The 71,238-nt window shown below is 32.0% G+C and overlaps 7 protein-coding genes and 1 long non-coding RNA gene across 10 annotated transcripts in view; 3 read left to right on the plus strand and 5 right to left on the minus strand.

Annotated features, from left to right (window-relative positions):
- Positions 1-4,681: 4,681 nt before the first annotated feature.
- On the minus strand, positions 4,682-5,299 carry LOC8276115. Its single transcript, XM_002533570.4, has one exon. The coding sequence runs from the start codon at positions 5,210-5,212 to the stop codon at positions 4,850-4,852; it is 363 nt and encodes a 120-aa protein (XP_002533616.1). The 5' UTR covers positions 5,213-5,299; the 3' UTR covers positions 4,682-4,849.
- A 3,710-nt stretch (positions 5,300-9,009) lies between these two features.
- On the plus strand, positions 9,010-10,985 carry LOC8285809. Of its 2 annotated transcripts, none has more exons than XM_015726890.3 (3): positions 9,010-9,250; positions 9,419-9,506; positions 10,676-10,985. In XM_015726890.3, exons 1-2 carry the CDS (start codon positions 9,137-9,139, stop codon positions 9,503-9,505), a joined length of 201 nt encoding a protein of 66 aa, XP_015582376.2. In that variant the 5' UTR covers positions 9,010-9,136; the 3' UTR covers position 9,506; positions 10,676-10,985. The 2 variants fall into 2 exon arrangements, with proteins under 2 accessions (XP_015582376.2, XP_025015304.2); XM_025159536.2 differs by having other exon boundaries at positions 10,717-10,985.
- Positions 10,986-13,105: 2,120 nt separating this feature from the next.
- LOC8285796 (casein kinase 1-like protein HD16) lies at positions 13,106-21,157 on the plus strand. The gene is made up of 16 exons (XM_002531592.4): positions 13,106-13,970; positions 14,767-14,895; positions 14,985-15,058; positions 15,159-15,228; positions 15,307-15,362; positions 15,622-15,693; positions 15,817-15,911; positions 15,997-16,063; positions 16,164-16,293; positions 16,456-16,674; positions 16,765-16,907; positions 18,010-18,184; positions 18,304-18,394; positions 19,241-19,398; positions 20,443-20,631; positions 20,740-21,157. Exons 1-16 carry the CDS (start codon positions 13,587-13,589, stop codon positions 20,797-20,799), a joined length of 2,112 nt encoding a protein of 703 aa, XP_002531638.2. The 5' UTR covers positions 13,106-13,586; the 3' UTR covers positions 20,800-21,157.
- Positions 21,158-22,021: 864 nt separating this feature from the next.
- On the plus strand, positions 22,022-26,915 carry LOC8285797 (protein PHOTOSYSTEM I ASSEMBLY 2, chloroplastic). 2 transcript variants are annotated; one of them, XM_025159541.2, is made up of 6 exons: positions 22,022-22,252; positions 22,453-22,556; positions 24,472-24,637; positions 25,082-25,174; positions 26,283-26,413; positions 26,498-26,915. In XM_025159541.2, the coding sequence occupies exons 1-5, from the start codon at positions 22,177-22,179 to the stop codon at positions 26,411-26,413; spliced, it is 570 nt and encodes a 189-aa protein (XP_025015309.1). In that variant the 5' UTR covers positions 22,022-22,176; the 3' UTR covers positions 26,498-26,915. The 2 variants fall into 2 exon arrangements, with proteins under 2 accessions (XP_025015309.1, XP_002531639.1); XM_002531593.4 differs by having other exon boundaries at positions 26,577-26,915.
- Positions 26,916-27,189: 274 nt separating this feature from the next.
- LOC125371130 lies at positions 27,190-29,322 on the minus strand. The gene is made up of 2 exons (XR_007217407.1): positions 28,908-29,322; positions 27,190-28,663 (listed from the first exon to the last, which is right to left on the minus strand). It is a non-coding gene; the product is annotated as an uncharacterized LOC125371130 (long non-coding RNA).
- Positions 29,323-33,785: 4,463 nt separating this feature from the next.
- LOC8285799 (metal tolerance protein 4) lies at positions 33,786-37,415 on the minus strand. The gene is made up of 7 exons (XM_002531595.4): positions 36,816-37,415; positions 35,799-35,971; positions 35,469-35,667; positions 34,664-34,842; positions 34,430-34,580; positions 34,211-34,341; positions 33,786-34,108 (listed from the first exon to the last, which is right to left on the minus strand). Exons 1-7 carry the CDS (start codon positions 37,021-37,023, stop codon positions 33,932-33,934), a joined length of 1,218 nt encoding a protein of 405 aa, XP_002531641.2. The 5' UTR covers positions 37,024-37,415; the 3' UTR covers positions 33,786-33,931.
- A 13,214-nt stretch (positions 37,416-50,629) lies between these two features.
- Positions 50,630-56,051, minus strand: LOC8285800 (GTP-binding protein BRASSINAZOLE INSENSITIVE PALE GREEN 2, chloroplastic). The gene is made up of 3 exons (XM_048379461.1): positions 54,685-56,051; positions 52,846-53,013; positions 50,630-51,809 (listed from the first exon to the last, which is right to left on the minus strand). The coding sequence occupies exons 1-3, from the start codon at positions 55,927-55,929 to the stop codon at positions 51,417-51,419; spliced, it is 1,806 nt and encodes a 601-aa protein (XP_048235418.1). The 5' UTR covers positions 55,930-56,051; the 3' UTR covers positions 50,630-51,416.
- Positions 56,052-64,697: 8,646 nt separating this feature from the next.
- The window catches only part of LOC8285801, a 10,073-nt gene continuing 3,532 nt past the window's right edge, over positions 64,698-71,238 (minus strand). Inside the window, exons 3-9 of the mRNA XM_015726893.3 lie at positions 70,520-70,975; positions 69,678-70,415; positions 67,762-68,595; positions 66,977-67,684; positions 66,168-66,638; positions 65,070-65,909; positions 64,698-64,965 (exon numbers count right to left, since the gene is read on the minus strand). Coding sequence (XP_015582379.2) covers positions 64,939-64,965; positions 65,070-65,909; positions 66,168-66,638; positions 66,977-67,684; positions 67,762-68,595; positions 69,678-70,415; positions 70,520-70,975 — 4,074 coding nt within the window. The 3' untranslated portion in view covers positions 64,698-64,938. The remainder of the gene's footprint in view (positions 64,966-65,069; positions 65,910-66,167; positions 66,639-66,976; positions 67,685-67,761; positions 68,596-69,677; positions 70,416-70,519; positions 70,976-71,238) is intronic.

Here is a 71,238-nt window from a genome sequence, read left to right on the forward strand (position 1 = left end):
TGTTGAAATACAAAGAACATCTATGATTTTGTGATACAGAGTCCAAAATATGTTAGCGGTTGAAAATAGCAACAGCGGTTACGACTGAAAGCAGTGGTTGCCGTCTATGAATGTTAAATAATAGATGAGAATTTAGAGTTTCTTATTTAATATATGGATGGGCTTTTATATTGTTTTGGGCTATATGTAACTTTTTAGGCATTTAATTTCATATTTATTTTTCTATTTTAGTGTAGATTATGATTGAGTGGCCCATTAATTAATCTACAAAATCCACTTGGAAATTTATTTTTTAAAGAAATATGGGTATTTTATTAATAAGAATTAACAAGTTTATCTTGACATAAAAAATAAAAATAAATATCAAATATTAAAAAATACATGTAAAGAAATTTACTAAATACAATTAGCTATCATGTTGATGGAGCAGTATATTACAATTTTGCGTAAAGAACACTCCACTCAGTGGCATTAAGCCTCATATCAATTTTATAAGTGTCTTTTTGACTAATCTATTCCCATAGAGGGATAACTCAATACCCCTATAATAGAGGACCATAAAACTCCTATAGAAGGAGAATTCAACGTTTCCATAATAGAGGATCATAAAACTCCTCAAAAAAATAAGATTATTTATTTATTAATTAACTAATTAAAAAAAAAGAGACCATCACAAATTTAAAAATAATCGACTATGAACCAAAAGATGAGATTTTGATAAAAGAATAAAAAAAAAACAAAAAATAAGAGAGGTGAATAGGTTTTCTTTTTTAAATTTTTGTGTTGGTTTGATTAAAGTGTATTAAGTTCTCACCCTTTCTTGTAATTTACCTATTTTAGTCTTTATGAAATCTAAAATCTACCTATTGGCCAAACTTGTCCTTTTAAATTACATACAACACAGGAGTGAAGAGTGGTCATCTCCCTTTAGCATAGACTGGGGCAATGGCTCAATATACATAATGAGCGGTAGCAATTCATAAACTGCACAAGTGTATAGTCCAATTAATTTGCCTTCCTCCTACTGTCCACTTCATATAATTTTTTTTTTAAAAAGCAATATAGAAAAATTTAAATTTCAAATAATGACTCCAAAAGTAGGCAGAGCTGTCTCCATTTCAGTTGAAAATTCAGAACCAATCCATAATTTGGCTTTAGCTTTGGATTTTCTAGTTACTGAATATACAGTGTGTTTCAGTTTTTCAAACATGAGATATTCTTGTCATACTGTAAATAAGATTTATCATTTCAAATGTGCTCAGGAAAGCATGAATAAAGTTGATGAAATGGAGAAACAAGTTGTTTCACAAGCTTCTAAATAAGTTGATTCCTACACTTTTAAACAAGTTAGTTTGCCAGCCAACTTGCCACATAACCAATATTGCTATTTAATATTAAAAAACTTTCATTCAATAACTAATTTTACTATTTTTCTTCGCCACAACAAATTAGAAAATAATACAAACATATGAATTTTACGCGGTTAGCACATATTTTATTATTTAAAAATGTAACGAATATGTATCAATCATCTATTAATTTAATACATAGATAGATATTTATATCAAAATTAAACAAGAATTTCTCTTTTCTTATAAATTCTTTGTCTTGAAAAGTTTTAGCAAAGAAGCAGCTCTTTGATTGTTATACGAATTATAAATTATATTTTATTTATCATTTTTAATAATTTTTTCTCTTTTAGCATCTGTACAGTAAGCCTCCTGACTATTTTATTCTAAAAATATTCGGATCTACAACCTCGTGAATATCCCAAACTAAAACCTTATGCTTGAATATGTTGTTTTCTTTGTTATGGTTTAGAATATAAATAGTGTCATTGTTGAATCCATATTTTTGTGATTACCTATCTTTAAAAATATTGCTTTTTCTAAAAATGACATATTTACACTCAAAAATATAAAATTTTTATGAATAGATTTTTAATCATGTAACCCATCTTACCTTTGTTCGTAATCTTTTGGCTACTGCTGCTATTAAGCAACGGCAACTCTTTCGGATGAACCTTTAAGAATGTTTTTCTTAATGGTAACTTGCAAGAAGAAGTCTATATGCAATCTCTAATCGGGTCTTTCAATCTTTCTAAGAAGGTTATTGGCTTCAACACGTTACTCTGTTGTGGACTTAAACAAGCCTCTCTCAGGCCAAATTTTTAAAAAGAAAAATGATTGTATAGTCTAAGTGTATGTCCTCACCTATACATTAAACTGATAAATGATTTATATATATTAATTACTTTTAAATAATAGAGTATGTGTCAATCATTCAATACTACAGTGTTTATATATATATATATATATATCTATATGCACATGGCATTTTCTTATTCGTTACAGTGTATACACCAAATATAGATAAATTTTCCTTTGTAAAATTCAACTATTCTCAGCTTTGTTTCATTTCCATGGTATTGTTCTATCATTTTCATATATGGATGACATGATTATTAGAAGTGATGAAACAGATTGGTGTTTCAGCATTTTGAGATGAGAGGAATAAGCAGTAGATTAGACCGATTAACTGTGTTTTAGTTTTGGGTAGATGGGAGTCCTCTCTAATTGCCTAAAGAGTAGTTAGCAATTATACATTGAGTGGTCCACATAGATAGAGTGCCAATATATATAATATGGGCATATATATGACAAATTCCTACTTATTCAGCAGGCCGTAGCAAATAATTCAGCACTACATCTCAGCAAGTAAAATTAAGAGCAAGCAATAGGCATGGGAAAATCGTGCCTTGGGCAGGAAACCTTTTGTTGAAAAAAAGAAGAACCATCAAGAGGACATTTTCTTTTGTTTCCTAGAATATGATATTATAAAAAGAGATGTGATGCTAATAGCTTAATGGTACTGAAATCTTTCTGAATACTAATCGAAATTCCATTGAAAATAAGAAAAGAGAAAAATATGGTATCAATTTAACTTCAATTAATAGGAGAATTAATATTTCAAGTGGTTGGTGATTTATTTTTCACTTAATTAAACTAAATGTGATTCCCATGACCAATACTCATTATATGATTTAGTCCAAATGCATATTTATATTCCTGAACTTTGATCATTTAGTCCAGTTAACCTTTTAACTTTCAATTTAATATAATAAATACTTGAACTTGTTTTTCTGTGATATTTTAAAACTTTTTGATATGTGTCTTCATTTAATACGTTCATAAATATTGTACAAAGGTATTTAAATATTGCTAAAAAATAAAATTCAAGTGCATATTAGATTAAATTAAAAGTTCTAGATGTTTAGATATTAAAAAATAAATAAATAAAATTCAGATGTCTATTTAAGTTAAATAAAAAGTTAAAGTATTAAATCGACTAATTGATACAAATACAGAGGTATAACTATATATTTAGCCTATAATTTATAAATGTAGAAAAATGAGAGTAGGGTATGAGCCTTTACATTAGGAAAATTATTTAATTAGTAAAACTCTTAAGACTCACTTATAAAAGTTATTTCTATATCTCTTCTTCTTTTTATTATCCTTTTTATGAAATTTCTTATTTTTTACCATTTTTCGATTGTCTTTCAAAATTCTTTTTCTTTTTATTTTATATTTGTATATTTTGATTGACGAGTACTTTTTTTTTTTTTAAGGATTTTTTTGTTATTTTTAGTTGTTATTCAAATTTTGTGAATCTTCCTTCATGGATGTCTTGATTTTCTTTGTGGAGTTTGTGACCATATTTTCTATGAGATTAAATTTTGGATGTACTTTTAGAAATTAATAAATCTAAAAAATTAATAATGAAAATATTTTTATTTATTGATATTTCTACAGTAAGACTCATTTAAAAATTAAAATAATTTATAATTTGAAATAATCAATGAGTGGAGAGTATTGATCATCAAATTATAAATTAAATAAGTTTTATCAACAATTCAAGGAGATAAATATAAATTTTTGATATTTAAGTAAAAAAATTATTGTATTTATTTTTATTTTTATCACCGATCAAATTGTACTATAATTGTCAATAAATTAAAGATTGAGTCTATATTAAAGAAAGAAAGAAAAAAAGAGTTAATTAACAATGGTGCAAGTAAAATTAGTCCAGAAATCACCTCAAGTTTATTTTAAAAAAGGAAAAGAAATTAAATTCGAAAAGAATGCTCAAGTTAAGAGGTTATATTTTGAGCTAAATTTTATGAAAATTGAAGAACAATGCTATAAAACTGGCCTAAAGGAACATTTAAATTATGGGGGTGATATTCTTCCATAGTTGCTAAATTTATAATTAATTTTTTTCCCATGAATATAGGTCAAATACAAAAGAAATCCCTAATTAGATAATAATTAGAAAGTACCTTATTGGTATTATTATTTTAATAAATAGTGTTTTCAAGTTCGAATCTCATTAGCCATCAATATTAGTAATATTGATAAAAATTTGTTGCATATTACGATGAAAGATATAATAAGATGATTAATTTTTGATGAATTTTGAAAGAGAAAATAGAAAGAAGATAAAACAAATTAAGATTTTTATATAATATTTATATTTTCCCACTTATAAGCTTTTAAAACTTTGCTAATTAAGTAAGAGTGCTTCTTCAGGTGATGATTTTATGATGTTAAAGCCAACTTTGCCTCTTGTTTAGCCCACCCAATCATAAACAAATAAACAAATTGACAGGAGATGCTACTTACAGGAAGATTCAAGTAGAGCACACAGCAAAAAATCAACAACAATCTTTTACATGATTTTCACCTAATTGAATCAACATCATTAAATGAAAGAGAAGATAATTTTACATTAATCATGCAGTTAAGAACCCATATATATTCTTACTTAGACTTACATGATGAGTAAGCTAGAAGATAAGACTATGAAGAGAAGGCTGGTAAGATATGAGAAGGAAAAGAAGAGCAAGCACACAAGCTACACCCCAAGGTGAGCCTCCAGCTCTATGGAAGGCACCAGGCTCAGACCCAGGCATTGGAATGCTGAAATGGCTTCCTGAAGAGAGCCAGTGAACTGCAATGACTAAGACCAAAGGAGAAATGACTAGCAGTCTTTCCAAGAGTTCAGATGCTGTAGACATTATTGCATCATAAACTAAATAACCCAAGAACCCACAGAAGAGCACAGTGGCTGCCATGAGTAGCCATTCCCTTGAGAAACTGAAGCTTGAAGAGGGTCCTGCTCCTTGGACTGCAAAAGAAGAAGAAGCCATAAGCTTGGAGAAGAAATTTGTATTCTTTGAGAGGAAAGGAAATGACTATTGCTTCCTTCAAGTTGTAGCCAAAAATAAAAACAGTAGTGGTGCTTAAATATACATGGATTTATGGATCCTGAATCCTGAGTTCAGGCCCTCTGTGTTAGGTAACTCTTGTCTACACCAAGTGCGTGTTTGTTTCTGTTGGATTCTTTTTTAGTACAATTTTGTTGTGCTTTAAACTTTTGACATATGATTCATTTCTTGTAGTGGTAATATTGAAGGTACAATAATTCACCAAGTCTATCACTTGAAATTTGACTCTTCATGTGTTTAAAAAAAAAGCCACATATCATCAATTATTTACTGCCTTTAAGGGACAAAAAGAAAATCTATTCAGAAAAAAACATGTTATAAAAGTTTAAAGAAAAATAAAAATAAGTATCTAGAGATAAAAGAGAAAATATTGCATTATTATAAAATCCAATTATGGATTTAAATTCAATATAAATTAAAAAGATGATAACAAAATATTAAAAATATTTAACCGTTTGAAATTAAATATTTTTATTTAGCTAATTTAAAACTCTATTTATTTTAATTTTATTTGAGATTAGAAGTCAACCATCTAAATTTAAAAAGACCCTAACTCAAAATTTTTTGAGCTCGAAACGATCTAAACTCAAAATGATATAGAATTCCAAAATAAATTCTTAAAAAATTATGAAATTTAATAATTGGGTAGGTAAAGTTTGTTACAAAAGCAATACCTAAGAAGAATTAGATTGCTTTCCTAGAAAAAGAAAAAAAGAAGAATTAGATTACCTAATTTATTGGAGAAAAATTACAAATTTAGTATTTTAATTTTTCTGTTTTTTCTATATTTGTGTTTAAACTATTTTTTTATTCAATTAAGGTTAAATTATCTTTACCGTCCTTGAATTTTTAGCCTTAGTATCACTAAAGTCCCTAAAATTAAATTTGTAATTCTAAACTCTCTAAACTTTGATTTTAATAACACTAAACTCTTTACTGTTAATTTTTATTGACCATATTAATAGAAAGCTGACGAGACAATTAAGGTGGTAATTTAGAGAAAAATAAAGATTCATGTCATTAAATGAGATATATAAGTGGCACATGTAACACCTATTTTCTCTTTTCTTTAACTACAAGAAAATGTTTCTCATATTTTTTTAGAAGACAAATACAAAAAATACCTATCTAACATTAACAATACAAATAGAAATATTAACTCAATATAACATTGAACACCTATATCAATCACTTTTTTTTTGTTAACAACCCATTAAAAAAAATCCAATCTATGACACCATTGAATATCAAATCAGTAGTTGAACCCAGACAACCACATGCTCCAAGGAACAACCACATTGCACTCCAAAGAACAACCACATTGAGTCAAGATGGTACAACCTACACCGGCGACTGTATCACATGCCATATGGTGGCAGTGCCACTGATAAGAGGAATCAGAAAAGTGTAACATGGGTTGTATAGGATAGTGGTGGTAGTGAGACGATGTCGAAGAGAAGAATACAACTATTAAGACACCGAGAAGATTGACAACTGCATCCTTAACTGAGGCAGCGATTGAAGGGAAGAGGCCAAGTCGGCGACCTCTTTAGCAGCCCTGGCAACAAAGGAGAGGATAAAACCGATTCAAATGGAGTACTTTTAAAGAAAGAAGTAACGAGTCAAAAAGGTTAGTTTAAAAAAGAAAGGGTAAGAAAAAAGGAGGCTCTTCCTCCCCTTACTTTTTTTTAATATTAAGCTATATATATATATATATATATATAGAACAAAAGACATAGAAGAGTTTGAATTATGAAATTAAATGAAATTTTTTATGGTGATCTTATTTGCTTAAAAATTCTTATGGGCTTTATTTTTTCGGAGAGAGAGAGAGAGAGAGAGAGAGAGAGAGAGAGAGAGAGAGAGAGAGAGAGAGAGTAAAGAGAGAGAGATGAGAGAGATAGAGAGAAAATAAGTGGAATATGTTATTGACATGTCCCACTTAATAATTGGCCTTTTATTTTATTTTTTTTTAAATTGCCACTTGAATTGATTTTCAGCTTTTCTGTTAGTGTGGTTAAGAGAAATTGACAGTAAAATCTCTTTTAGAGGGTCTAGTGTTACAAATTAAAACTTAATGACTTTAGTGATATTAGAGCCAAAATTCAAGGAGGGGAAGAGTTATTTAGCCTCAATTAAATATATGAACCAACTAAAAATATTCAATATGGTGTCTCGGGGCAGTTTTACAAGTTAAAAAATTTATGTCTTATTTTAAATAATAAATTGATTTAAGTATTCTTTTTTAAAAAAAATTTATTTTTTTTATTTTTCTTCTTCTTTCTTTTCTTTTTTTTTTAATCCATTTCCAACGCTTTTTATCAAATATATTTTTTTTTCTCAAGACATTAAAAGAAAGAAAATAATAAAACAATCATTCATCCAAATGAAAAATTGAAAAGAAATTAAATGCTATTTTTTTATATTTTTATTTTCTTGCATTTTTCTGTTTTTTTTTTATTTTGGTATATAAACTATTTTCTATTCATTTAAGGATTAAATTATCTTTATCATCCCTAAATTTTAGCTTTACTATCACTATAGTCCCTAAAATTAAATTTGTAATACTAAACTCTCTGAACTTTGATTTTAGTAACATTTAAACTTCCTAATATCAATTTTCGTTAACTATACTAACAGAAAGCTGACAAGGTAGTTGAGATGGTAATTTAGAAAAGAAAATAAAGATCCATATCATTAAATGAAATATATCAACGACACGTGTACCATCTATTTTCATTTTTCTTTAACTGTAACAATGTGATTTTCTCACTTTCTTTTAGATGACAAATATAAAAAAAGTACCTATCTAACATTAACAACAACAAAAAAATAAATGATTTTATGATATCCATTTCTACATTTCATTATTTTCTCATTTTTATTTCTTTCTTGTATACGTAAAAGAGGCATTAAGAAATAATGACATCCTAAATCTCATACTAGTATTGTGAAGATTGAAAAAATTGATTATTTTAGGTAGAACAGTAAAGAAATCAAATTTTTCATAAGCTATTCAGAGTTCGATTTAATGAAAAGTTTGATTGAAATTGTTTATTAAATTAATTGAGTCGAGAGCTCGATCTCAATAACTTTATTGAACTGAATTTGAACTTGAGAAAATTTAGCTTATTAGTTCTCATATTTGCTCGTTGGTTGACTTCAAGCAAGCTTATATCCTACTTGTAAGCTCAAGATCAATTTATTTAAAAATCTCATATTATGAGCAAACTCATGTATAATGTAGTACTCATGTGATGGTCGAGTTTGATATTAAATTAATTTTATTTTTAAGTTTAAAATCTTTTATATATATAGTATACAAATATATTATAAATATATATTTTTATATATAATTCCCATATAATATACATTTTATATATACTATTAGTAATTATAATATTTATTATATAGTAATAATAATTAATATTAAAAATATTTAATAAGTTTGAGTCTTTTTTATTATTTAAAAGTTAAATTCAAATTTAAATTGTTTAATACAGTAAATAAGCTATTTACAAATTAAACTTGAGACACTTGCGAGCTCAATAATTTTAAAATAAACGGATTTCTAGTTTAAACATAAAAGCTTATATTAAATTTAAGCTTTTGCCAAATTTAATTAAACTAAACTCGAGCTCGAGTTTGTCAAAATAACTTTAATTTCGGTAATATTTGAAAATAAGATTGTTGATACTAAACATGTTGATAATATCGGTTGAAAAAAATAAAGATGTTGATACTAAACATTTTCTTTTTCTCCAGGCATAATAAAATAAGCTTAGGTTTCTTCATTTTTAACAGAGGCACAAGCAAGGCAACGCCAATTTGGTTTCCAATTCCACCATGAAAGGGAAGGAGATATCTTCACCAACCATCAAATCCACCAATAACAATGTCATCAACAAGCCCTTCTTCAGGCCAGCTCAAGATGACACTAAACCTCCACTTCAAGACCCAGTAACTCTCTCTCTCTCTCTCTCTCTCTCACACACACACACACACACACACACAAGTCATGCTTTGGAGTTCCTGATTCCTTTTCTATGGTTATATGCTAAATCCTTCGTATTGGGTTTGTTTCTTTTTTGTTTGTTTTTCTTTTTCTTTGTAAAATAAAATTTGCAGATTCTGAGGTCGGACCCAATTGAGACAGAGGAAGCAATGCTGCGCTTGCCCCCTTTCCCTATCCTCAAACCCAGACCCCAATCTTAGTGTGGGTTTCTTTGATTGAATTTGGCTTTTCTATTTTGCATTTATCAGGTTTCATTATAGTTATCATATGTGTTTGCTGTGGGTTAAAATGTCTGAGCAGACATGTTGTTTTGTATCTTATGTTTGTGTTAAAAAAAAAAAAACAAAACAAAAGAAAATTTGTTAGTGAAAATATCCTCTATAAACATATGGAAAGAAAAATTGATAAATTTTGTTGCTAGTTATTTTGTTTGGTTCATTGGAACCCAATGGAAGGAGAGGTGGTTTAATATTGCTTGGAGTGTGGTTTGTGGGAGGAAATGTGAAGGTGTGGGCTTGGTGTTAAAGATTTGACAATTAGGAAGAAAGCAGCTGTAAGCAAACATATCGGGAATTCATTGCTTGTATAAGTCTTTTCTGTGTGCAATGAGTTACCGATAATAAATTGAAATTGCGTAGCTTTTTTTTTTTTTTTTTTGGTGGGAATTACCAAGCCATTTTCTGCTAGTTGGGTTTTGGAGGCATTTACTGAAGTTGAGAGCAGAGATCAAATCTTGTTTTGATTACATTGTGGGTAATGGTAAGCAGACTAGTTCTTGGTATGACCCATGGCTACACGAGAAACCTATTCTGGACCATTTCCCTAGTATTAAATCTAAGGGATGCTGATGTACCAAAAATTGCTGATGTTTGGAGAAATAGATGTTGGAGGTTCCCTGATCCCTTGAATGAAGAAACCTTATCTGCCTGGGAGTTTATAAGAACAATAATTTTGTTGTCAGAAGGAATGAGGAAGATTGTGTTATATGCAGGAACTCTACTTCTGGATAGTTTAGGATTGCTTCCACTTATGGTACTCTTAGATGTAGCTTTCCTAAAGTTAGTTGGTGGAAAATTGTACCTATCCTCAGTGCATTCCTAGATACAGTTTCGTATTATGGCTGGCAATTCATTAAAGACTTGTAAGTCTAGATTGCACGGATGGGAATTAGTGCTGATGACTCTTCTGTCTTGTGTAATTTTCTAGTTTTCTGAACAATCACAAATTTTAGGGAAGGTTTGCGATCCATCCCGGGGCTTGAACGCCCTGGCCACCAGGCTACTGCCTGGTGTTTTTTTTTTTTTTTTTTTCTAATGTAATTGTGATGCTGAACTATATCATATTTATTGTTTGGCGGTCGAATATCTCAGAGTATCCGTAAGAAAGTAACGGAAGCTGTTTCGACCTTTAGGGCCGTGTTCAGTCGGAACAGAGAAATAAGCTGGTGATCTAGGAAGTGTGGCGGAAAGAATCTGTTGAATATCATTAGAAGAGCAGTAGTCTTGGCAGCTACTGTTGTTCAATCTGGAAAGAAAGATCTGTGATGATCTTTAACCAAGAGATCTTTTTCTGAGAATTGTGTAACTAGTTCTATTTCCTCTGTTATCTTGCTCAAGTTTGGTGGGCAAAGGATGAAATCGACAAATTATTTAATATATAATATAATTCTAATTTTAATTATTTAATATAATTTTATTTTTAATTTAATATTTAATATAAATAATAAAAATTAAATAAAATATTTATTATTTACGTATATTTATTATACGTATAATAGCTTAGTCCTTAGCTGACTGAGCTTAAGATAGTTGGGTACAGAGGCTTTATTGGTTCTTTATTTGCTTTGGCATTGCTTAATTTAATACCATATGCCTATTTTGCTTGTTTAGTTTTGTTTGAGCTTGAACACAAAGAAATAAATATTCACCAAAGCATAACTAGAAAGAGCATAACCTGGTAGCATTTTATATATAAATGATTTTTATATAATAATAAAAAATTATGGTTCCAATTTGAACTTGTTATAAATATAAATAAATTTTTTATTGTAATAAGTTATAAATTTTTTAAATTCCGTTTTAAAAAAATATTTCTCTATATAGTAATATTTATATATATAAATTTAAAAAATATATGTTAACAATAAATTTTATCTTTATAATAAAATATATGTTTATATTCATATATAAAGAAATAAATAATAATAATTATAATAATAATAATGATATAAAGATGTTAAATTTGAAACATAAAAACAGTTAATAAATTTTTTTACATGTTAGAATACTTATTAGTACAACATAATAATAATGAATAGAAAAAATAATATATATATATATATATATATATATATATATATATATATATATAAATAACAATAAAAGAATAAATAGTAAGACTTCTAACAATCTGATTTATTAAAAATAATATTATATATTGAGAATTTATTAGTGCAAGAGAAAAATAAAAGATTAAAATTAATACATATATATATACTTCTCATATATATTACCTTAATATATAATAAATATAAAAACTTTATAAAAATATATTATAAAAACAAAAACAAAAATTATTTTCTTATTAATATAATTACAAATTAATCTATATACAATATATAAGATAAAAAAATTCTAAATATAAAATAAAATAAAAATAAATTGCTAGTATATATAAATTGTAAACCTTTTAACTAGCATATCTATAAATTCACTTTAATAATAACTGCATATATCAACTTTAGTAAAATCTTAAATTCAAGTTTTATAATTTGTAAATAAATGACAAATAAAATCATTAATATTTTCACTATATTATCAATATTAAACTAATTTGATTTTGTTATGTAACCAGCTGGTTTGAATTAATTTTATTTTTGGTTTACTAATCCATATGATTATACTTTTAATTGAGAACTCACAAGTCAATGAATATAAAAATAATTTTTACTCACTTTAAAATTGCTAGAAACAATTTATACACTATTCTCTCAATTCCATTACAATCATTAATTTTTTTTCTAATTTACTCAAATTAAGAAAGCATTAATATAGTTTAATTATAAAAGGAAATAATTAGATTAGACTAATTTATTTTTTTATAAATATTTTAAAATTTATTACACTTATTTCAATATACAGATAAAATAAAAAAAAGTAATATTATATTAAATATAAGAGTAACAGACAATTAAAATTTATTTTTATTTAAAAAAAAGACAGTTATAATAGAATTGATATAGTTTTATCTATACATCAAATCTATAGATAATTGATACATATTTATTACTTTCTGTATTTTATTATAACGGTTTTTTTATCAAATTAAAAAATTTTAATTATTTATTAATGCAACATTAATTTTTTTTTCATATTTTATTTTTATATTAAAATAAATAATAATAAATTTTAAAATATATATAAAAAGATAGATTATTCTAAATTAACTATTTTTTATAATTAATCCTATTAAATATTTTTTGAAGCCGAATAAATTATTAAAATAATAGTTATAACAAAATAAAAAAATAATTTCTAAATAATAATAATATAATATTAAAATATAAAATATTCACTTATATGTATTATTATTTTTATTTATTATTGATATTATATATAAATATATATTTATTTTTTCTCTTCTTGTCGGATTAGTGATAAGGATATTTTCAGTTCTATTACGTACTAATTTATTCAGTGCATGTAATTCAACTAATTTTGGTGAGGTAGATAATAAAAACTGAAACAAATTAAAAAAAAAAGTAATTAATAAATCTTAAAATTTATTATGAATTATGCACTTTGATCGGTTAGAAAAGAGAAAAAAAGAAAAAGAAATCCATGAATGGAATCGGAATCCCTATCCCACCCAAGTAAAATCTGACATGGCAATGGCAATGGCAATGGCAATGGCAATGGCATGATTTTGATATTTTTTCATGAACCGGGTCCTACTATAATTTTCAAACCTTCAATCAATCTCCCCATACGCTTCTCCCACAGAATCAAACGACTCTGCCCTGCCCCTCTTTTCTTCTTCCTTTCTCGTCTCTTTTCTCCTCTCAAAACCAAACCCTAACCCTAACTCTTCCCTAGTTTCTTCAGGAATTAGCCGTTGACACCTAGTCAAAACCGCACGAATTCAATTCTGTAAACTCTATATCGGAGAAGAAGATTATGGATAGCTTATGGACATCACTATAATGATAAACCTAGAACCCTTCGAGTTTTTGGAATTAGGGCAGCAGCAATTCAAGTTCAAATTGCATGGGCGTAAAAAGCGATGCTGGAGCTTCGTAGAGGTGTAAGGAGAGGTCGCGCACCACCGCAACCACCACCACAACAACAACAGCAAGAAGAAGAAGAAGAGAGAAGGAGGCCAAGGACAAGATTGGAAACGAAGAGATTGAAAGAGGAGAAACAAGTAAATTATAATAAGAATAATAATAAGCAGAAGGATAATAAGGTAATCGTGATATCTGAGGAAAGAGAAGTAGAAGAAGGAGGAGAAGAAGAGGAAGAAGAAAGTGAAAGTGATTTTTCGAATTTGGAGAAGAAAAAGAATAAGAAATTGGAAATGGGAGATGAGAGTGGTGGTTTGAGTGCTAATAATAATAAAGCTGTTGCTCAAGAAGAGGAGGGCAGTACTGCTCCTTTCCCCGAAAAGGTATTGAATTATGTTTGTAATTTTGGCTGAATTGGTTTTATTTGACATGAAATTTGCTTCATTTCTGGTTTCTAGACTCCTATTTATTTTTAGTTTTAGTTAGTGTTGAGAATTGCACAAGTTTGTTTAAATGTGTATATGATCGATTTTTAATTTATTATTTTAGGTGCCCTTAGAGGATTTGAATAAAAAATTATATCTTACGCATTTAGCTGAGGTTTCTAATTTAGCACATTTGTCAGGGCTAGATGATTATATTGCTTAAGCTAGATTAATAATTTATCCAATCTTCAGTTATTGAGGTTTTAGTGTAGGTGGATATTTTGTTCTACTTTATTGTTGCTGTTTTTTTGAAGTTCTCAAGTGCAAAGTGGTGTTTTCGACATTTAGTTTCAGACATGTTAGTTTGGTCATTTATTGTTCAGTGCATTGCTAATTGAGAGTTGTTGTTTGTATAGTCTTACTCTTAGTTCTATTTTGTGTTGTGTCCCTTAAAATTTCGTTTTCGAATGGGTTTTTGCAAATGGTTTAAGCATTGTTGTTGGGTTGGCAACGAAGATAGGCCACTAGTTGTGAGTAGGCATTTATTTACATATGCATATAATAGTTTATGTATGTGAGTTTGCTTCTTTTTTGCTTTTTTCATTCAAGTTTCTCTGTTGTTGAATGGGTCTATAAAATAGTAGAAAGTTCTGGTCTACCACATTTGAAGTTAATTAAGATTAGCATACTCTGCTTCTGATATTGCTTATTTCATTATTGTAACTATAGAAGGTTTATTATTTTCCTTTCCAAGGTTCAAGTGGGAGGGTCACCTTTATACAAGATAGAAAGAAAACTGGGTAAAGGTGGCTTTGGTCAAGTATTTGTTGGTCGTCGTGTTAATGGTGGAAATGACCGTTCCATGGGTCCTGGGGCTTTGGAGGTAAAATTGGCTTTGTATTGTTATTACCTTTTGTTTTCTATTACCGAAATAATTTTATGACTCATTCTCCTAAATATTATCTATTTAAGGTGGCTCTGAAATTTGAGCACAGAAACAGTAAAGGTTGTAATTATGGCCCCCCATATGAATGGCAAGTTTATAAGTAAGTTCTTTCTTCTTTTTTTCTTCTCTATTTTTCTTTACTGATTTTGAACTTTCTTCTAATGTATTAGTGACTTTACCCTTTACACTTTGTTCCACAGCACTCTTGGCGGTAGCCATGGTGTGCCAAGAGTACATTACAAAGGAAGACAAGGAGATTATTATGTCATGGTATGATATGCAACCTCATATTTCTTTCAGTTCTCCATGTAAATTTGTTGGTTCAACTTGAGCTCGTATGTTTTGCAGGTTATGGACATGCTAGGGCCTAGCCTTTGGGATGTATGGAACTCTTCTGGTCAAGCGTGAGTGTTTCATGCATTGCATGCCTCCCGTGTTTTATTATATATTTAATATGCATGTGCGGAGTCTACTGATTCATGTTTTCTTCTTATGCTCGGTGGGATCGGGCTTATTGGGGTGACTAATGTTGTATAATCCTTATATTATATGTTGTATTATCTAAATTAACAGTATCTATTTCCTGTTTAATTCATTGTTAATTTTCTACTGTGTTTTCCTGCTGTTATTTATGTGTGTGTTTCTTGTTCTTTTCGTACATAGGATGTCCTCAGAAATGGTAGCTTGTATTGCAGTTGAATCTCTATCTATCCTAGAGAAGATGCATTCAAGAGGGTATGTGGTTTAGCTGCATTTATTGCATTATATAAATTTTCTTCCAAGTTAAAAGATGAACAAATCATCACAAGGGAAATGCTTCCTTATGTTTCAACACATTTTTTTATATATATATTTTAGCTATGTGCATGGAGATGTAAAGCCGGAGAACTTTTTACTTGGTCAGCCGGGTACTGCTCAGGAGAAGAAATTATATCTTGTTGACCTTGGATTAGGTGAGTGAATGCCTTAGCTTTTAAAAGTGCTTTTTCTTTTGTTTCAATTGTTTCTTATTTTTTTAATTCTTGCATAATTTCATAGCAACAAAGTGGAGAGATAGTAGTAATGGGCAGCATGTTGAATATGACCAGCGTCCTGATATGTTCAGGTGAGGGTCAAGGGTTTTTTTTTCGTTTATACTTCGTGTCTGGTGGTCAATCTAACTCTTTGACCACTGTTGATGGTCTCTGTCCTGTTAATTTCGCTAGGGGAACTGTTCGATATGCTAGTGTTCATGCTCACTTGGGAAGAACTGCTAGTAGGAGGGATGATCTTGAATCTCTGGCATATACACTGATCTTCCTACATCGAGGCAGATTGCCATGGCAAGGGTATCAGGTATTTACAACAATAATTAATATGCATGTGTCTACATGCGCATAAACAAATACATGCATGAAACTGTGCGTATACACATAATACGTATCTGTTATATTGGTAGGTTCCTTGTCTCAGTGATATGCTTACACTTATTATTTTTTTTCCCTTAAATAATCTTAGGGTGACAACAAGTCCTTCCTAGTTTGCAAAAAGAAGATGGCAACATCTCCAGAAATGCTGTGTTGTTTTTGTCCGCCACCTCTTAAGCAATTTCTTGAGGTTGTGGTGAATATGAAATTTGACGAGGAGCCAAACTATTCTAAGCTAGTATCTTTATTTGAGGGCCTGATAGGACCAAATCCAGCTATAAGGCCCATAAACACTGAGGGTGCTCAAAAGGTAATTATGATGGAATGAAACCTTCGAAAGGGTTGTGATGTTTATTATTTATTTGGTACCTATAATTGTAACTCATACATCCTTTGTCAGATTATCTGTCAAGTTGGTCAAAAACGTGGTAGGTTGAATATTGAGGAGGATGATGATGGGCAACCTAGGAAGAAGGTTCGTCTAGGAGTGCCTGCTACACAATGGATTTCTATTTACAATGCTAGATTACCAATGAAACAAAGGTAGGACTATATTTTGATTCAAAGTTCATGTCCTCTCCATTTTGAGAGTGATGCATTAATTTGCAAATATTTGAGTTTAGCTTCTTTAATGAAGCTATAGCTTATTGTATGACCTGAATTTTAGTTAACTAACTATTAGATTAACGTCAGCAGAACATATCTAGGAGTTTTGTGCACATAACTCTTTAAAATGAACATACTACCTAACATAATCAAACTCTATCAATGTAGCAAAGTTCTTATTGGTATTTGACTGATCTGAAATCTGATATGCATGATCTGTTTGGTGGTTGTTTTGAAGAATCAAGTTATGCAAAAAGTTACAAGTCATAGAAGAGTTCATTTAGTTTACTCATCTTAGCGGATATCTTGTGTTATACTATCTTCTCTTTTGGGGAAATTGTAAATGCAATGTTTTCACTGAAGAAACTCATTGAAATAGGTTATCTTATTACTATTTTAATTTAGGATTGTTTAGAGTGTTCTCTTTAGCTTAATGGGATTAACAGCCCATTTTGTTTTTGTTTAGCAACTCTTCTGGTTTTTCTTGTTTTAGTTCTAATTATGTTCAATTTCTTTCTCCTCCTGAATAAAGTATTCTTGATATAGTAAGAAAGCTATTGTTGAATCTCCCTCAAGCATATGTGCATGTCAAACAGAGTAAAATTATATTTATATATGTGCCTGTATGACCTTCATTTATATGTGCTCAACTAAACTCTCAGGAGCCTGAGATGCTTGTGTCTAGAAGGGGATTCCATTATTAATTTCCATTCCATGTTATACACTTAACTCTCTTAATTTCGTAAACTAATTGCTTTATTGTGCTCCCCTATTCTCTTCAATGCATTTTGATTGCACTTGTGGTTAATTCCCATGAAGCAGAGATCCAAAAGTAATAGGTGTAACTTTGTAAAATGAATTTCATAATGATCTGGAACTTAGTGAAGTGAGCCTGACTTTCACTATGGTGCCCCTAGACAGTGCCAGAAACCCGCCGTGATGAGTTGTAGGTTGTAAGGAGGGAGAAATTGATTAGTCGTTGGATGTGATTTCCCTACTTTAATGGTGTCGTCTGATAACTAATATTTTATGCAACTAGGTACCATTATAATGTGGCTGATGGGAGGTTGGCGCAACATGTGGAGAGAGGAATTGCTGATGGTCTGCTTATAAGTAGTGTGGCATCTTGTTCTAATCTTTGGGCTCTGATTATGGATGCCGGGACTGGTTTTACAAACCAAGTATATGAGTTGTCACCTTTTTTCTTACACAAGGTAAATCTTTATGCTGTATAGATGTGTATCTATACTTATTTATATGGGGAAGTTTCTCCTTTCTTCCCATATAAGTGAAATGTAGAAACAATAAGCAAAATGTTTTTCTAAAATAACAGGAATGGATTATGGAACAATGGGAGAAGAACTATTACATTAGTTCTATTGCTGGTGCAAATAATGGTAGCTCCCTTGTGGTGATGTCTAAAGGTATGTTTGTTATGTCTGTTAAGGTCTCTGTTTCATTCGTAAATTTCCTTGAGCTTGAGTGGTGCCGTTATTGTTCTTGCATTACATTTGTTCATTGCTTCTTTTTTTTTTTTTTTTTTTTTTTTTTTCTCTTTTTAGGAATTATGGGGAAAGGGTTGGTCATGTGTTAAGCAAACAAAAAGAGCAGGAACCCCAACTAAATTCTCAAATTTCAAGTTCATTTTCAGTTAATCAAATAAAACCCTAAGTCAAAGAGTCAATGAGGGTCCTTTGCATAGAAATGGAAGTTATTAGGAAATACCCTAGTTGCAGTATAGTAATCAGTTAATGAGAGAACAAAATACCCATGACTATTAGTTGTCGAGCTTTTCCTAATGTCTTTTAATGGTATGTCCTTTTTCTTCTTAATTTAGGGGGCATAGAAATCCAGGTTGTTTGCAGTTGAGTTATCCTTTCCTATTAATGAAGCCTGGATGTCATTTCTGTGTGATTCATGATGACTGTTTTCCATATAACGACTTTTTTCCTCTAAAAAGATGTATGAATTATGACTTAGTGATTGATTTTCATTATGTCCTGGGATTTGCTTTTCTGTGTCATTTAAACCATGTGATTATTCTCCATCTTGGAGACCACTCTTGATTTGTAAAACCTCCATTTTAATATTTGTAATGTGTTAACCCGCGTTTGTGTTTCTAAAATTTCTTGTTAAAAAAAAAAAAGGAAAAAAAAAGTTCTATTTCAATTTCTTTTTTCCTTGATAGGAAAATAAGTTGTACATCTGGATAAGGTTCCATTTAATTTATCTTTTACAACAAAAGTTCATGTTTGCGTCAATACATGCAGGCACCCAATACACTCAACAGTCTTACAAAGTCAGCGACTCATTCCCTTTTAAATGGATAAACAAGAAGTGGAGAGAAGGATTTCATGTGACCTCAATGGCGACTGCTGGAAGCCGATGGGGCGTTGTCATGTCTCGCAATGCTGGATTCAGTGATCAGGTTGGATTCTCTTCTTGTATTATTAATGTTGCTGTTTTGCAGTGCTGCAAAGTAATTATTTTATTGTTTGTCTAGTTCTGATATTATTTTAAAGATAGCGGACTTGCCTTTATTAATTGGTGATTATGTGTTTGTTTTGGAATTCTTTTATGTCAACCACGTAGCTCCTGATGTGCATGTGGCCTTGGTGTCCATTTAAGAGTCAGCAAAACCTATTCAGTCTGGGTTGCAGTATATTTTTAATTTCTCTTGCTTTTTTCTGTTATCAGTATTTCCTGTTCTCCTTTTGCAATTGTTTCTGCTTTTCTAGTGAAGGTGAAACTAAAATAACATATGGAAGCTTGAGCTTATTATAGCAAGTATAACCAAGTGAAGGCATTACCTGAAATTTGGCATTGTTTCCCGTGCCCTTTCGGATTATGTTTTATCAAGCTTATGGTTGCTGGTAATGCCACCCTGTCTTGAATCTGATAGGGAATTTTTAGGTTGCCAAAAGGTAGGTTGGAATGGATTTAAGCGACCCAGCCTGCCCTGCATCAGTTCTATTCCAACTTTAACGAATGTGTGTGTCATGTGTTTAGATCGAGACTTTGATTTCTCTAAATCTGCAAAATCTATTTTTGGTTGGAAATAAACCGCTCCTTTTATTCCATCTTTACCAAAATATTAACAAACAGTGTAAAAGTGTATTTGCACGTTATAACAATGATGATATATGAGAACATTGTTTTGAATTAGGATCTGGCAGAAAAAAATGCATTCTTTTGGCAGTGTAATTAAAGACTGCTATACCATGAGATGCTACTTAAGATGCCAACATTTGATGTGAGGACAGCTTGGCCCCCCTGACATACGAGTTTAACCTTATAGCCCAGTTTTAGAAAGCTGGTGTTTTATGCTGATTTATTGCCCTTGCAGATATCTGAATGGCTTGCACCATCTTTTAATACATAAGCATGCAATATTATATGCCTGGCTCTAACCTTTTCCTTATAGTTGACTTGAGTTTTGGGTCAAGATTCACTTACTCATTGGCTTCAATAGGTTGTGGAGCTTGATTTTCTTTATCCAAGTGAGGGCATTCACAGACGCTGGGATAATGGCTTCCGAATTACATCAACAGCTGCAACTTTTGATCAAGCTGCTCTTATCTTGAGTGTCCCCAGGCGCAAACCTGGTGACGAAACCCAGGAAACTTTGCGTACATCTCAATTTCCTAGCACACATGTTAAGGTAACTTCATATTGTATCTGGTCAACTGAGAAGGGTTCTTTTTTGGGACAAGTCTTGTAGTTCTTCATGTCATTAGTGAAATTTCTCAATATGCTGACATTTGCGCAGGAAAAATGGGCGAAGAACCTCTATCTTGCATGTCTGTGCTACGGACGGACTGTTTCTTAAAATATCTATTCCTCCTCTGGGGAATTTATGCAAACGAAGAAAACGAAAAGGATTTTGATGCTGCCACTACTCTCTCTCTCCATCTGTCTCCTTCCTCTTTTGCCTGTGTAGTTTGTAATGTTAATTGTACAAAATGGAGTAGGAGAATTAGGTGCAGTGATGGAGATGCTATACTTCTGTGTATGATAAATATTTTTCATTGATGTTGTAATCTTAGTTCTTAATACGGAAAGGGTCCGTCTAATAGATCTGGCTCCTACACAATTTGTGGCTCAGAGTTTCCAGGAGAGCCTGAGCTGCAAGCTTGCTTGATTTTTCTTTCTTGAACAGATAATGAAAGCTATACATTATTACTCAAGGATACAGAAACATGATCCTGGGTGGGTGGGTGGGTGATTACAGAGACAAGAATATCCAGTCAGCTGCTCTTGGATTGATGTTTGCTTCCTTTGTATTCTTAATTTCTCCTACAGAATTGGTGTATTACGTTTGCATGAATTTAGCAGGCTGGCATTCTGTTTGAGCTAATGGGAGGAGACCAAAAATAGCCCCAAGGCCATTGATGTACAACTTCTGCAGTTCTTCCAAATTGCCATTGCCGTTATGATTCATCGATAAGTCATGATATGGACGACGAAAAGCTTGCCACAGAAACTCAAATCTCAAAAAAAAAAAAAAAAGTGTTTCGTATTTGTTGTTAAATTAATATGACTTTAATTTTAATTTTAGGCTTGAGTAAAACTATTATTTAAATTCCATTCGGAACTAAAAAAGCCAAGTGAATATTCGAATTGTTGATTTATTTTGTTAGATAATAATATTTTATTATTAATAGTAAGAGTGCTAGATTTAATTTTTTTTATTGTCGCTAGAGCTCAAATTATGTTAATAAGATTTAATAGAAATTAAAATTGAAATTAATATTAAAATATGTTGTTAGTATTTTAAAAGTTTTAAAATTAAAATTTTATAATAAATATAGAATTTCTTGGACAATTAAGCTTTAAACATATAAGTGAAAAACAACAATATTTTTCCTTAAAAGTGTCACTGAGCATCCAACTTTATTAAAACATTAGCTAAAAATATAAAATATAATATAAATATGTAATATAATATCTCATTAAAATATATAAATTATTAATCTTAGTGGGTTATTTTCTGATCGGGCCACTGTTGTGTATTTAGTGGGCAAACCCAATCTGTACCCGATTCTGTTTAGATTTTATTGAATGCTGCTTATCTCACCGTATCTCCCTCCACAAGTTTTCTCTGTCCTAACCATTTTGTAACTGTTTAACAAACAATTTTTTCCGGTCTTAACTGCAAAGACAGTTTCATTTTAGTGGAAGTGAGAGACACAGGTAGAGAGATACAATGGCATCCTCCACTTCTCATCTCTCTGCTATCCCTCAACGTCTCTCTTCATCTTCTAAAACCTCTCCTCCTCACTGTAAGTTATCTTCTACTTTCTCTATCTGAGTTTCTTTACAATTTGCTTCTTTTTCTAGATAATGAGCTTCTTTCTTGAATTATATGAGCAGAAATGATTTTTCATGGAGTACCCAGATAGGCTTTTACAAGCTTAGGGTGATTTTTTACTGTTTTCGATGTTAACTATATTATGATATCATTTTCTTTTGGAATATATAGTTCATAACTCCAAAGCAGTTCGGATTCGAGTAAGATCAAGTTTAGAAGACGAGAACTGCAGGTCAGGAGTTTCCCAAAATTCATTGGACTCAGTCAAGAACAAGGTTTCTTGTTTTCTCTATTGTCTACTTTGATTTATGTCCATTGTTCTTGATTTTCTTGTTCTGGAACTGCTTTATGTTGTGCTTTAGGTTGATGAATACCTAATGCCCACTTTTGTTTCTATAGTTGGAAGTTGGGACACATTGAACATTATTAGCCAGACTTGTATATGACTAGTGATTGATATTGTTAGTTTAGAAAAGGAAGTGTATTTTTATTTCTTTATGCCACTTGGTAGGCAGGAATATTATTTTTAGTCTCCTTGGTCGAAGAAAAGTGGGGGGAGGGAAAATATGGAGATGCTTTACCAAAAAGGCACACATTTTTTATTAATCCTGCCAAATTACTGGAAACAATGACTGCTTTTTGATTTTACATGTTTGTTGCTTTAGACAATTAGGTTTTTTGAATCAGGATACACCACCAGGAAAGCGGAAATGTAGTTGGCAAGTTAAGTTCTTCCCATCTATCTACTCTCCTAGCTCTTTCTATACCTTTTTTTAATCTCTCCTACCAAAGGGTTTGTCCTATGAATCCTGACTATTTTTACTAGCATTGAATTTAGTTGATTGACTATTTCTGCAAGTGATTGGAGAAAGGATCACCTTTTAGGATTTGTAGATGTGATGACTTCTCCTTTTCTGTGTTTTACTTATATCTATGATTGGTTCCTGCACTCTTTTTTACCAATTTGCTTTTCTATTAAATTCCAATATATGGGATTTTTCCGCAACGTGGAATTGACACAGAAGTATGTGCGAAGCACCAAGGTCCTAATAACGTTGCAGTCCTCTTCTAATCATAAACATTCCTCTTGGATCCTCTATGTGACAGGAAGTGCAACTTGGTTTTCTTGTCGCTTAGTATGAGTATGATGGATTAGTCCAAAACAGCATCGACTTGTAATGAATGTCATAGTGTAGAGGATGGCATGCCACTCTTTCTTGCTTAGTGCTGCTTATAAGGAACACCTGAATCATTTGCATTTCTAATGGACTTTCAGTGGTCAATCTGGCTCAGTCTTGTGTGAGAAAAATCATTTTTCAACTTTCAAAGATGAACAAGGTGCAATATTGTTAACTTTGCATACCGTATTAGAAAGTGGTTTCCATAAGCTGTGATTTACTTGACATGGTTCTTTAACTCATTCCGAGTTTGTTATTTGTACAGCTAATAGCATGGTTTGTGCAACAACTGGACTAAGATTTTATTATTATTGTTGTCTGTTTTAAAAGAAAATTATAACTTGCATGCCATGAGGACAGAAACAATATCATTGGTAAATTTTCTATGTGTCATCTATTAAGATGACTAATAGCTGCTTGAATTGGACCATCACAAAGAGTTCATTCCCACTATTTCTTGGAAAAGACAGAAAGGTATGCATATCATTACCTCTGAAAGCCGTTCGTAGTCCCCTAAGTGTCCTTGTCTTGTCATTGTATATCAGAAGTTGCATCCACAGAAACACCTTTTACTTTGAATATTTCATTTGGTGGAAAATTCTTGCATGCAAACAATACCGAGTGTGTTTTTCTTTAAAAATAAAAAATTTCTTCCCTTTGGCTGAACTTCGAAAACTTTAAATTTGCACCACGCCAAAGAAGATATAGTTGAATATTCCAATCTGTCATATAAGGGTGCTGCGTTTTAGTTGCCTCATTCTTAACGATGTTCTTTAGTAGAAATATTTCAATTTTGTAAGTCATATGTTAACAGACCTCCAATAAAGCAACCTATTAAGGAAATGGCATATGTTTGGCATATTATCTGCCGGATGGAACAAATTCCTTCCATGGATAATATAGCAACAGGTTCTGGCTTCTTCCAGAAGCAGAAAACATTGGTGCAGATGTTGCTATAACGAAGTAATAATTTGATTCTTTTGTCTCATAGAGGTTTCTTTTATCATTACAGGATTCTGAAGCATCAACATCAAGACGCTGGTGTGTTGCTTGCTTATGTTCAACTATGACACTGATTACTAATGGTGGAAACTCGATGTTCATCCCAAAGGCAATCGCTTTAGACGGAAAGGAAAGGGCTGTATGCCGGAATTGTGCAGGCAGCGGTGCTGTACTTTGTAAGCATTATTTTTATATTCTTCATGTGTTTTATGTTTTGGTTGCATGATCTCAGTGTTTGTTATTTGTCCGTCTTTTTGCTTTCTATATTAGGAATTATATTCTCTCATACTGGAAACTTTGCAGGCCTAACTAATACTTTCAGAATGTGTTTAAAATGAAAAATTGTGTCAGCCTTTAAGAACTCAGAAACTATTCAACCTCAAGTCAAGTAAATCTTAAATTGAACTACTAGGTAAAGCTATGATTCCTTTTCCTCCATTACATGTGATTTGGGGCTGTCTTTATTGAAAGGTCTATTACTGCTAAATCATTCTTCAATCACCCAAGTAGGTTTTTCCTTTTGTCTTTTCCACTGTTCTAATTTGTATATGTTCAATCTTCCGTACTTATACATCTGCTGGTCTATAAGATGTTGATATTTATATGTATCTTCTTTATAGGTGATATGTGTGGTGGTACAGGAAAATGGAAAGCTCTCAACAGAAAACGCGCTAAAGACGTTTATGAGTTCACAGAATGCCCTAATTGCTACGGTACTCAATTTTTTCTCCTACAACATATGCTGCTAGTAACTACAATATTATCACTGGTAAAAACATGCTTCTGGTGTCTCTTTTTCTTGCATATTCCTTGTTTCCGCATGCCTTGCTCTTGCACAATGTGTTGTAATAAGCAAGGTGTGCCTCTTTGAGGGCATCACATGCAAGCTATCTTATATTGCACCAATATCTAAACATAGTCATTTTTACCAAGCACGGTTCTTTAATAACCTTGGATATACATATACTAGAAATATAGAATGTTTGGACTGTTAAATCTTTTGAGAAGTATAAGCATTGAGACTTGGAGATCTTTTTCTCTATTGTGAGATCTTACAATAGAAACGGTGAGCTTCCAGTTACATGACTGGTCGAACATGTGTTAAATATGCCACAAGGAATTTTGATGAAGTAACACTTTTTACTGATGGGTTGTGATATGCTGAATTTCATCGTAAAACCATGTTTAAAGAGAACAATTTTCAGAGAACGAATGATGAGAGGGAGAGAGAGAGAAAGAGTAAAACTGTTATGCTTTTAGGTTTTGACTGACATCTGAAAATGGAATTTTCTGCAGTTGCCAGTGTTAGTGAAAAGATTTATAGCATCCATGGCAATGATATGGGCTGCTTATTAAACTGCATGTCCTAAATTGCCATGAATTATAAATGCCGCTGTATAGGAAGTCTCATGTCCTAAATTGCCATGAATTACAAATGCAGCTGCATAGGAGATCACATGCCCTAAATCACTGTGAATTATAAATGCAGCTGTATAGGAAATTTTTCATGTTCTGTTGTCCCCTTAAGTTAGCCTTGCACTTCTTTACAGCAGTTTTTCAGTTTTTGGCGAAATTTCTTGAGAAGCTAATGTGATCCCTACAGATTATTCAACCACATTAAGATTCTTCTATGCTCTTTAACAAGCTAAAATTTGAAAAGGATTTTATAATCAAGTTTCAAGTGCAGAGTTTCTTTTAGTTCTGATACGAATGTGTGACGTCTGATCATATATGTATAATGAGCATTCTGTTCACATATGTTTTCCTTTTACCTATCCTGCTGTAGATATATCAACTTATATGAGAAATGAATTCTTGCAGGTCGGGGAAAACTTGTATGTCCTGTTTGTTTAGGTACTGGTTTACCAAACAACAAAGGTCTTCTAAGGAGGCCGGATGCACGGCAATTACTTGATAAGATGTATAATGGTCGGCTATTGCCTAGGTCTTGAGTAAGTCCCTCTTACTTCTTTGTGACCCTTTATGGATCTTCTTATGTCCACTAGTACTTTATGCACATTTCATTATCTTTGAAGGGTGGATGATCCCCCTGAAATGAAAGGCCATGGAAGGATGGTCTAGAAAATGATGTGCATGCAATTTTTCCTGTGTCAGGTTTCTCTGCCAACTAAAACTTTTTTTGGAAATATTGCTGTTAGGGTATTTTGATAGTAAGATTATACCAAAAAGATGAATGAAAACAACAACGGTGTATAGTCTGAATGTTATTTCATGTCCAGCACATATGGGAAGCTTTTTTTATTTTAAAGTAGCCCTAGAAATGAGCTAAGCTTTGATTGGTAAACATGATGTTTTCCTCAGAACTCAGATCAATCTGATGACAGTGAACGATCTTTCTTTCCATTTGAAATGTAATATTTATCCACATTATGTCACAAACTCATTAAGATAGAAGAGAATTCAAGGTGCCTTATCTCGTGCTTGTTCATGGAATACATGAGTCATATATTTTGAATAAAATTGAGAAGTTTTCAGAATTGAATATTGATGAAGCTATGAGATACATTTGTTTCTGAAATGTAAAGTGGTATTGATATTTGAAATGAATAAATTGCATTTTTGGTCTGACATGTGACTTCATGTGCTACTGCTATTAGTCTTGTGACCTGTCTGTGCTACTCCAATTTCCTAGGGAACGATCTTGTTGCTACAGGTTTATCCTATTCAGAAAAGGATTTTTGGGTGGATTACATTACCAAAATTGAAATAGGAATAATCTCCTGGAGGTTTTTCTTTTTTTTTTTTGAAGAAGAGGAATTTGTATTAAGCAGCAGCACAATCAGCCAAAACAAGATGTTCAAGAGAGGCAGGAATGCCTCTCAAAACTATAGGCTCACTACCTAGGCAAAGTGCAGATTTCTCCATGAGCTACAGCATTACCACTACGCTTAACAAAATATAACGAAAAGGAAAGAAACTAGAACATAGCATATGAATCTCCTCAAACAGCTGATGAACTGAATTGAGACCAGCAGCTCCATTTCTCAGACTAGTAACAACACAGAGTGAATCACTTTCAATGACAATTGCAGCAGACCTAAATTCCTCTATTGCTGTCAGACTCACAAGTGTGGCTTGGGCTTCAGTAAAATCTGAACTACATCGACATCGCACCTTTTGCTGCAGCGACAAAACAACACCGCCCCCAAACCAATAAAACCAGCTTGCACATCCATCGCAGTGACTATTCAATTTAAACACACAGATACAGGTGCTATCCAACGAATCACATGCGGAACTACGTAGAGACCTATTGCTGACCATCAGATACTCAGGACAGAAATAGAGCACAGAATTCTAGAATTAGCTCCATCATCATCAAATTAGATTTTATTCCTCATATTCCAGCAAGCCCACATCAGCACCGCAAAAGTTTCAAAGATACCTGTATCTGTAGTAGTCATTACCAACTGCAACCAGTTTCTAGCATCAACAGAGACCACTTCATCCCACGAAACCCAAGTGGGGAGCATAGCCACTTGCTGGACAATCCTTCAGGCGTGAATCTGACTCTCCACAGCAGTGCCACACCTGCTACATAAAATATCAACATGAAGACCATGACGACAAAGATTCTCGGCACATGGCAACAGGTTAAGGTTAGCTTTCCACAGAAATAGCTTGATTATCAGTGGGACATTGAGAGGCCTCAACTTATCAATAATACTAAGGGAACCAGCTGAAGAAGACAATAGAGAAGAGCCAAGGAAACGTAGCTGGCCAACATAATCAGCTGTTCTCCCAGTATACAGCCCTGTAGGGGTATATTTCCAGTACCTCAAATCCTCTATCTCGTCTCAGACTAAGACGGATATTAAGGATTGCAGCAGCTTCTTCCCTAGCAAATAACTCATTAAGTACATCGTCCTGCCATAGTGACAACTCACTATCAATAACGAATGAAATGGTCTCCTCCCGACATCCTTCGTTACAAGGTCGTACTAGTGGTCTTCCCACCACGAAATGAGGCACCCAATTATCCTAAAAAATGCGAACCTCTTCGCCTCTCCCCACCCTCCACTTAAGCCCATCCTCAAAATCCACCAAGCATCCAGAACACTAGACCAGAAAAAGGAAGGACTATAACCTTTCTGAGGTTACATTAAATCATGTCTAAGGTGATAACGAGCTCTTAAAATTCTCGCACAGAAGGAATTAGATGAGAATATTAACTGCCAACCCTGTTTAGCAATGAAAGCGTAATTAAAAGAAAGCAGATGCCGAATCCCAAGCCCCCCCATCCCTCTTAGACAGACACAACTTTTGCCAATTAAGCCAATGAACGTCCCTATCCTTCGCGCCGGAAGCCCAAACAAAACGTGTTAACGATGCCTAAATTTCACTACACAAAGAAATAGGCAAAAGAAAACAACTCCTTGGGCAATTGACTTAATCGAAACAAGCCTACCAGCCTGAGATACTTACCCTGTCGAGCTATCAATTGTACTCCCAAGCTGTTTTGTATCACTTGCTGAACCTATCTGCCCACAATAGACTTGAAAGAAACAGCAGATTGTCTAGATTAACTTTCTGACCTGAAGCTGTTTCATACTGCTGCAAGATAGAGCGAATCTTCAAACTATCATCTGCAAAGAAAAAGGTACGAGATTTCTGGGCCCCTCCTTGAAATCTTAATTCCATGCAACGCTTTTCTAATCATCTCCTGGAATTTTCATTAGCAACTTTTATGCACTTGAATATTATTTCCTAAGATTTCGTAAAACCATTGGAAATAGCATATTAAAATGGAAAAATATAAAAAATGCTCATGTTTTTTATTTATCAAATTTATGGCTTTCTTTTTTCTTTTCACTTTACTGGATTAAAATATAAAAATACGTTTTTTTTTTAATTTTTTTAATTTACAATTTTTGTTTTCTTTCCATAAAATAATAAAAAACGACTGAAAAATAATTAAAAAATAACTGAAAAATAATCATGCTGTAAGTATCAAATAGCATATTAAAATATCAAGTGTTGATCTTGATTTTCATAGAAATTTAAGTTTGCATTTGATCTTCAAATAATAAGTTTAAGTTATTTTGTATAAACTATTATCATCCCATTGGTAAAGAAGATCAAAGTCCTAACATAGAATCATCTACTCTAATTATATGATTCATAGTATGTCCATTATCAAAAATTATGCATAGAAAACCATGCGTTTACTTAGGCTATTAATAATTTAGTTTTCATTTGTATTGCCAAGACTCTCAGCATAAGGAATGTCAAGTAAATGATACGGGTGACTACCAATACTAGAAAACATCTTAAAGATATTGTGGTTAGCATCATGGAGAACTATCTTATTTTCTCTAGTAAATAAGACTTTCCTTATAATTTTGGTGGTCGATAGGATAGGGATGCAAAAAAGTGGTCAAAGCATGACCGTGTCAACAAAAGAACTCGCCGGAGAATCTTCGGCACTCGGGACCTTAACCGTAGAAAGACCTCGCTTCCGTCTGATTGTGTCAGCAGAAGAACTCGCTGGAGAATCTTCGGTACTCAGAATTTTAATCTTAGAAGGACCTCATACTAGTGAATGTTCCTGAAAGCTCAGCTAAAACCTTAAGATGATGTAGGGGGGGGTGCTTGGCACTGCTGTTGGAGAAGAACTGATCTGTTTAGTAATTTTTTTGAAGTGGTTGCTGATAGCTTTTGAGACTCCTAACATCAGCTCCAAATTGGAGCTTTTTGTGAACAACTATATTAATTTAAATATAAAAATTAAATTATTCCTTTTTATATTTTAAACCCTAAACTAAAAGTTCAAAATAATCATACCTCTTTTCTTTTTAGGTCTTGACTCCTTTTCTTTTTAGCATAAAAACTTTTTCCATATACAGAAAAATCTACATATAGTCATATATTTCAGACAAAATAAAATTTACGACTGTAAAAATATTATAACTTAATAGAAGTTTGAATAGTAAATTTCTTAAATTTGTTAGTAAAATTATAGCAACCACAGATAAGATATATAAATATTTTGATATATTATATATATAAGATTGAAGAGATAAAATAATATTACAGTAAGATAAAACATAACATAATATATATATTTAAATATATATATATATATATATATACAAATGTTACTATTATAGAAGAGTATTTTTTTTTAAACGGGACTTCAAAACTTTTATATTTTATTATAATATAGAGTTTATTTATATTTATAACTGATCCAAATTAGAACTAAAAACTTTTATAATTATGCAGAGGTTAAGTATGACCAGAGAGAGAGAGGTTTCACTGTACCTAAAGTTGAAACTGTTTAATCAGGAATGATCCACAGGTAATTCATATTTTCCTTTTGTTATTACTCATTTATAATTGTCATAGTGGTTCTTGATTTGTAATATTTCGTCTCAATTTTGAGATAAAAAACTTGTAGAACAACGACAATTGTTTTCTTTTTCTTTTTGATCAATAGGTTAGCACTATATTGATGTAGAAACTAGACTGAAATCTTTAAAGCTTACTAGTTATGCAGTCATGCCTGCCAAAACCTTTTGATCTCAACGTCCTCTTAATAAACATCATTCTATTCCTTTGTTATGTATAATGTATGTAACTGAATTCTGGCCTAAGAGCCTCTATTTTACCCAGTTCCTTTTAACAATATAATCTCTCTTCTGTTTTAAAAGAAATCTAAGTTTCTGTTAATCACTTGAATACTGTCAAGCTCAGAAGCTCTTCATGATATAATCTTGGGTCCTTCAGGTATTTGATATATAAGTTTGAACTCACTTTTCTTGCGCCAGGCTGCAAGTCTTTTATACCGGCAAAAAAACAAGTTATAAGAAGAATATAATTAGTAATATCATTAGAAATAATACTCTTTAAAGTAAAAACAACCTGAAAAAGCTTAAACATCATAAAAGTTGTAGAGGCAAACCTACGAGACAGGTTATAACAGAATTGTTTAACTAGTCCTACTCCTGTGGGAGAGGCAAAGATTTTTCTCTCATCACCTTTTCTCTCTCTGGGATCAAGTATAAACATCCTTAAGATAATTCACTCAGTAAGTTACTGTCTATTCTCACACTGTTACTCTGCTGAACTTGATCATCGGGGGGGGCCTTTGGACAAAGAGTCCATTAGGCCTCCTTCGTATTAGAGGCCTTTATCCACCCTCTGGGGTGACTTGAACTTGATCGTAAAACATTAGTGATGAACAATGGTTCTGTTCTTGATAGCTAGATGATTAAGTCCTGGAGAATACTAACGAGGTTTATCCAAGATTCTTTAACTCTATACTCTCTCATTGACCATAGCACAAGATTACAATGCCTTGCATAACAACATTCAAATAATCCAAGGCATTCTCTGAACTCCCCCAAAGCTATATCTCTTCTTCTTTTGTTAGATGATGTCACCAGATCAGGCAACATCAGCACCCAATATTTTCTTCTGCTACATCAAAGTACAAAACTACATATTGTTGAATACTAGAAAGAATAGATTGGAACCAAGTTCTTAACATCTTATCTATCAACGGAGAGTTTCAAAGTACTTTATGTTTAAGTTCGGAAGGAGCTAGCCGGGAAAACTTTGTAGTTATTACTGTGATGATCATGGCCAAGTCCAAGCATATTATCCCAGTTTAGTTACTTTAGAACTTGAGGAAGACGAGAATGTGGAAGAGGAAATCAAGGAATATGAACATGTTGTTTGACTGATGGGTTGCATATTGATAGCTCGGTTCAAGTCTTGGTCTTCACGGAGGGCCTTAGATCCTGAAATGTAAGGAAGGACACTGTACCCAAGGACTCTCCAATGGTCAAGTAAGTGATCTGCAGGGATTTGAACAGAATAACAGTATAGTAAATGGTAACTTACTAAGTATGTAATTCTTTAAGGTATTTATACTTGATCGTGGGTGACAGATGACTATGAGACGAGAAAAATATTCATTTTCCTACAAGGAGCGAGTCAGCAGCTCAGTAATTCTGTTATAATCGTCTTCCTCTTTCGGTTTTAGCTATGTTTATGTCATTTTTGGATTTTAGCTGAGCCTTGGGGCGGGGTTGGTATTTGGGAGGACTTTAATCTTGGGGTCTGTGTCAGACTTAGGCTTATCCAAAAACTCTTTCTTTTAACTGGGTCAAGAGATTAAGATTTGACCACTTCTTATATCCCTATCCTGTCACATCATAATCATTATCTCTCATGAGTATCACCAAACCGTTGCAAGAAGATCTTGACATTGTCATACATAAACGTTTCAAGAACTGTTCATCTTGATCTTGATCTTACAAGACTGGAACCTCTTTCGCAAGGTTTCATCAAGGAATTCTATGGAGCTAAACAAAGAGTAAGTTAAAGAACATTCTTCAATGAGGCTCTTAAAGCCATTGGCATCTTTATACTCAACTGTGGAATACCATGATCTGCATACTGATTTGAACCAAAAACAAGAAACGGAATGGGTAGCCTGATCAGAATTTCTAGTATAGCATATAGTGGTAATTCTATGGATAGTTGTGATGCCAGTTTGTTGTCCGGAGGAAGGTTCTTCACTTGTTCTTGCCTCAGCAAGGAAAACTAGAAACAGATTGAAGAGAATTGCAGAGATAAGAAAGAGTATTTCTATTTGCAAGCACTTCTACTTAATAGGATCTAATCAATACTAACCACCTTTGAAATTTTATATTGTTATTTGGCGATGAAAGTTTATAAATGAAATTGTTAAATGTGCGATCGTATTTTTAAACTCATTTAAAAAATTATTAAAATATATCAAATACTATCTTATATTTTTTATTATTAATCCCTTAAATTCGCCGAAAAAAGTTATAGTAAGGCGAGATTAATTCAAACACTAGTATTTTTAAAACATTCATCACCTAATAACAACATAAAAATTTTCCATGAATGTATATATATAAAATATTTTGTAAATTTTATTATATGTTCTTCGAGCTATTCTTTAATTATTTGAGTGAACCTTTTTATGCAATTTTGTCATAATCTATTTGTGATATTTGTAGCATGACTGATCTGTGGGGGTTTTCAAATCAGTTGTTAAAAGTTTCCCTGCCATAATTTTCCAATGCAGTAAGAACATCCTTCATACTTTCATGTGGCAACAAAGAAGCTCTTTCTGAACATTTTCATGGCCTTCAACATAGGTTAAGGAGTGAACTACAGAGATGTTAGAAGTCATCAATGAGAGTTTAGAAGCCATTGGCATCTTTGCAGCCTATGGTGGAGACATGGTCAACATTGTATCTAATAAACTTGGCATCAGTAATTATGAAATATAGATATAAAAAGCATAATTTCACCGTAAACTAACCCAAAATTTGACGATGCATGATATAAGAACTGAACTCAAGCTCGGAATCTCACAGCCCTGAAAATTACTACAGTACTATTAAGCCAAAACTTACCAGTATATAGTGAAATTTACCATTATAATAACAGAAATATATATATAGCTAGTTGTTGTTGGGTAGCCTGCTGAGAATAGAGTGCTCTGGTTTGTGTTCACACTCAAAATCAAGATGGACAAATGCACGCTCAACTTCTGGGAGTTTCTCAATCTTGTCCTGCAAAGTCTCTCCAATTGTGTGTGCTTCCTTTAAAGGCAACTCCTCTGGGAGTTCAATGTCAACCTATTTCCAGTGTACCAAAACTAGTTTTAATTTTTAAAACTAACTGAGCCTGACATGTACCTATGGAAGATAAGCCAGTCAAATTGCATAAATACGACTAACCTCTACAAAATAAAGAACACCAAAGGTGTAAGCTCGGACAGTATCGACTCGCTTAACTTGCGGATGCCTTGTGACAAGATAAGTCAGTTTCTGCAGCACTTGAGGAGGAGCTGACTGTCCAACAAGCGAAACTGCAATAAGAAGCCACTTTTAATTGGTTGTATATATATGCATACTTAATCCCATTTCCTTTCGGAACGACAGGCAGGAAGAAGCTACCTGCATTTTCCATAACAGTTGCAGACCAATTTGTAATTGTGTATACTGCAAGGAAGATAGCCCCAACAGGATCTATCCACCAGTAGAACTTATCACCAAAAACAGCTGAAACTAATCCTACCACGTTTGTTATCACATCGAAGTAGTGATCCTGTTGCATTATGGTTTCGAAGAAGTTATGAAACTGATAATAAGAAGCTAAAACAGAAATCTAATTGAGGAAGTAATGGAGACCTTGGCATAGGCGCGAACAATATCGTTTCCTGAGCTTCTACAATAAATCCACAGAGCCAACTTCACTAGAGTAGCAGTAATCATGATCATGTACAACCACAGCAACTGATTGGAGGACATCTTTGAAGTAGGCTCATTTTTAATTAGTTCTTCAACTGCCTGTACCAATATCTGAAAGCCTGTAAAAAATGAAGCAATTCTATTTTTTAAGAAATCATGCCACATTCAGTTTTACAAATAATAGGTCATACCCTTAATCATCTATCAAAAACGGAGTATGAAATTAAGCTTCAGTCGTACTTGGAATTGAAGCATAATGCCAATGTTGACTGATTTGATAATTCTTTTCTAACAATGGCTAAAGGAGAGTAACAAATTGTGAAATCTGGACAACTAACTTATATGTTCCCTAGACTTTTACATGCATCTTTCATTTATGCAAACCAGAAATGCTACTAATAAAATAGCAAGACTTTGGGGACAATATGGTCCTATAATTACACTGTAGAAAGCAATTAGTTAGGTCCTTTAATCCGGAAAACTTCTAACAAGTTACAGGAATAAAAAAAGACTTCATCTTTTTCCTTGTGGTGTTTACACGACAGTAAATCTCGAAGTATGCTGTCAACACTTGGAGAAAGCTGTATCATTCTACTGCATAAGTCTATTTAAACTGAGAATATGGAAGCTAAAACAAGTTGGTTAACCAGGCGAAAAACTTAACTTAAACAAGAAATTTCAGTATCAGTATGCCTGGCAACAGTTGAAAAAATAGAATGATATCAAAATGGACAGAAGAGCATACCAAGTGTAGCCATGATAGCAGCAAAGATGATAATGCCCACTGGCTGCACCCTCAATTTTCCAATAGGATATTTGTAAATATTTATGCTTTTCATAGATAAATGAGTGAACCAAAGGATCCCACCAGCCATCAGATCAAGTAAAGAATCTAAAGTTGATGCAGCAATAGCTATTGATCCACTCTTTATTGTAGCATACATCTATAAAATACATTAAACAGAAAAGGGTTACTTCATCTATCCAAAAATTTAACTTATCATAAAAGTCTGCAATGTAATTGAACATTTATTTCTTTATTTTTTTATCTTTTTGGTTTTTTTTTTTTTTTTACCTTTAGTCCCAAAAGTAAAACATTAGCAAAGTTTGATATTTTCATGGCCATTTCAGCTTGCAGCTGTTCTGCATTCTCTTCTTCAAGGATAGCATCCTCATCTGTGTCAAGAGAATCAACTTCCTGGAAGGATTTTAATGTGGCGAATTGTCTTTCATAGTATTCCTTCTCATCTTAACAAATTCAAAAAGCAAACAAATTCATAAATAACTTAAAAAATAATAATTTAAATAAATAAAACAATAGAAAATAAAAATTAATTTATTTAGAAAAATTCTTGCTTAAAAGCCTAATGCATTCGTCATCTATACAACAAACCAATAAATAACTGACACATATTTTTTAATTTTATTATCGAATACCAAAATATAAAATATTCATAATATGTATTACTCTCTTATTTGTTACGGTGTATACCCCAAACCCGAAAAAAATATTTCAAACAATAATCTGATGGAGGATAGAATTTGACTCAAAAATCCTTCCCACTACCCTACTCATCAAAATACTCCTATTTTCTTAAAATTGTTTTAAATTTTCAATCATTTTCCAACCTTCAAGCTTCATTTAATGGAGATGCGCATATAAATAGAGAAGATCACACTTCATCTTATAACTAAGGAACTATTCTAAGTGCGCTTTTGGCATCATGGTGGGAAAAACACTTTTCAAATTTCCTTTTTTTTTTTTTGCTAATCTTTTAGTTTTAAAAACTGATTTTAAGGAAAAAACCAATAAATTGATATTTTTTTCTATAAGCATATTTATAAAGAAAAAAAAACAATTTATAAAAAAACTTAAGAAAATCAAATCTATTAAATTAAAAAATTTCAAATCCATTTTTTTAAACCAGTAACAGCAATGGCAAACAGACCATAAACAATATTAAATTAAGGAATAACTTAACACACCAATGAATACAATAAAATAAAGCTAACAACTAAATTCTCAATCTTCTCTTCAACCAAGAAGTAAAGGCAACAACTATAAAATAAAGACAGAAAGAAAGAAGACAACCTTTGGTTAACCCATTGGTCTTAGAGAGATCAACGTGAAAGGGGGATTCAATATCAACGCCAGACCGGACCTTATCAGGTAATCTTGCCAGGAACTCATCTCTGAGTTTACGAACCGAGTCGCTTCGACTCAGTCTACCGCTGCGCCGCTTCTGATCATTTGTCAGTAGCGGTGACTTAGAGTTGCAGCTTGAATTCAAACCTTCCATTCATATCCAATTTTCGTTGAACCCTTTTTGGAACTAATATGGCGATAAATCTAAGTAGCTGTCAATCTGTCTAACTACCCATTTATTAATCTTATAAGGGAATAGAAATACGTCTGTGCACAGGGAGATTTTCAATCTAAAATAATGTTCTGATGGACCACAAGACAAATACAGAGAAATCCAGTTCCAAAAATGTATGGTTAAGGACAGAGCTGCAACTTCCAAAAAGGGTGGGGTCAAAAGATTTAAAAATTAAGAGGGAATTACAGGAAAGAAATGTAAATACATAAAAGAGATCTTGAAAATTATGGAAGTTGTGGGGGCTGAAATGAAGAAGAAACTAAAACATATACAGAAAATTCAGAAAAATTACAAGAGAAATTTTAAAAGTTAAGAGGACAAAAAAGAATTGTCCAGAAAATTCAGGTAAATTTGTTGGGGGGAGGGAACTGTGTGTGCTGAATTTTATATGCATATGTTTTGTGATTTATAGGCTAAGTAAAAAAATATTTTATTAATATAATAATATATAGTCTTATATAAATCAATATTTGTTTAGAGTTATTTTAATATATTATGTAACACTACTATAATCGGATGAAGGATATGAAAACCAGTTGGCTTCAAAATCAGCGAAATTTAATAATTTATTTAAAATTAGATGCTAAATTAACTAATTATAAAAAATATTTAATTATTGATTAATAAAATTATTTTGAAATTTAGTCAATATCTAATTATTTATTAAACCAATTTATAAAATAAAAATATATAAAATTAATAAAAAAACAAAACTATTATTAATTAACCGTTTATAATTAATAAATTATAGAATATCTCAGTAATACTCTAGCAGGATCTATTTATTTATTTATATTAGAGAAAGAAAAGCATTGCCGACTTTTAAGTATTATATCGGTCTACACAACTTTTTGAAAATCTTTTTGGACTGTCTTTGTAGGACCAGAAGTGCTCCAATTTTAGTAACTTCAGTCAAAAAGCTATTTATTTTATAAATCGGTTTCCTGTGAGAGAAAAAAAAAATAGTATAAATAGCATAGTGTTAATGAATTTAAGTTTAACTAAATGTTTATTTATATTTTAATTCTAAAATTAGATTAATAAAATATAATTTAATATAATTTTTATATTTAACATAGCAAATTAACTATTTAAAATGTTAAAATTTTATTAATATAATAAAATAAAACTATTTTAAAAATAAATTATTAATTAATTTTAATATTATATAAATTAATATATTAATATTACTATTTTAAAAATTAAAAATTTATTATATAAATTAAGTTATTATTAAATATAATATTATTTTCTAAAATTAAAATTATTATCTAATTATAAAATTAATTTATTAGTGAATATAATATTAAAATATAATCAATATATTATTTTTAAAATAGAATTAATATCATTATCTGATTAAGAAACTATTGATTAGTTAATATAATATTAAAAATAATTAATATGCTATTTATTAGAATTAGAGTTAGTGTTTAATTAGAAATATAACTTCTAATCAATAAATTAATAAAAGGATATAAAATTATATATAAGTTTGAATCTCATGTGTCAAAAATAAATATACATATCAAAATAAAAAATTTATGTGTCAAAAATTAAATATACATTCCAAAAATTAATATATATAGATTTTGATAATTGGCTTTACATTTTATCTAGTTATTATTAATTTCTGAGATTATATACTAATTTTTAATTATTATTTTATTTTTTAAAATTACAAATGAAAGTAAAATTATTTAAAATTAAAATTTTATTTAAATTGAAATATATAACTACCACCATCGTATTAAATCGGTGGATATAATTTTTAAATTATTATTAAATTTGAGCCTTTCGACATATATCTTTCTGAAAATCTTAAACACTTAATTTAGTTTTTTTGGATGTTTTATTTGAATGTTGAATTTTATGGATATGGTTCAATTGTTGGCTATATTTTCTAGATAAGTATTGATAATTTATTTTAAGTCACAAAAGGACAAATAAATAAAATAATGTACAAGTGAAGAAGATTTTTAATACAAAGCCAATTTGTTTTGCCCCAAAATGAGTTCCATTCTATTTATATGACTGGTGACGTAATTAAATTTAATATTTTTAAGGTCCATAAAATTTCTAATAAAATTTTTATATAATATTAAAAATAATAAAAATTTTATATAATACTAAAATAACATATATACTAACATATAGATAATTCTGAACTCGTATTTAAAGATCTTGTATTTAGACTAGCCGAGAAATTTAAATTTATTCATTCACCCTCGACTTTCTAAAATAAGGCCATGTATTTTCACGACGAACCTTCAAATATAAATCATATTTAGTAAGTAATGATTAATTGAAAGAGAATGTTAGAGGATGACTTTCAACCATATACCTATATAACAATTGATATAATTTGGATCAACATTTTCAAGGCCATAAAATTTCTATAAATTACCCCTTCAAATTAACTTTGAATGGTAGATAAAATGTTGATAATGCAGCTGAGATGTGAAAAAGGATAGAGTTTGAAGGTTCAATTAATTGGCAATTGTCACCACATTTAGAATGTTAAAGAGCAATTAGGCAATTTTGGTTTATACTATTCTTTTTTTCTTCTTTTAATATGATGTGCCACATTTGATTTTGACTTGATGTACTAGCTCATCTTTGTATTTTATTATAGATTTGTCCTTTAATTTTGATTTTCCTTTTTGTGAACTAACTCATTATTGAGCTTCATGTATCTTTTTTTTTTATTTAAATTATCTATTATAGATTCATAAAAAGGTGAAAATTGCACTTGAATTAAAAAGAAAAGAGTAATTAAAGATAACTTGATAATCAATTATACTGAATTTGTTTAAAATTTATAAAATTTATTTATAAATTTAAAAGTTAATTCAAAATTCTTCATAATCAAATTTATGTAAAGCTAGTTATAGTTAAACTAAATTTTAATAAAACAGGTAAGATTTTCAAATAAATTTTATATTAATTTGTCAATATGTTTCGTAACATCAAAATATCTCTTTCAACTTTACTGTTTTTATTTTGTATTTTTTAAAAAAAAATTTCTCAAATAAAATAGTTTTTTTTAATAAATTTCAATTAGTTATAGCATTATCATAATAATTTAAAAAGAGTAAATAACTATAAAATATCAATAACATACAGTGTCAAAAGAATCGATAGCGCCTTTTCTTTAAATTAAGTTACTATAAAACTGATAAAAGTTATTATAAAAATGTTATGTATGGATCCCAGTAAATAAAATAAAATAATTATAAATTGCTGCAAGTATTATAAAAATACTATATAACCGATGTTGCTCCAACCTACACTTGCTAACTCTTCAATATCAATTTTTTTTTATACATAAATTATAATAATTTGACTTATTATTATTCACATAATAATAAATTAATATAATTTTTAAAAAATTAATTTAATAAATTACTATTATTATTTTTAAAAACATCATTTTATAACTAAATTTCTTAATTTAAAATATTTATTATTTTGATTTTAAATTTTAGTATGTATATCTTTTAGCCTTATTATTTTATATAGAAATATTTTTATCTCAAAGATTATTGTAATAAATTAAAATATGTTTTACTTTCTATATTAATATATTTACATCCATATGTTTTTCTTGTAATTACTAAATTATACCTATATAGATATATAATATATAATTACAGCTATTTTGATTTATCACAATCAATTAAATAAAAGATTATAAAAATAAAATTAATTACTTATATATTAAAGAATAATTAAAAATTCTACTTTAGTATATTAAGTTAATATGATAAATTTACAATTAATATATTAATAAAATCATATTAGTTTAGTATATAATTAAATAATTATATTAATTATTAGTTTAGCATTTAAAAAATCTAACTTTTCATGTCCATCAACTATATATGTAAAATTTTATTGCTAGTTTAATATGATAAAGTATTTCTATGGGTAAGAAAATAATCTTCTTAAGATTTTTTAGTGTTCTATTTATATATTACGACTATTTATTTATATAAATTAATATATTGTTATTATTATTTTGCTTCTATATTTGTTGGACGTCTACTTTCTTTTTTGTTTTACTTGTAAAAGAGTTTGAATGAACAACAATCACATAATCTTATTAGATGAAAATAGGAGTTTAAATAAGAAGAAATCGTGCAACTATTAAATCTAAACAGCAGATCCTAAGAATAAGCTAGCTTCCTAAAGACTAGCTATAGTCCTAAGGACTTGGTCAGTTAGTTAACATCCCTTGACCAAGCACATTATTGTTATCTATTCTTAACAAACCCTCCCTTAAGCTAACTGTGGGACACAAAGTTAGCTTAAACATTTTCTCTTTGAACTCCCAAAAGACTTCTGAACTTGAAGAACGCCTCCGTTGGCAGAGGTTTTGTCATCAAATCTGCAACTTGATACTTGGTTCCACAAAACTCAACCTTAATGACTCCATTTGCAACCAACTCTCTTAGAAAGTAGAAACGAACATCAATATGCCGGCTTCTCCCTTGTAACACTGGATTCTTTGTTAACTTTATTGTGGAGCTATTATCACAATAGATCACAGTGCCTTCATCATGACCACATCCAAGCTGTTCTGTAATCCTTCTAAGCCACACAGCTTGGCTTGAACACCTGCTAAATTTTGCTTACATGTTGTAACTATAGGCTGTTTCTTAGATAATCAGGAAACTATCCCTCCTCCAAGCATGAACACATAACCTGACGTGCTCCTTCTATCATCCAATTAAACCAATTAAACCAGAGGCAGTTCCCTTATACATGATACCATAGTCCAGTGTTCCCTTGATGTACCTCATGATTCTCTTGGCAGCTTGTAAATGCAAATTGGTTGGCTTACTCATGAAACGACTGATGATACTAACCATATATGCTAAGTCTGGTCGTGTAGATGTTAAATACATCAAGCTTCCAACCATTTGTTTGAAGGTTGTCTCACATGTAACAGCTCCTGCTTCATCTTTATGCAATTTTATCCTAGGCACCATTGGTGTCTTTACTGTTTGATAATTCTCCATTCCAAACTTCTCCAATATTTTTCGTGCATACTTCTTCTGACATATAAAGTTGCCATGAGAAGTTTGAGAAACTTCTATGCCAAGGAAGTACCTCATCAATCCCAGATCAGTCATCTCAAAAGTGTTCATTATGGGCATCTTGAAATCTTCAAGCATTAATGCATTGTCACTTGTATAGATTAAATCATCAACATACACACTTACAATAAGTAGATTACCTGCCTTGCTCTACTTAGTAAAGAGTGTTTGCTCATTTTGACACTTTTCAAAGCCTTCCTACATAAAATACCTCTCTATCCTGCTAAACCAAGCTCTAGGTGCTTGTTTTAGCCCGTAAAGTGCCTTGTGCAACTTGAATACCTTCTTCTCTGAGCCTTTTTCTTGGAAACCTTGTGGTTGTTCTACATATACATCTTCTTCTAGTTCTCCATGAAGGAAGGCAGACTTGACATCTAGCTGATGAATCTTCCATTGTCTTTGAGCTGCAAGAGAAACAATGGTTCTTACAGTCTCCATTCGTGCAACTGGTGCATACACCTCTCCATAATCGATGCCATGCTTCTGAGAGTAGCCTTTAGCTACCAATCGTGCTTTGTGTTTCTCCAAAGCTCCTTCTGCATTCAATTTAGTCTTGAAGATTCATTTGACTCCAACTACCTTTGCCTTGTTTGGTAAAGTAACCAGTGACCACGTCTTATTCTTCTGTATGGACTCAATCTCCTTCTTCATTGCTTTAATCCAGTGAGGTTCCTTAATAGCCTCTTCAAAGCTTGTAGGATCATTACTCACAACTGATAATGCCATGTCCTCATGTGTCACGCCTAGTTCATCTACTTCTGGCATTGCTCCTTCATCTGTTATGTAGTCATCAAGCCAAGCAGGCTTGCGAGAGATCCTGCCAACTCTGGTTTACACTGTTTCTTCTTCTCTATCTGCAGCATCTGCATCTGCATCACTTCTTGCTTTTGCAGACTCTGCTATCTCCACATCTGGTGCCTTTTCTTCCTTTGATTTCTCATATTGATCTTCCCTCCCTAGGTCTGAGGCTCCTGAAGACCAAACAACACCATCAGTTTCATTCTCATTGAGCTGCATCAAGTCCTGAGCCTCATAGGTAGATGTCCATGGCCAATTCTGATCTTCAACAAAAATTACATCCCTGCTCACAATAACATTGTTAGTAAGAGGATCAAGCAATGTATATCCCTTCGATTCATCATTAAACCCAAGAAATACACATTTTCTGCTCTTGTCATCTAGCTTTGTTCTTCTCTTCTTTGGCACATGAGCATATGCCAGACAACCAAAGACCCTGAAATGTGCAACTGATGGAACTCGTCCTGTCCAAGCTTGTTCTGGCATCATTTCTGTTAAGGCTGCATTTGGACATCTGTTGAGAATATGATTGCTCCATCTCACAGCAGCTGCCCACAGCTCCTTTGGCATTCCTTTTTCAGACATGATGGAGCGCACCATATTCATCAATGTGCGATTCTTACGCTCAGCAACTCCATTTTGCTAAGGAGAGTATGCTGTGGTGAGCTGGCGTTTCATGCCATGTTCTTCGTAGAACGTTTTGAAATCTGCTGATTTGAATTCACCACCTCGATAAGTCTTTAAGTACTTTATAGCTTGACCTGTTTTTTTTTTCTACCATGCGTACAAAACATTTGAAGAAGTGAAGAGTCTCTGATTTTGCACCTAAGAAATTAACCCATGTCTTCCTACTAAAATCATCAATAATGCACAAAACATATCTCTTGCCACTAAGACTTACTGGTTGAATAGGGCCATATAGATCTGCAAAAATAAGCTCCAAAACTTGAGTGGCACGCCAAGTGCTTTTCTGTAGAAATGGCAGACGATGATGTTTGCCAAGCAAACAATCTTTGCAAATTGTAGTGGTCTTTTCTAATGCTGGTATTCCTCGAACTAGGTTCTTAGTTTGAAGCTGTAGAAATGCCTGGTAGTTTTAAATGGCCAAAGCGTCTGCGCCATAGTGAGGTAGTCTCCATGGTGCTAGTAGTAAGCATACATGTTGCTTGAACAAGAGACTTATAGACATCTGGGAGAATGAGAAACATCCTATTGTGACTCATGGTAGTATGAACGAGCAGCCCCTTACTTGGATGTGATATTCTACATGCCCCCTTATTAATCAAAATAGCAAGACCTCTCTTTTGGAATTGTCCAAGACTAAACAAATTGTTGGTTAACTCAGGAATATAGTAAACATCACAGATAACACAAGTCTTATTGTTCAATGTTACCTTGATGTTACCTCTCCCTTGTACTTGCATTCTCTTTCCATTGCCTAGTTTGACAGAACTTTTAAAACTTGAATCCAGTGTGGAGAACCATGCGCGATCTCCACTCATGTGATTGGAACAACCTGAATCCAAGTACCATCCATTCTCTTTTGTACCAGTAGAATGTAATGTCATTAACACTAGCTCATCATCCTCTTCTGCACAATTAGCTTCATACTTCCAATCTGGACAATCAGATCGAAAGTGTCCTAGCTTATGGCATTTGTAGCACATGATATGCTCCCTGGATGAATTCCCTCTGCTGCGACCCCTACTGTGTCCTCGGAATGCTGTCCTTCCTCGGCCTCACCCGCATGCATATGTTCGATCATCATGTGTAGCTTGCAAGACCTGATCATCACCCTCCACCTCTTTATCTTTCATAAACTTTTATTCATGGACTAATAACGAACTTTAAAGTGCATCAATGGTTAAAGTCGTTATATCCTTGGATTCTTCAATGGAGCACACCACGAAATTCCACCTCTCTGTTAGAGATTGAAGAATTTTATCCACAATCTGCATATCGTCCATGCATTCTCTATAGCTACGCATCTCATTTGCAATGACCATGGTGCGAGTGAAGTAGGTTGTGATACTGTCACCAGGTTTCATTGCTAACATCTCAAACGATCCTTTGAGACGATTGAGTTGTGCCTTACGCACTCATTCATTTCCTTGAAACTTGATTTGCATTGCCTCCCAAAGCTGTTGGCAGTGTCTCGATTGGTGATAATTTTCAAGGTGGCTCGATCAATAGCAGCAAACAGATAATTCTTGGCCTTCAAATCTTTGAGGCGCAACTCCTCCAATGCCTTCTGGTTGGTTACAGATTGTGTATCGTCATCGAGAGGAATTTCAGTCTCGATAACACATTAATACTCTTTTGAGCGCAGCAAGTTTTCCATCAGGAGACTCCAATGCTCGTAGTCTCCATCGAATCGGGGAATACAAGGTTGCGCAAAGCTGTTTCCACCTTCGTTCTGCATCTTTGTGAAAACTGTATCACAATGACTACGGAAGGTATAGCTGAAGTGTTTATGTGCACTCAAACGAATCGAACAGAACAATCCCGAAGGATTTGCTCTGATACCAAATGTTAAAGAGTTTGAATGAACAACAATCACATAATCTTAGTAGATGAAAATAGGAGTTTAAATAAGAAGAAATCATGCAACTACTAAATCTAAACAGCAGATCCTAAGAATAAGCTAGCTTCCTAAAGACTAGCTATATTCCTAAGGACTTGGTTAGTTAACTAACATCCCTTGACCAAGCACATTATTGTTATCTATTCCTAACATTACTTTACTTATATGGTTTACATTAAACATTAAACATTAGAAAGATATTAAATGTTACTAAATCTTTTTCTTTAATAAATAAGAGTTCAAACTTTTAATAGAAATGTCTTATAGCTTTAAATATTTCTTAAAAAAATTTATTACTATATACTTATATTTTTTATTAAATTAAATTAAATTAGTAAAAAATTAAATTAAATAAAAAGGAAATCATTTTTAATCGTTAAAATATGTTTTTGAAAAAAAAGTGAAGAAAAATGATTTTTCTTTTGCTCACAAATAGAAGTTTAGGCGTAATTTCGCCACGTGGGGGATGGAGATGTTTACTATAATATCCCAAGTGGGAGGAATAATAGCAGACTTCGCTAAGAAAAGTAAAGTCATAATTCGTAACTTCCAACTCATGAGAAATTTCTAAAACTCAATTAATTATTATTTTTATTTCTATATTTCTAATTAAAAAATATTTAATATTTGATTAATTATTCGCTATTTTCTCTAATGATTATTTATTGTGTAACTAAATACAAAAGGATAAGTATTTTTCTTTTTGAAGAAATCTTAACCGTTGCCTGGACAACATGAATTTCCTGCTGCCCATGACGTGGCAGCTTAATATGCTACCACATGGCAGCAGGATTTACACAAAATACTATAAAAGAAATTGATAAATTATTGGTGAATTACGTGTTGTTGTGATGGAATTTGCTTACTACTTTTCTTTTCAAGAACTTTTAAACCCCTAAAAGGTTAAACTTTATATAATTACCAAACAAATACTTAAAATTATGCTTTTCTTTCGAGTATTTCTTTAATACATTATTCATTAATTAACTTAGATGAGTGCTTTTTATATCGATCGTAAACATATGTATCACATATACCATTAGCCCATTTCTCCCTCTCTTTGAATATCCTATGCAACCATTTGTTCCAAGACGTAAACTATTCATCTTTTTCTTCATAATCGTATACACATGAGCCAAAATCATATGTAAATTGCTTTGATGAATGAAAGATATGATTTAAGTTTTTGACTGGGTTCTGATAAATATGCTAAACACATAAACACATAACCAATGATGAGTTTATAAAAATACTTTTTCAATTGCTTTGGCTATAACTGGATATTGGTCTATTAATATCATTCTCAATTTCTTTCTAGACATTCCATTGAAAAAAGTCTCAAATAACCATTTAAATGATAATGTAGTTTCATCATATAATAAAGCCGCACAAAAAATAATGATCTACTTGTTTTGATTGACTCTAATAAATGGAGCAAAAGGCCTATTATACTCATTTGTTCTATAAGTTCTATCGAAACATATAATATCTCCAAAGTGATGTAGATCTTGCATCCGCCCAAAATACATTCAAGATAGAATCATCATCATTAGATTGTACTGAATAAGAATATGATGGATCTTGTAATTGCATATTCTATGAAAATACTCTATAGTAACATCACTATCTCCTTTTGTCATAGTTGTTCTACATTTAAGATATATATAATTTTTATAACTCTTATCTAAAAATCCATTAGATTTGTGACCACCACTTTGTGTAGTTATTAAATCAAGTATAGATTTAATATACAATCCGGTCTTTTTAGTATCATTAGCAATAGCTTTATGAGCAAGTGTGGTTTGTTTTTGTGACCTCAACATGTGTTTCATTAGTGTAAGAGTAAGTTCATGAACATATTTAGCTTTAAATAAAACAGCTTCAAGCATACCATTAAATTTAAATTGATATGTCATTTGTGCGAAACAATTAACTCTGAGAATTGGATGCTCAAACTTTACTTGTTCACATCTTTTATCAATACCAGTTTGATCTTGTCTTGAATAATAAGAAGTTCTTCTTTCCAATTGTCCATCTAGTGTTCGCTTCATATATTGTTTTCTAAAATTTTTATAAAAAATATAAGCATTGTTTTCGCTATTGAATTTGATACCAACATTTGATATTTCACCATCCATTAACCTATTGTATAAATAAATATTAGTATGTTTTCAACATCTAAAAATCTTAAATCACATGTTCATATAATAACATATTAAGAATTTAAATTTCAATAAAGTTAATTTCATTAGCATCTTTTAAATAAAGTGCATTTCTAAATAAAAGAAATATAAACTCTTAAAAATAGTAAAGAAAAAAGAATTTATTACATGTAATTGATTAATTGATGAAAAATAATAATCGATAATAATTCTTTTTTATACTCAATCACACATTATAATTCACCAATATATTTTATAGTATTTATGTAAATTGTGCTGCCATGCCATGTGGCGGCATATTAAAGTGCCACGTAATGAGTAGCATGAAAAATTTCTCTTTCTTTTGGTTTTTTGGTTTTTTCCTCCCTTGCTTTTAAAATACCCTTCCTTCTCATCTCATCTTTTATTGCCATCCTTGTATGAAGCCGAAGAAAGGGAAAAGACATAAGCCAACCCCTTAACATTATGGCTATTAGAAGAGTAGTTGGCATTATTAGGTGTTGGAAAGGTAATTCATAATTCATAGCAAACTTTAATAATTTCAAAAACAAAGAAAAGAGAATGACAAGGACAAATAACTATTTAGTAGTTATGATATATTCACTTTAAAATTAGGCATTCAAATCTAACTATTTCTTTTTCTATTATTTTTTTTAAAAGTGTTTAAATATTTGAAAACGAATAAATAAAATAGTAATAATATTTTCTAATTTAATTAATTTTTCAAATTCAAATCTTAAATATGCAGCTGCATTAAAACTTTTAATATCGTACTTTACCACTCGCATCGCCCAATTACGGCCTATAATAATCTAAATTACTAAATATAAATATATATAAGAATGCTTGTAACCTTTTCTAATAATTTAACATTCAACAAATTCTTCAATAAAAATTGAAAATCAAACATTTCTTATTTATTTTTTTTTTTATAAATGAAAATTTATTACTGAATAAATGAAAAATAAGATGACATTCGAATCATTATACCATTTGAATGAATTAAAAATCAAACTGAATCCGAGTTAAGGTCGAACAATTTATATCATTTTATACCCCTAGCTACCCATATTCCTCCACCACCTCTCCTTTTATTTTTCTTTTATTAACAAATTCTATTTGTCTTTTCTTATCCCCTCTTCTTCTACTTCTTCTTCTTTGGTGAATTATATCTGATTAAAACACAGAACACTATTCTAATTATATTTCGGTCGGCTACATAACAACAACAACAACAATAACATCAAAAGTTCCATAACATATGTTTATGGAATTATCTTTCAGGCCATTACTTGATAAAGCATTTTTCAGTAATATCTTCACTTGGAAAGCTAGTAGATCTTAGCTTAAGCTGTAGTTGGTGAGGAACTAAATGCCCAGAATGACACATCTCTTTCTTTCTTTGTTTTCTTATACTCTCTTACAAGTAGCAACTAATTTTTGTTTTCTCAACATTTGTTTTCTTAAGATGTGACGTTGTAGCAACTAATTTTTGAATTTATTATTGTTGTTGTTAACCATATTGAGATGGGTAATAAAATGTCAAAATCTTATTGTAAATCACCTTTCTTGTGGTGCTCTTTGTGGTTGGATTTGTAGATCTTGTTCTTGGTAAAAAGAAAAAAAAAAAACATTAAAAATAAAAATATTAGATAAAGAAATAATAATTTAGAATTTCTTCAAACATGTATAGTTTTAGTGGAAGAATTTAAGTGAACTAATTTATGGAGTTTGGGATTTGTTGTTTAAAGGTGTATACTTTTAGGTGGAAGGGCTTAATTGAATTAATTTATAGAATTCTGGATTCATTTCGAAAGAAAAGAAAGAAAAAAGGAAAAATGAAAGGCTGATGTGACTATTGGGGTGTAAATATAAGAGAACATAATGTAGCCTTTTCCAAAAATTTTGCCAAAAGAAAAAGAATAAATTTCATGGGATATGATTTTTTTTTTAAATTATTCTATGACATTTTTACGGCTTTTTTTTTCTTAAAAAGTTTATTTATATAATTTTTATTTTTTTCAGAATTTTACAATGAAAAAATACTGAAAATATATCTAAAAAATAACAAAAATATATTATTTTAACTTGTATTATTGTGAAACCAGCCAAATGAGATAAATTTATTATTTTTATTTTGTATCTGTATGTTTGGTATTCATAAATTGAATATTATATATTTTTTATAGTAATTAATGTGTTTTGATGACATAAAGATGTGTGTTTCAAAAAATATACCATAATATATAAAAAATATAATAAAATATAATTAAAAATATAATTAAAATAAAACTAAATAAGTCATTCAAGAGTGTCAATAAAAATAATGATTTTATATTTATAGCAACTATCTGAATTTTTTATGACAATAAAAAGGTGGATAAGAATAAAAATAATGCTGTCATAATTTCATTAAAAAAATGATACTAAAAGTATCCAATAAATATTAAAAGAATATTACAGTTCCAAAAAAAACGTATAAATAATTTTTTTTTGTAAAAAAAAAAATTGAGCTGCTCATTTCCTGTATATTTGTAAAAAACCAAGAAATATGAATTCAAGCCATAGAAATAATATATATGCAAAAGACGACATACAAATTTAAAATTCCTATTAAAAATAATTAAAGAAATAGAACTTTTCAAAATCTATAAAAATGCCAAGTTGAAGCCTTAAATCATTGAATTTGGTCATAAGTGTTAAATTAGATCAGAATTTTATATATTTTTTTTAATTTTACCATACATGTTAAAATATAAAAAAATAAATATATTTCCGTTTTTCTATTTTCTTTTTAAATTTAAAATTTCGGTTGAATTTTTTAGTAAGAACAATCCAAAAACAATCACATTGTAAATTTCTTATACCATAAAAATGAATTCTTTTATTGATTTTAGTATTTTTTTTTTTAAAAAAATGAATTCGAAACATTAGCCCGTTTTGCCCAAAAATAGGCCCAAAAAACACAAATTCAAATGCTGAAAGGTACCCAAAAAATTACAAATATAATTTCGCTGAAGACCCTTTTGCTTTTCATCTCTCCCGCTGCTCCCTGAATGCACAAGCTTGTTTATCAGCATCACACTCACTGCCACATGATACCTAGCCAGCAAGGACTAAGAAGTTCCCCAAGGATTTCAGTGGCAAGCCGTGTGTACTCTTTCATAAGTGGAAGAAACATATTCTCTAGAGCCGGTCCATGGTGAACCAAACAGACATGATATGTAGGTCCCATTTGCAAGTGGGGCCATCGATTTGTCTTGGTCCATGGAAGTGGACTGGGTCCTGGCAAGAATCATCCCCAACACAAGAACAGTAGGAGCTCCATTTATCAAACAAGCAGCAGGAATTTTGCAGAAGAATCAGAGTTTTGAGTGACTGCAAGGCCCAGCAGTACAATGACTGTAACCTGACCCCATTTTTACATCTCTCTTAAATCACATCAGGTAGCCTTCCTGCATTTAAGCTACACCTCATATGCTACTAGATTTAGTACCACTTGAGCAGCAAAATAACAAAATTTAAGACCTTCAACCAACAGCTTGGTAAAGTGTTGCTGACTTTTCCTTTCCTCCTCTCTAAAGATGCATATCTACCCATTTACTGAACAGTAACACCACCTTGATGCAAGTTAAAACATTTTCCCTCTTCCAGGAACCAGCAATTTCAGCAAGAACTTGCACCTGTATGGACCCTAGTAGATAATGATGATTCATCAACTGCAGATACCTTTTGGTCACTTCCTTTTCTATTGTTTTCACTTTTGTGTTGGGATTTATTCAAGGCTTTGTCAGCCTTGGAGACAATTTTTGAAACGGTAAATCCTGCAACTTCAAAAGTTTGCGATCTGAAAGGAATCAAGGGATTACGAAGAACAACATCAACCCCTTCATATGTCCAAACCCCTACGACTGCTTCTCCTTTAAGTCCAATGGCATACCACCCCAAACCAGCTGCAGAAATATCAACAGAGCTTGAATCCCAATTACTCCCCGAGATGGAAAATTCCCGTCTCACCCATCTTCCAAGCTCTTCAACTCGTTTCTCCCCAATTGGAGGCTGGAAAAATTGTAGACAGATTGTCAAGATCACATACCAATGTACCATTTTTACTTACGTATTCAGCAGATAAAATCAATAAACATATCTTTTGAAAGAGGTCCGGCCTAATATATAATGACTACAAGCAGCATGACCAGATACTGGCTACATTCTTTGGACCTTCAATAATTTAGGCTTAAGACATGAATCTAGCTTCTGTTTTTGTCATTGGATAATCTTGGCCAACTTTTTCACAAAATGAATTTCCCAGCAATAGCATTTAATATCTACACAAATTTAGAACAAGAAGGAAAGGGAAGAGAGTACAACTTGTGTTGCTATTGGTCACCTCACGCAATATGCCCCTAAAGCAAGCTACCAGTCATAACTTCCTGACATAGCCAACATGTAGTCAAACTTGGAAAAATTATAATTTAAAAGTATATATGTAGTTTCTAAGTTTACTGGAAGCACATAAAATGGTTGTCATAATTTATATTTCTTATATAGAGTGATAAATGCCAATGTGTCGTTGTCATTGTTAACAATGCCAACCAAATATGGAGTATTCTTTAGGTTCTCCCTGTCAAATTAATATGCTATTGCTTTGAGTCACTTATGACCAATAATTTGTATCTGAAGGTTTGACACAGATGCTTATAAGGATAAACTTTTAGAAGTGCTGATGTCTGAAAACTAGAGAAATTTTAGCAAATCTGCTCTTTAATTATCTCATGTAATTCAACCCAAGATGTGGTGCTGATGAGAACTCTGGCTATGCTGCCCAATGAATTCTAAGCAGGAACCTCATATTTTTATTGTTTTTACCTGTGACAAATTCTAAATTTGTACAATTAAATGCAGATATTCAAATTCATCTTTTCCTACTTCAAATCAAACTTGAACTTATTTCTGTTGTATACCCTTAATTTCCTATATAAATTCCAGCCACTATGCCAGCCCAACAAAGTTGTTCTATATTACTTATATAGGATAAAGGTATATGATTACAGATTAATAAAATGGAAACCAACATAAGCAAAACAAATCATACCTGTAATTGATGGCCAAAATGGTCTGCTAGCATAGTGCTTGCATTTTCTGTTTTCCCCATATGTAATGGAAGATATGGAGATGCCCATACTGTGACATAAATAGAATCTACTGATAATTCTTCAATATCCAACCTTATGAGCCCACCAATATGAACTGAATGACCTTCCTGTCACAAGTAAATGCAAGATATCATTAAGCCGTATCAGAGGATCAGAAAAGTTCACACCTAAAAAATTATCGGCAACATCATGCTGCAATTGAAATGTAACACATACAATCTTATCACAACTAAAAGCATAAAAGAATGCTCATAGTATGAGAAATTGTTCCTTTATCTGTTTTTAGGTCAAGGACAGGTTGCCCCTGTATGCCTCAGATACTGAATCAAGCAGAGGAATCACAAGCAACATAGAAGACATAAGTATCTAGACCTAAATTCTAGTGAAAATTCCCTTTCTTTAGGATCTTAATTCCAAAATAAAATAAAATAAAAAGTCATGAGCTGGAAAGCTAAAACCAGCAGAATAAATTCAAAATGATGAAATGACTAACTTCCTAAAGGAAACAATAAATGCTTAAGACGCATATGCGGATCAAATAAAAATTAAAGAAAGAAATTTTAGAAAACTTTTGTTAAATAAAAAATTAAATGAAATCTATTGATCATAGCAGTGCACTGCTAGACTAATCGAGATGAGCTAGAGCTGCTAAAATGGGAAAATTAGGCTGGTTCTCCAAGATCATGTACACAAGGCTATAATTGAAGGTAAGCACATGTCAATTACATTTCCTTTTCCCTGCTAGACTCAGAAGAATTTGAAAAACACAATTACGATTGTTTGTCATTTCTACGTCACACCCCAGAAGTTATGACTGAATAGAATCTATTCCTTTTAGCATAGGAGGGTTCTATATCTAGCTGCGAGGCAAATATGTTGTAACCTCTGTAGGAATGCATCATTTAACTCCATCGCATATTATTTAGTAGAACACTTATGCAAATTCATCAGATATATTCCTCTTTAGTACCTCCCCATAAACTCAAACACAGCACAAACTAGCAAGTAGCAGCAATAATAAGAGCAGACTCCAAGAAAGCAGTTATAAAATAATTCTACAACCAATAAGAAGGAATAGAAAGTTTTGTCACATAGAGGACCAAAGCTAAGGTCTTTCCTTCTCCATTTTCATCATGAAATTGGCATTGTTGAGTCTTTAACTACCAATTATTTTAACATTATCAAAGTTTTCCTCCAAGCTGCTAAGGCAAAATACCACAATTAGCGGCCAAATACAAAAGTACATGGCAACCTAAAGCTCCTTTAAGATTTAATGAGTTACTTGGAGGCACGTGAATACAGAAGAGTGCCATAATATTAGGAAATAAAATGGAGGACTTAAATAACGAAGATCATGGAACAAACTCAAACTGTAGACTTAAAAAATTATTGATCACAAATTCATTTACATTCTGGTTAACCTAAATTTGCATCATCTGACCATAAAGTTTGAAACCTGAATCAAATCAATTTGCAAGTCAGTGAAAGGATACTATTTTGAAACTAAGTCTGACCTCTCCCTATGGTTTTTCACTAAGGCTAGTTATATCCAGTACTCAAAGAAGCAAGCAGTATTAAAGCTACAACTTAGAACTTAAAAGTACATAACAATAAAATGCTTCTGAAGATAAAAGAAAGACTTAACCGAAATAGAGTTCTTCAAGCTACATGTTTACAAGTTGCATATAATAAAAATATTTTCATAAGCCCAATATAAAAAAATTCAAATTCTTTTAAAGTTACATTTTAAGATGAGTTAATAAACCAAGAAAACTCACCTTTATTCTATATGTCCTTGCTTTTAACTCTTTACTAATGTGAACAAGCTTCTGCTCATCTCTACTTAGCCTTGTTGTAATTTGATGTGGGTTCAAAAGCCCCGGTGTGTCAAATAATTTAGCCTGCCCTGGAAGAACACCTTCCACCCTAACAATCCCTAATGTTGTTCCAGGAACAGGTGCCTCGGTCAAATGAGTTAACTTCCTTTCACCTCCACCAGTCCATTTCCCCATGGCATTTATTAAAGTACTTTTACCTGCATTTTGCATCCCTACAGCCCATACATTCCCTCTAGCTCCTGCCATCTTGATCACATCATCAACTAAATCTTTCAATCCCCAATCTCTAACTGCACTCACAAAATGTACTTTCTTTATAACACTAGCACCACCTTCTCTTGCTCTCTGTCTCACCCAATGCTCAAATCTAGTAGGTGATAGAGTAGTAGGCAGTAAATCAATCTTAGTCACTACAAGTACTATTCTTGGCACATTTCCTGATTTCCCTTCTTTCCAAGAATTGAAATTCTCTTCAATTGCACTTGATACTAACTTAGCTACTTTTTTAGGAAAAGACCCATCAAAGTCAACAGCATCAACAACTAAAAGCACAACAGAACGAGCACCAGAAGCTGAAACTAAACGCTTACCGACAGTAGAATCAAAATCAAATTCCGGCAGCAAATTTTCAACTGTTGGATCCTTCACTTTGCCATAATGTCTCAAAGAATGACACCGCGCGCACACAATGGGTTTCTCTGCTGCTGTCGTTGTTACTGGGTTTTGCTTAGAATCATGAGTTTCAGCTTCATCATCATCAATTACAACACCTGTTTTTAAAGAATTTGAGAATTCAGATTCTAACGAAATGGGAACAAGACTTGATCTTGATTTATAATTTGGGTCTTTGATTGAAGGTTTAGTGAAGAACCCAGGTTGTTTTGGGTCTGAATCTTGGATGTGGATTCCACAGCCAGGGCAGACGGCGGCCGGGGGAGTAGCATCGTCGTAATTACCGTCGCGGGTGAGAAGGAATAAAGGAGGAGAAAGAGAAGGTGGTGGTTGTTTAGAATTAATGGGCTTTGAAGAGAAATATGAAAGTGAAGGAGGAAATGTAAGTGGGTATTGGTAAAATTGAGGATTTGAATTTGAATTTGAGAGAGGAGAAAGAATAGAAGGGATTGATAAAGAAAAGAGAGGTTTTAGTTTTGATTTTGAAGAAGAGAGATTTCTTGCTAGTATCATTTCTTCTCTGCCCTCTTTACTTTTTCTTATTTGTTTTCCCTGATCGATGTTTTACAGTTGTTGGAAAAGGGTTTAGGGTTTTAGAAGCCGTGGCTTGGTTGGCTCTATCTTTCTAAGTTCTGCTTTGTTTAGCTTTCCAGGTGAGCCCCGGACTTTATACCAAAATACAATTAAATTTCTAAATTTTTAAATAGTTAAATTATATTTTTAAATTTTAGAAAATAAAATAATTACACCACTAAAGCTAATTTTATCTATTTTTTCATAAAATTACGTAAAACTCAATTAATTTTAGACGCTAAATGAAACCGTTTCAACTCTTTTTAATTCATTTTTTTATATGCAAGATAGTAATAGTTTTGTTTTTTAATGGATAAAAATGATTCAAACGAAGCATTTTCAATTTCTTTTCCATGATCAATTCTTATTTTGGAAATGTAAAATCTTTTTTGTTTTGAACTCTTTTTTGTAAAATTTTTAAAAACTTCAAAAGCATCATTCTTATGAGCTAAAAAACTAACCCAAGTGAATTTTGAGTAGTCATTTTTAAGGACATATGAATAATATTTTTATCCTAAGTTAGCGACTCTAGTGGGGCCAAATAAGTTCATATGAATTAAGTGGAAGGGTCTAGATGTACTTACTATATTTTTTGCTTTGAAAGAAGCTTTGTGTTGTTTTCTCATTTGGCAAGGTCCATATATCTTGTCCTTTGTGAACTTCACCTTGGGAAATCTAATCATTAGTTCATCATTCTTTAGGCTGTGAAGGAGCTCTATGCTTGCATAACTAAGCCTTCTATGCCCCCAAGAGTCTTCACTAATAGAAACAAGACACTCAAAAGACTTATTAGCAATTTTATGTAAGTTAATTGTTTAAGTATTGCTAAACCTTTGTTACACAATTGACTTACACTAATTAAGTTATGCTTCAAACCATCAACAAGAAGAACATTATCAATAAGAGGAGAATCTTTCTTACTAATGGAGCCAATGTCTATAATCTTACTTTTGGCATTATTTCTAAAAGTTACATTTCCTCTATCAATTTTCTTCAAGTGAGAGAAGAGGTTGGCATTCCCATCATGTGCCGGAGCAACCACTATCCACGTACCAATCTCCTTCTTTCAATGTTGATTTGAAGTATACTTACAAAAGTGAAATTAAGTTTCTTTTTTTTTTTTAGGTATCTAAACCATTTTGGGTCCTTTGGGGTTACCTTAGAATTCATAAGGGATTTATTTGTCTATGTCTCTTTCTATTCGATCTCTTAGGTCCTGAACTCACCTTGACGGTTATGCCACGATGCTGTTAAAGCTTATATGCGATGTATAGACTCCTGTAACCATGACATATTTGATTACTTGAGTATAAACATAGTTTCTTTCTATTTTTCAAATAAAAAGAAAGAAAAAAGTTGGTTTTCACGAGGTACAACTAGGAATTCCTAATAATATGCCCATTCCTCATGCAATAGTGACATTGGACATTTAGGTTGAACTTTCTTTTATTCAAATGTCTCTTTGCTTGATGCTTAAGTCCTCTCATCTTCTTAACATTGTTATGCATACAAGAACAAGTTTTAGATGTATGACTTTTAGTAATGTTCTTTTACATGTATGCATAATTATTCCTTATAAGTGATAACACATTACAGTAGTGTCGAGCATTGATCAATATGTAACGATCAATATCTAATTCCTGATTGAACATCGACTATATGCAGAGTTTAGGAACATATGTAATAGAAACCTCATCATTATATACTCGCTTTATAATTTCTCTTACATTTGTGTTTATATTCCATGGTATTCATCTCTAACAAATGGGATTATTCCTTGATAATACCATGATTTCTCATACTATTAAGAGTTGAACAATGCCTTTAATATAATTGTGTGCAATTGATTGTGATGTATAAATTAACATAGATCATTTGACAACTTCTTATCTTTAGGACATACTCTAACATTGTAGCCATTCCAGCCAAGAGTTGCTGGAGCTATTCCCAGATCATCAATGACAACATTCTTAAGGATCTCGACATCTTGTTCATTAGCCCTTCCGCTAGTTAGATCTTTTCAACCTTGACAAGGCATCACTCCATGCATGCAACCCTTTACCTTTTAATGCCTTTGCGACTGCCATTATAAGAATGGGTAAACCTGCACATCTACTTGCTATTTGAGTAGCTATAGGTTTTAAATCAGGATCTTTGACATCAATAGCCTTTTCCTCAAACAGATGCCATACCTCTTCAAGTTGTAATTCTAAAAGCTGAAAATGTCTTTGTACATCCATTGGTTTCAATACTTTTAAACTGCATGATGTCATAAATATCTTGCCACCTTTATGATTGTTGCCAAAAGGAATTCCTATATCCTCCAGTTTGAGTTTTTCCTAAACCTCATCTAGAATTATAAGAAACTTCTCCTCTTGTTTAAGTCTTTCATATAATCGAGTTGCCCTTACTCCAATTGACTCCTTATCAAATTGGAGACCTAACCACTCACAATATCTCTTTGAATTCTGCTGACATCCACATTCTTGGTTACTTCTGCAAAAGCCACCACCTTGATATTCCCATCTCCCTTAACTTGCTCCGCAACCTTTTTCGCCAGTGTGGTCTTACCACACTGCTGATATGCCATATACTTCAATCAGACTGACATCAGTACTCTTGATAGCCACCATGATTTACTTTAAACCTACCCTTCTGGGGTAAGAAATAATTTCAAACTTTCCATCTTGTCAAACTTTATCAATTTCCGGTATCTCCTTGGCTTTTCTATTGAACTAGTGGCGCCTCTTCAAATTCGGAAAGCCGAAGCAGTAACTCTTATTGGCTTTCTCATTGTCGTCAAGAATCTTTTATGCCACTTTAATTGTCTCTTCCACTATTCTCTGCCAATTTTTTATGCTTTCTTCAATTTCTTCACCATTTCTTCTAGCAGCCTCCACCCGATGCTCCATAGCTGTTTTTTTATCTTTAAGTTGGTCCACTGCAAATTTAAGGTCTTTGATATTGCTATTGCAGTTCCATACATAAGCAATTTGACACCAAACTGAATCAGCCAAATTCTTCGTAACTTTTAATACAACGACTTCAGTGACAGCTCTGACGATAATTTCCATTTCCTGTTGTCCTTACCCTTTCCTTAATTTTTTTTCATTCTTTTCTATTTTGCTTCTGACCTAAAAATACAAAAGAAAAAAATAATTGAGATGAACAAAAACTCAATGGAAGAAAAAACAGCCAAGACAAATAATAAAGTATTTATTTTAAAATTTTAAAATAATTAGATAAAATAGTTAAAATATAAAATTTAAGATTTAATTTGTAATTAGGCTATAAAACAAATAACAATAGAATGATATTTTTTAATTAAAAATATTTATTTTGTATTAATAATTAAAATTAAATTATATAATAATTTAATAATATTATTCTAAATATAAGTAGTTTTAAAATATTTAAATTTGCTTAAATTAAATTATATTAAAAAAAAAATAGAGTAGAAAAAAATAATTAATTATTTTAATTAGATGCTAAAACTAATTTGTACCAAAAATAAAATTTCATTCTAATTTAATAATAAAATTAATTTTAAACAAATTAATAAATTAAAAAAATCAAATTCTAATATTAAATTACCAGTTTAGTCCTTCGACTAATACATAAAAAATAGTAGTTAATTTTATTAGAACTAAAAGAGATTTTTTTAAAAATAGAACAACCGACTTATGTATTAGACTAAACTTTAGGGATAAATAATACTTAACACTAAAATATAATAGTTTAATAAATTCTAAATATTTTACAGCACTTTTATTATTAAATTCTAAATATGTTAATAGTATTTTTTTTTTTATTAAACAATGTTGTAACAATCTTTTCAGAAAATTTTTCCTTAAAAACTGCTTCTTAAAAGTTAAATTTTTTTTTTTTTTTTAAAAAAAAGAGTTGTTTAGTTTAGAACATTTATTCTATTCTCTGAACTTTATTTCTATTTTTCACATAGCAATCAATTTACCAATAATATAAATCTCCTCAAGTTGTATGCAGTTTTCTTTGTTTCATGTTAAAATTTGATTTAGCTTGATTTATGTAATTGTGTATCAAATCTTCTATTTATAGAAAGTCTCTCTGTATTGTATGTAATTGGCCATTAATTTAGGTTCTTATTTTGTTAGTTTCTTTTTGTAAATAGCTATCTATACAACAGCCTCTGTACTGCTATACAAATAAAAAGATGTGAGTTCTTTTCTTCAGATTTTTTTTATGGTATCAGAGCTTATAATCCTATTAGCTCTCTACCCCTACTTTCGCAAATTTTATGGATGATACTGTTATTGATAGTGATAGCAACAATAACCATTCATCAAGAGACACATCTTCTCAATGCAGTTCAGAAACCTTTAATCATAATATGTCAACACCTGTTATTGATTCATCCGATCCTCTTTTTCTTCATGCTTCTGATCATCCAAGCATGACTCTTGTCTCAAAGGTTTTAGATGGAACCAATTACGTTATGTGGAAGAGATCTATCCTGGTGAGTCTTGGAGTCAAAAACAAACTGGGATTCATCAAAGGAACCATTCAAACACCAGATGCAGAACATCCAAAATACACTTTATGGCAATGTTGCAATGATATGGTTCTCTCCTGGATCTTGAACTCATTAAGTCAAGAACTTACAAACAGTGTACTTCATGCGAAGACACCTTCAGAAATTTGGACAGATCTTCAAGAGCGTTTTTCAAGGTAATTTTTCTCATTATTATCAAATTCAAAGATCTATTGTTGAATTGAAACAACATCAAGATTCCATTTTCTCTTATTAAAGATGAAAATGCTGTAGGATGAGTTAACCAATTGCAGCCCCTTAGTCACATGCACATGCATTGGACAAAAGGATTTAAAAGAAAAAGAAGAAAAAATTAAGTTAGGGCAATTTTTGATGGGATTAAATGAAACCTATTCTGCTATACGAGGTCAGATCATGTTAATGCAACCTCTACCAACAGTCAAAAAGGCATATGCACTTCTTTGTGAAGAAGAAAAACAGCGAGGACTCACTGAAGCCAAAGGTATTGATATTATTCATGCCATGAATGTCAAAATTCATGATAACTCTAAAGAATCACAATCAGATGCTCAGCGACAAGCTAGACAGGGGTCATCTTCTTATAGTAAATCACAGAAGTCACAAGGATCTAAAAAATTCTTGTTTTGCACTTATTGTGAGGGCACAACCCATATTGTGGATCGGTGTTACTACCTAAATGGTTTTCCTGTCACTCACAAATTTCATTGAAAAGATGTTCAACCTCCAAATCGAAGTCGGAAGCCTGCTGCACACCAAACCAATGGTGACACACACATGGATACAGTAAAGACATCAATTGACCACTCTCTCCAATTTACTCCTAAAGAGCTTGCACAAATAAAAGCTTTCTTTAAGAATGGTAAAAATCCTACTTGTGCAAACTACATAGGTATGCCTACTCCTTTTTGTTCATCTTCTAGTATACAAAAGACAGATTTAAATAATTGGATCATCGATAGTGGTGCAACAAATCACATAGCCACCTTCTTAACCAATTTCACTCCTTTATCTTCACAAGTTAATTTACCCAATGGTTCTTACTCTAAAGTAACTGGAATTGGTTCTACTCAACTCTCAAATCATCTGCATATTAAAGATATATTATGTGCTCCATTTTTTCATTTTAATTTGTTGTCCGTAAGCCAACTTACAGCCACCTTGAATTGTTCAATTCAATTTTTTTCCTACTTTTTGTATATTGCAGGACCTAGCTTCGAAGAAGATGATTGGTTTAGGGAAGCAGCTTAATGGATTGTACTATTTTGTTCCTCCAGTTAAGTCTACATCAACCTCTCTTCCAATCACTCATCATGTTGACTCAACCACCAGCATTACCTGGCACAAGCGATTAGGACATCCCTCCACAGCACCTTCCAAGTTTTTAAGCAATATTATTTTCTCATTTGTATTTGATTCTCATCATTCTTGTGAAACTCGTCCTTTGGCAAAGCAAACTCGTTTACCATTTCCTTCAAGTTCTATTCAAACTTTGCATTCTTTTGACCTTATTCATTGTGATATTTGGGGACCATTTCGTACCACTCACACTGGAGCACACTATTTTTTAACTATAGTAGATGATTTCACACGCTTCAGTTGGATTTTCTTAATGAAATTCAAATTTGAAACACAAGGGTTGCTTAAAACATTCATATCTTATGTCAATACCCAATTCAACTGTCAAGTTAAATCCATTAGATGTGATAATGGTGCAGAATTTGTGTCCATGAAATCTTATCTCTCCAACTTAGGCATCTTGTTTTAAAGCTCATATCCATCTACGCCCCAACAAAATGGTGTTGTTGAACGAAAACATAGACATCTTTTAAATGTTAGTAGAGCTTTGCGATTTGATGCTCATCTTCCTTTACAATTTTGGGGGGATAGTTTACTTACTGCAACTTATCTTATTAATCGTCTACCCACTCCCATTTTGCACAATAAATCTCCTTATGAATTGTTGTATAACAAGCCACCAGATTACTCTTATTTACGAGTTTTCAGATGTCTTTGTTATGCAACAAATCTTCACCCTTCCAATAAATTTGACTCTCGAGCTAGAAAATGCATTTTTGTAGGTGATCCTATCGGACAAAAAGCTTATCGCTTATATGATCTACAAACTCACCAATTTTTTTCAAGTCGTGATGTTATTTTCCATGAATTAATTTTTCCATTTTCTACTTCTGCAACAACATCGAATACTTCCCCAAATATTTCACCACCTGTGCTACCAGATTACACCCATGAATTTGCCTCTCTTGTGCCTCATTTGTCACCTTTAGCTTCTGAACCAACTATTCCATCACCATCTCCTCCTTCCATATTCTCACCTTCTTCATCAGTACAACCTAATCCACCTCCTATTCGACGAAGTGACCGTGTCAAACAGCCTTCTGTCCTTCTTCGTGATTTTCATTGTGGACAAGTTAGTACAATACCATCAACTGCAACCTCAAATTCGGCATCTTCAACTAAGTCAGGTACTCGGTATCCTTTAAGTAATTATATTTCTTATAACTCTCTATCACTTACCCATAAACACTATGTTAATACCATTTCAAGTGTTTTCGAACCAACCTCTTATGCTCAGGCTGTCTTGGATTCAAATTGGAGAAATGCAATAAGACATGAACTTGATGCTCTTACTAAACAACAGACCTGGTCCTTAGTTCCTTTACCGGCTGGTCATCGTCCTATTGGCAGCAAGTGGGTCTACCGTATCAAATATAATTCCAATGGATAAATTGAACGCTACAAGGCCCGATTGGTCGCGAAAGATTTTTCTCAACAAGAAGGCTTGGATTACACAGAAACATTTGCTCCCGTCGCAAAATTAACATCTGTCCGATGTCTACTTGCTGTTGCTGCTGCCAAAAATTGGCCATTGTACCAAATGGATGTGACTAATGCATTCTTTCGCGGTGACTTAGCTGAAGAAATATACATGACTCCACCACCGGGTCTTTGTCGACAGGGGGAGAAACTTGTGTGTCGACTACATAAATCTCTTTATGGGCTTAAACAAGCACCTCGGAATTGGTTTGCAAAATTTTCAAGTGCTATTAAGAAAGCTGGTTTTGTTCAATCTCACTTTGATTATTCATTGTTTGTAAAAACAAAAGGCTCATCTACAACTATGGTCCTTATTTATGTCGATGACATGGTGATTACTGGAAATGATGTAGATGCTATACAAAATCTCAAGAAACTTCTTCATTAGCAATTTCACATCAAAGATCTCGGCATACTAAAGTATTTTCTTGGGTAAGAAGTTGCAAGGTCCAAAAAAGGTATCATTATCTCTCAGCGAAAATATACTTTAGAGATCATTGATGATGTTGGTTATTCAGGTGCTCAACCCTCAAAGTTCCCCATGGAAATGAATCTCAAACTCACAAATCATGAAGGTGATATTCTTCATGATCCAGCTCGCTATAGGAGATTAGTTGGACGACTAATCTATCTCACGATAGCAAGACCTGACATTACATACTCAGTTAACATACTGAGTCAATTTATGCATGCTCTAAGAAAAACACATTGGGATGCTGTTATTCGGGTTATTAAATATCTGAAAGGAAGTCCTAGTGTAAATCTATTATTTCCATCTAATAACTCCCTCACTTTGAAAGCTTATTGTGATGCAAATTGGAAAAACTGTCCAATGACAAGAAGATCAACAACGGGCTATTGTGTGTTCTTGGGAAGTTCATTGATCTCTTGGAAAGCAAAGAAGTAGAAAACTGTCTCAAGATCATCTTTAGAAGCTGAATACAAGTCCATAGCAGCCGCAACTTGTGAATTAACTTGGCTAGGATTTTTGTTTAATAATATGCAAATCTCTGTAGGATCAGCAATGCTGTTATGTGATAATCAAGCTGCACTTCACATAGCAGCAGTCTATCACAGATACACGAAACATATAGAACTTGGCTGTCATGTTGTAAGAGAAAAGGTCCAAACTAGTCAAATTATCACCAAGTTTGTTCCATCTCACCTGCAGCTAGCAAACATCTTCACAAAAGCTCTTGCGGAAATATTTTCAAGGAGATAACATCCAAGTTAAACATGCTTGAGATTCATGCTTCAACTTGAAGGGGAGTATTAAGATTTGATTTAGCTTGATTTATGTAATTGTGTATCAGATCTTCTATTTATAGAAAGTCTCTCTATATTGTATGTAATTGGCCATTAATTTAGGTTCTTATTTTGTTAGTTTCTTTTTGTAAAAAGCTGTCTATATAACAGCAGCCTCTGTACTGCTGTACAAATAAAAAGATGTGACTTCTTTTCTTCAGATTTTTTTATTTCAAACTTGGTATCACCAAGTGGTAGCCTTGTCAATCAAGCACACTCTCTTTGCAATGCGTACAATATGTGGTACATTCCCCCCTCTACCTCCTTTCCACTTCATCATCAACCTGTAAAATTAATTAAAAATTTGTTACTAATTCCAATTAAAGTTCAAGACACATCCCCATGCCGTGGATTAAGAGGTTTGGTTTGCTGATTAACCAACACATACCATGTCTATAAACAGCTGTTGTATGGTGGCATTAAGATTTCCACTCCAACGCTCTTTGTCTGTCTTATCTTCTGTCAGTTGTTGTACACTTTGCAGCTTTGGTGTGATTACAGATCCCCTTGAGAAAACCTGCATCTTGGGGCATTGTCTCACAATTACTTGTGTCAGAAATGGGAACTTGAAGCAGTGCACCGATGAACAAAAGCTAAGGAGGCTTGGCAAACACTGAAGTTTCAAACTTCGTAATCTGCTGAAGATGATCTCCTCGTTTGGTTCATCTCCCTCGTTTGTTAGTATTTCCTTCATCCCATCGCATTCTTTTATACTCATTTCTGTGAGTTGGATTAGACTTTTGGCTGTTGAAGATGCCACTAAGCTTTCTAATTTATTGCATTTCACTAAATCCAATGTCGTTAGACTTTGAAAACAAGCAGAGGAAGGTGCTAAAGTAATCAAACTGTCGCACTGACTAACGTACACTGAGCTTAGCTTATCAAACGAAACAAGTCCTAAACGATCCTCATTCCACACATGATTCAAATTTGGGAGGTCTTCCATAACCAACTTTCTTAATTGACTTGCCACTTTTTCTTTTATGTTTGTTACCTCTTTGAGATCAAATACCACTTCTAGTGTACTGCATTTCTTTATGATCAAATCTTCAAGATTTCGAAGACTTCTCAACATACCAGAGGGATAAATTTTCAATAATTTTTCACTTTGCTCCATCTTCAGTACTTTTACTTTGCCAAAAGAATCTGATTGCAGTTGACTGCTCCATATCATCTTCAAATTATCCATATTTAAAATTTGCAGTTCCTCCAAATTGGGAAACACTACCTGCATCAAAAATGATAGTCCATTATTATGCCTCATCTCCTTGAAACTATCGATTAAAAATATCATATCCTGTTGTTTGGTTATGCTTGAAACTAGCCTCAGATTCTAAGACGCCAATTGCAACAATGATTCTAAGATAAGGATAGAAGATACTGCACCTTCTGGGAACAAAGTGCCAAGGAAAATATCTAATCATAAATAAGTCAATGATCCTAAGATGAAAAGGAATTAAGATAAATTGGAAAGGAAAAAGAACACCTTTTCATCAAAGAGAGCAGAGTTTATCTCAAGTTCACTGGTATCATAAATGTTTGCACTTGCGGAAGAGGAGACAAAATTCAGCATTTGAGGGCAGTTTTGTATCCATAGCTCTTTCAAAACAGGGCATTCAATTAAATCACTTGTGCAGAATTGTGTCAGTTCTGGAAGATCTTTTAGCTTCAGGAAGTGTAGTTGAGGAAGTAGAATCCTATTCTTCGTTTCTTCTTTGAGTCCATCCATCACCATTATTTGTTTAATCATCTTGCAATCACTAATCTCAAGTCTTCTGAGATGCACAACACTTTTAACCAATGATGATGACAATAAATATTTTAAATTGCCACAGCAATCCACAGTTAAACTAATTAGATTTCGGAACGAAGAAGACATTTCCATCTGTCGGGAATGCCATAGCTTCTCTACGTCAACCGAAGAGAGCTTCAGGTCCTTCAAGTTAGGGGAACAAACCTGCAAAGAAAATGCTCAATTTTATTAAGACACCTGTATTTTCATTTTTATATATTCATCTAAATTCATAGAAGCATGCACTGACAGGTGAAAACAATTGAAATCCAGCATGATTACATGTGGGGCATGGAGTACTGAAGTTCACGAAATATGTGCAGATTTTTCTCAAGACAAGAAAAATTTCAGTTAATGTTCAAATTATGGTGCCTGAATGTGGAAAATATAAGAGAAACTGAGCATTACAAGACAATTTAAATTAAAATTGCAACAAAATAAAGGAAAGCCACAGTAAAATAAATTTTTGCATAACTTGAAGTAGAACACAATAGACAACTGACCTTTGGCTCAATGATTCCATGTGTTGCATTTGCTTCTGCTTCCCCCAAAAATGTACAAGTAAATGTGGTTGGGCAGTCAACTATTCTTATCTCTTTCAAAGATGGACATTGCACGACACTACTTCCTGAACTAAAATTAATTAATCTGGGCAAAGACTCCAGAATAATGGAGTTTAATAGAGGAAATAGGACCTCTTTATTAGTTTCTTCCATTGCTAAGCCCTCATTGATAATTTCTGCCATCACATCACAACTTTTCACTTCTAGCTCTTGGAGTTGCACAAGGCCCAAGCACATGCTAGGCGTAAATACATATCTCAACTTACTGCAACTGTGGACTTTCAGTATTTTCAGATTTTTGAAGTCGAAACTCCCTTTAGGAACCTCATTCCAGACAAGCCTCAATCTTGGTAGATCAGTTAACTGCAACTTATTTAACTTGGATAGATACCCAGCAACTCCACTAGCATTTGGCCGTGCTAGACCAAATACTTGTTCCACTTTACTGCAGTTTTTGACCTCAAGCTTTTCCAGGTTATTCAAACAAGGTAGCAGATCGGATGGCACAGAACTAGAAGAAAATTCACACTCGTCTACCACCAGCGTGCTTAAACTGAAGAAGAAATTGACAGGAAGTTGGCCATGCCATACCTCTTTTAGCTCTGGAAATTTAGAGAGTTCCAAATACTGGAGTCCCCTGAATCCAATCTACAATAGGCGAATGTCGCATTAGCTATTATACAAGGAATACAAAACTTACGAAATGCAGATGATATCAAACTTACCATTCCGGTATGCAATTGCTTTATGGTGGTATTAAGGTCCCCAATCCAACGCCATTCATCTCTTTCTTGTGTCAGATATACTCTCTTTAGCTTTGGAGCACTGAGGCCTCCCTGGGAAAAAATCTTCATCTTGGGGCACACTGACACACTTACTTCTTCCAAAGATGGAAATTTAATAATGTAACTTTCTGACGAGAGAAAGCTGGCGAGGCTTCTCAAACAATGAAGCGTCAAAGTTGCCAATTTATTGAAAACGATCTCAGTTTGGAATTGTAAGTCATCTCCCTCACTTGCTACAATTTCTGTCACCGCATTGCATTCCCTCACACTCATTTTGGTGAGGTTAACCATACTTTTGGCAGTAGAGGATGATACTAACTTCACCAATCCGTTACACCTCCACACTTCCAAAGTGGTAACATTATGAAAAGATGCGGAGGATGGTGCCAAATTAATCAAACTGTCACACCACCTTGTTGTCAGAGTTTTAAGATTTTGAAGAACTTCAGAAAGTTGGCAACCTGGGTTCCATAGATACCTTAAATTAGGAAGGGTATTCAGTATCAAGCCTTGTATCTGTGAGAGAATCCTTGCATTCTCACCAACATTGATTCCATTTGGAAGTAACACTTCGAAATAACAAGACGTTAAAACAAGTCTCCTCAAATTCTTGAATTTCTGGAGAAGATCAAATGGAAAAATCGTTGAATCATCACCAAAATGTTGGAGATTAAGAACTTTAAGTTTGTGAAAGAGCTCTACTGGAAATTGGCCATGCTGTATCATCATAATATCTTTGTAGTCTAGAGCTAATTCCTCCAAGTTATGAATAATCTGAAATTGATATCCCATAAATAAATGTAAGGATAACAGCATAAAGAGTACAATTCATATAAAAAGGTAATAAAAATGAAAAGAAATAATTTATAACTTTTTCATTATGCTAATAGTAAAGGGGTAATTACATTTTATCCTACATTTCTCCATATTATATTAGTTACATCTTAACATTTAAAATTATATTTTTTTCATCTTTCTATTTTGTAAATTTAAACTAGAAAGTTCTTCCGTCAAAATTTTTGTTAAACAATCATTAAATAGGTTTGTTTTTATACTATTTGGCCATGATTTTCAGTGTAAAACACAAATTGCCCTTATAGTTTGTTTATTACACTAGAACCCCTTGTCTTTTAATAACAGTAACTATTTTCTCTTTCATCCCAAGTCAAGACAATTAAAAGACTAAATTGATAAAAAAATTTCAAATTAGTCATTAAATTTATTAAATATCAAGCTCGTCTAAAATTATTTTCTTTTATCAAAGTAAGGTAAAATTTTATCTTTAGCAAAAATCAATTTTAGTGTCTGTATAAAATAATTAATTAATATTCTTTTACTTGCTCTAATTTAGTAAAATTCAAAAATTTATAAGTACTTATAGTTAGCAAAATATTGAAAGTTCATATAATTTAACTTTAAATTAGCAAAATAAAATGAATTTTATTCTTATTAGTAATTTTGTTACACTAGAATTGCAACTTTGAAAAGAAGTTTAAGGATTGAATTATATTTTTCTATCTCCAATTGCATTGACTTTCAAAAACAACGGATTTTTAGTGCAATAAAAAAAGATAGGGGATGATTTATTTATTACACCAAAAATCAAGGGAAAAATAGTATGACACCAAATCTAGTTAACTATTGTTTTAAAATGCTAATGATGTAGTTCTCCTTGATTTAGAATGCTAAGTGTTTTATTTATTGAAATTTCATATATATTTTTAAATAGATATTTGATTAATAAACTAGTAATATACCATATCATTGACCATTTTAAGTTAAAATGAATTAATTGTTATTTTATATATGTTATATAAATTAATACGCAAAAACCTTTCAGTTATGAGGTATAATACCTTTCTAAATGGAAAAAGTGGCTTCACAACTTGCATATTTTGTGGGTTCTCTTGCTGCTCCTTGGCTTCAGCTCCTGATGTGAATATTCCCAATTTCTCACATTTAAAAATAGTCAACTTTTTTAGCAGTCGACATGCGATAGTGTGTTCTGACGCGTAAAAACACTTTAGCTCTTCTAATATATAAAGGACTAAGATCTTTAGTCTAGGAAACACAAATTTAGGAATTCCCTTTCCTCCTTCCTTCCTTGCAACGACTTCCTGCACCCCACACCTACTTAAATGAAGGGATTCAAGTTGTTTAAGACCTTCAGCAATTGAAAACGGAAACAGGCTTTTCAAACTTGGACATTGCCAAACCTTGACAAATCGTAGGTTATGAAATGTGAGAATTCCATCAGGATCCCCATTCCACACGTTCGTCAAGTTTGGGAGGTTGTGTATAAACAAACTTCTCAGTTGACTAGCTGCTGCAACATGCCTTGTTTCTTGCACTCCCACTATTGCTTGGAGATTAAATACCTCTTCCAGTAAAACACAATTCAATATCTCCAGTTCTTCTACAGCATGAAATCTTCTCCACATTTCAGATGGAAATATTTTCAATAATTCATTCCCGTATTTCACCTTCAATACTTTTAATTTGCCAAAGGAATCTGCTTGCAGTTTATCAAACCAAATCATCTTCAACTTATGCATATAAATAATATGCAATTCCTCCAAGTCAGGAAATGAAACCTAAAATACAAATGTCACATGTAAATGATAGCCAAATCAACCCTGAATTTAACATAATGAAAGGAAAAAAAAAAAGTAAAAAGAAAAGAAAGCAATTAATTCACCTTTTCATCAAAGAGAGCTGCACGCCCTTGTCCAGCACCATTGTTACTCATAGGAGGAGAGATAAATGTCTGCAACAGAGGGCAACTCTCAATCCACAGCACTTTCAGAGAGGGACATTCAAGTAGATTGCTAGTGCAAAATCTAATGAACATCGGAAGACATTTGAGTTTTAAAAAGTCTAGTTTGGGGAAAATCTTGCTCTCCATCCCATCTTCCAGTTCTTGTGCAACTATTACCTCTTCCATGAAATTGCAATTGCTTATCTCAAGCTTCTTGAGGTGGGTAAAATTCTTAACCATAAAGTTTGTAAATAAATAGCTCAAGTTCCCACAGTCATCCACAATCAAGCTTGTTAAGTTTTGAATGCTTGCAGATGTCTCCATGAGTCGAGTGGACCATATCTTTTCAATGCTAATTGAGGATAATTTCAGATCCGTCAAACCAGGAAACTGAGTCTGCAAAATAATAGTAATAACAATAATAATAATTCTACTTTCATCAAGAGACTATTCTATTTAATATTATACGGGATCTATAGCAGACAAATTATATGCTCTAGATAAAACTCACAACGTAATAGTTATTCATCTTCTGACCAGCTGTGTACCGGTGCTTGCTATTCAGCAATACTCTTGATTCATGTGAAATATAAAATAAAAATTCTTATCTATTTTAAATAAATCTTTTATTAAATATGCATTCTTTCATTTATTAATAT

The sequence above is a fragment of the Ricinus communis genome, chromosome 9, assembly GCF_019578655.1.
Source record: "Ricinus communis isolate WT05 ecotype wild-type chromosome 9, ASM1957865v1, whole genome shotgun sequence".
Taxonomy (NCBI): domain Eukaryota; kingdom Viridiplantae; phylum Streptophyta; class Magnoliopsida; order Malpighiales; family Euphorbiaceae; genus Ricinus; species Ricinus communis.

Excerpts from the sequence above, each read along its gene's own strand:
- LOC8285797 (XM_025159541.2), top strand. The coding sequence starts at position 22,177 with ATGGCATCCTCCACTTCTCATCTCTCTGCTATCCCTCAACGTCTCTCT. Across the intron at positions 22,557-24,471 it reads TGGACTCAGTCAAGAACAAG|GATTCTGAAGCATCAACATC; the intron begins GTTTCTTGTTTT and ends TTATCATTACAG. Across the intron at positions 24,638-25,081 it reads AGGCAGCGGTGCTGTACTTT|GTGATATGTGTGGTGGTACA; the intron begins GTAAGCATTATT and ends TCTTCTTTATAG.
- LOC8285800 (XM_048379461.1), bottom strand. The coding sequence starts at position 55,929 with ATGATACTAGCAAGAAATCTCTCTTCTTCAAAATCAAAACTAAAACCT. Across the intron at positions 53,014-54,684 it reads CAAGGACATATAGAATAAAG|GAAGGTCATTCAGTTCATAT; the intron begins GTGAGTTTTCTT and ends TACTTGTGACAG. Across the intron at positions 51,810-52,845 it reads ATTTTGGCCATCAATTACAG|CCTCCAATTGGGGAGAAACG; the intron begins GTATGATTTGTT and ends CAATTTTTCCAG.
- LOC8285799 (XM_002531595.4), bottom strand. The coding sequence starts at position 37,023 with ATGGAAGGTTTGAATTCAAGCTGCAACTCTAAGTCACCGCTACTGACA. Across the intron at positions 35,972-36,815 it reads GACCAATGGGTTAACCAAAG|ATGAGAAGGAATACTATGAA; the intron begins GTTGTCTTCTTT and ends GAATTTGTTAAG. Across the intron at positions 34,109-34,210 it reads GTGTTCTTTATTTTGTAGAG|GTTGACATTGAACTCCCAGA; the intron begins GTTAGTCGTATT and ends CACTGGAAATAG.
- LOC8285809 (XM_015726890.3), top strand. The coding sequence starts at position 9,137 with ATGAAAGGGAAGGAGATATCTTCACCAACCATCAAATCCACCAATAAC. Across the intron at positions 9,251-9,418 it reads AACCTCCACTTCAAGACCCA|ATTCTGAGGTCGGACCCAAT; the intron begins GTAACTCTCTCT and ends TAAAATTTGCAG.
- LOC8276115 (XM_002533570.4), bottom strand. The coding sequence starts at position 5,212 with ATGGCTTCTTCTTCTTTTGCAGTCCAAGGAGCAGGACCCTCTTCAAGC.
- LOC8285796 (XM_002531592.4), top strand. The coding sequence starts at position 13,587 with ATGCTGGAGCTTCGTAGAGGTGTAAGGAGAGGTCGCGCACCACCGCAA. Across the intron at positions 16,294-16,455 it reads TGCCATGGCAAGGGTATCAG|GGTGACAACAAGTCCTTCCT; the intron begins GTATTTACAACA and ends AAATAATCTTAG. Across the intron at positions 18,185-18,303 it reads CACCTTTTTTCTTACACAAG|GAATGGATTATGGAACAATG; the intron begins GTAAATCTTTAT and ends CTAAAATAACAG.